Consider the following 66,799-nt stretch of genomic DNA (forward strand, 5'->3'; position numbering starts at 1 on the left):
GTGATCACTCACCAACCACGGCTCATGCACCTCATCCATCATATATAATTGCCTTACTCAATTCCAAGCCCTAGATCACAAATATCATGTCAAGCAAAGGGAATTCTAAAATTCATCAAGTTCCTATCACCTTTTGACATTTTAATCACAACAGAATCTACACTTATCGGATTGACACGAATCTTATGGCGTTATGAATCTAAGACATATACCAACATTTCTTATGAAAACTTCTAAAGCCAAATCATACATCTTCATGGTCAAAAACTGAAATCATAGAGAAAAAATGGAAACTGTCCGCGAAACAGGGATTATAGGCAGTCAAGGGTATTTCGATCATTTCATATGCTACAGTACTCCAATCAATCTAAAATTTTGCAGGTAAATAGCTAACTCAAATATATACAACTTTCATGTTTTGTCCAACAGCTGGTTCGGTCTAAAACATGGATAAATTTGCAGTCCAAGTTGAGTCCAGAACAAAGTAAAACTGAAATCACACTTCTTAAATTAACCTTTGCATATAACCATCACTAATTGCAATTAAGGGCTAGAAAACCCAACTTAACACTAGAATAGCTTCTACTAAGCATATACATACCAAATTGAAGATGAAATACTTAGATAAAGTCTAGAAATATCACTAAATGGAACTTTATCAACCCAACTTCCAAATCACAAGATTAAAGAACAAAAGAAACTTTTAATTATCACAAACTCAAAGCAATCAAATGCTCTCAAAGATTGGACAGCACTTCCCCTTAATTTTCTTATTTTTCCTCTTACAAACAATCACCAAATTGCATCTTACCAACCACAATTATACATACAATTCATAGACAATAAAACACATCTAATTAGGGCCACAATACCATTCATATCTCACCGAATAAGTGCTCCAAAACCAATCACAATTAAGCCACAATAAAAATCCTAAATCTGAAATTTAACCCCACAAGCGAAAATTTTTCGTAGGAAATCATATCTATTTCAAATAAACTTCACCTTACTCTACCCAAATTATCATTCCATGGCCAAACAACAATTATCATATAAAAATCAGAAAATTCACTAATAAATCAGAAATTGATCAAACTCAATTTAAAATCATGAAATCATCCACAAAATAGCATATCTAACCTCTACAAACCACTAATTAACCATTCTTAAAGCAAAGAGAGAATTTTCTTATCCAACTTACCCCAAAACTCAAGAAAGCTAGCAACTTAGAACTTCCCTTTCAAAAATCACTCCATCAATAGCTTTAAACCTCCTTAGTATACACTTGAATGGAATAGATTGCAAAACTAACGGTGAAATCTCAAGATTGAGCAAGAAATTGAAGAACATTCTCTCTTATTTTGCTCCTCAAAGTGCTGGCCAAGAAGGTGAAGAAATGAGAGAAAATATTAGCCAAAACAAGATAAGAATGAAGGAAAAACAGTCGGTCAAACCTGGCTGCTGAAGTGTCACGTCACAATCCGGCTAGAATTTGGCCAGATTTTCGACCGAATTGTTGGCCGGATTCAAGGCAGAAGCGAATCCAATTTTTTTTTCAAAACTCCAAGCCATTCCAGCCAGGTATCCTGCCAAGAACTGGCCGGATTTTCGGCCGGATTCTTCAAATTCACTGTTCACAAGAAATTTTCCTTTCTTCTTCTTTCAGGGCGTCATAAACTCCCCTCCTTAAAAGAATGTCGTTCTCGATATTCCAACTTGTACAAATAAGATCAAAATATCCCTCGAAATTCGGTCACGTACTAAGAATCACTCTAATCCCATTTATCACAATCAAGTACTAAGAAGCACCCCAATCCAACTTATCAAATAGCAATGATCCAAAAGATAGCTAAACGAGTAACCAAAAACATGCAAAAGAGCTCGATTCAAACAACTAGTCCTGAGTTGGAAATAAAGTCCTAGATATTCGAAAAATTTAGAACATGGCTTAACCTCAAGTCGGAAATTTCTCAAGTCGAAAATTTTACCCCTGGCGGTGCTGGACAGCACAACAAATTAGCACAATGGCTATACATCACCAATGAGTCTCAGGTTCAAGATTTCGTCCCTGGTGGTGCTTGATAACACAATAAACTAGCACAACGGCTATACTTCACCAGAGAGCCTTAGATTCAAGATTTCGTCCCTGGTGGTGCTTGATAACACAACAAGCTAGCATAACGGGCTAAACTTCACCAGAGAGCATTAGTTCAAGATTTTGACCCTGGTGGTGCTTGAAACACAACAGGCATGTCTCGCCAGAAGAATGGTAGTGTTTGAAAACACATCAGGCAATGCCTCACCAGAGAGGTTCAGTTCAACCGCTACAGAGGAGTAGTAGCCGGTTTACAACCACACGAGTACGAATAAGTTCAAAAGTAGGGTTCAAACATATAAGTTCAAAAGTAGAGCCAAATAGTTCAGGTTCATGGTGCATGAGTACGAATAAAAGCACAAGTTCAAGTTCAAGTTCAAGGAACACACTCGCCTAACCTATATCCAGCAATTCACATTCTCAAGTAGTCTCAGTATTCAAATCCATATACAGGTCATATACGAACCAAGCTACTTGCTCATGCATAAAAGAGATACCATATATTCAGTCAAGTAAGGTCCATTAAGTGTACGTAAAAGCACCCTCGCCTAAACAGGTTCAAATCTCAAGTGAACTCAACTTAGTCGGTCTCAAGCAGTTCAAGCATTTCAAGTCCCAACACTTACAAACCGAGCGGTGCAAAACTTAATTAAACAAGAAGACTAGAAAAAGGATGCAAAACCAAAACTTTCTCAACAATTCTAGCCACCATCATAATCTATCAAAACCCTAGCAAAAATCTTGTTGGACAAGTTCTAGATAACATTCATTATTCAATCTCCTCATTCAGTTAAGTGCTGAATACAATACGAAATCCTCTATGCTCTAACCTGTGCCATGACAACTTATCTCAAACTCACTTATAATTCTTATTCACATCATCATACACTAGACCATGTTCCTTCAAAAATTCACAAGCATTTCCTCAGGAAAGTATCGAGTGCTCAAGTACAAGAATTCAAACTAAGAAACTTCACGACTCAGACCGTACACTCTCAAACGAAAATCAACAAAGTCATATCTTACGCTTACCACTTCCATGATTCACCACTTACGCTCAAGAAGAGCACTGGTTCCTTTACGCACATCCATATAATTGGGATCCTATCCCCACTTGGCCCCAAGTTCACTCCGTGCTGAGACCACGCAAAGCAGCTCTGATACCCATTCAGTGTGACAGCCCAACCTCCCCCTAAGGAGAACCAGAGGGTTCGGCGGACCGCCTGCCCAACTCTCGTCAAGACTCACTCACGCACTACAATCCTCAAACAAATTACAAGGTACATCTCAAATAATATATCAAATCCGCCATGAATTACATCTCATGTGCGAAGCGGAAAATAATACAAGAGCTTTAAAACCAATCACAATTAAGCCACAATAAAAACCCTAAATCTGAAATTTAACCCCACAAGCGAAAATTTTCCGTAGGAAATCATATCTAGTTCAAATAAACTTCACCTTACTCTAACCACATTATCATTCCATGGCTAAACAATAATTATCATATAAAAATCAGAAAATTCACTAATAAATTAGAATTTGGTCAAACTCTACTTAAAATCATGAAATAATCCACAAAATAGCATATCTAACCTCTACAAACCACTAATTAACCATTATTAAAGCAAAGAGAGAACTTTCTTATCCAACTTACCCCAAAACTCAAGAAAGCTAGCAACTTAGAGCTTCCCTTTCAAAAATCACTCCATCAATAGCTTTAAACCTCCTTAGTATACACTTGTATGGAATAGATTGCAAAACTAACGGTGAAATCTCAAGATTGAGCAAGAAATTAAAGAACATTCTCTCTTATTTTGCTCCTCAAAGTGCCGGCCAAGAAGGTGAAGAAATGAGAGAAAATATCAGCCAAAACAGGATAAGAATAAAGGAAAAACAGCCGGTCAAACATGGCTGCTGAAGTGTCACGTCACAATCCGGCCAGATTTTCGACCGAATTGTTGGCCGGATTCAAGGCAGAGGCGAATCCAATTTTTTTTTCAGAACTCCAAGCTAATCCGGCCAGGTATCAGGCCAGGCCTGGCCGGATTTCCGGCCGGATTCTCCAAATTCACTGTTCACAAGAAATTTTCCTTTCTTCTTCTTTCAGGGCGTCACATTGAGCACTCCCCAGTAGCTTCTTTTGGAGGGGGATCTATAGCTATTATTTTCTTTTATGGGGAATCCTTTCCCAAAGTTTGCTCTCATCGAATCACTTCCCTTTGAGACTCTTATTTTGCAGCTTTCTCACGTGGCCTATGATCCCACATGAATAGCAAAAGTTCGGGCATCTCTCATATTTGAACTTTATCCATTTCATGGATCCTTCCATTTTGACAGTGGTACCTCTCGGGAGAGGTTTGAGGCTATCAACTAAAACTTGCACTTTAAGGTGTCTTCCTTCTTTGTCTCCAGTTTGAGGAATAATGGTCTCCCTCACTCCATGGAATATAGATCTTTTTTCCCACTTCTTTTGATATCCAATGGATTGGTAGATTCCACATTTGCACCCACATAGGACTTATGAAGGCATTCTGATCATCCTCAATTCCTTCATACCATTTTTCTAGGATTAGCAGTTGGTTATCCATAACCCATGGATCCCCACTGACAACTCTATCCTGATCTTCCTCATCTGGGATTATGAACTGGAACAAGTTAGGTCCCAGCTTTGTCACTTTTAGATCCTTCGGATAGCCCCAAGCATTACTGACAAAGTTTTTAACTCCCGTGAAATTGGCTACCCTTTCACTCCTAACTTTCCCCATCAGACTTAACAAGCACTCTTTTTTGCTTAGGCTAGAGTCTCCTACATCCAAATTTGTGATACTACACTCTTCATTACTTAAAGCAAACTTTTTCATTACTTCAGTCAGCTCTTCAACCATAGCAACGAGCTGAGATATAATCGAAATCCCAAAATCTATCTGAGGATGAATAGTAGCTACTCGCACCATGACAGAACAGGGAGTAACCCAGCTCTTTCTGCAATGTAAATGCAATTCTGGGAGACATACAAGGAAAACGAAAAAAGAAAATAAAAACAAGTTAAAATTTTATTTGACCAAGACATGAAAGTATGAACTGGCCTTAGTTTGGAGAGATTTATGACTGTGAGCTCCAGTCCATCACCTTCAAGCTCCCGCTGCTGCTCTCTGGTTCTCTGACTTGTCGTATTTACTTAGTGCCATTTCCATTAACTGCTTACCATTCACAATACTCTTTGTATTAACTGTTGTGCATTCCTTCTAGATTTGCTTGTTGATCTAAGCTTTTGATTGATGGCTGGTGGTGAATTTTAGAGCAGGTGAAGATGGTTTTTGAATTTTAGAATTTTGAAAAGTACGGAACTCCCACCATTGGGGAAAAGTGCACTCAAAGGAGAGAGAAAATGCTCTCAAAGGTGTTAATTCTCAATGTATTCAAATTCTAATGGGAAAATTAGACCACTAATGAGATACCAAAAAAAAAAATTTCAAAATCCAATGCCATTTAGATATAAGTTTTTTTGATCGAATGAATCACCAGGTAGGTTGTATAAAAGGCTACCGTTATTTTGTTTTGATCAAATGAAACATCAATAGCTAGTTTTAGCTTGTTTTGTGCAAATTACTATAATATTAGATATTAGAGTACTGTTATGGAAACATTAAAAAAATAGTAGTATTACTAATTACAAGAGAAGTTTGTAACATTTATAACTAGTTTGGATATTTAGCTTAGAAAAGAAAAGATGGGAAATGTTAAGTTATGAAAGAAAAAGAAAAGAATAGAAAGAAAGAGGAGATTTTAATGTTGTTTGAAAATCTTAGAAGGAAATAGAATGATTTTGGATATATATATCAATAAAATTTCATTCAACAATTTTGTGAAGATAAAATAGATCATTTAAAAAAGTTTTATAACCTTCCATCAGTTTACTTTTGCTTTCCGCCCGTTTTTGGTCAAAAAAAAAATTTGCACTATAATAGCACTTGACATCCTTCAAAATCCGTTTGATTCTTTTTTTTTTTTCACCTCAATTGAAAGTCCCAAATGAAATAAAATCCACTTTCTGTTCGATTCCGTTGGAATCTCAACTCCCAAACTAGTGTTACGGACCTCTGTGACGATACTGCTGTTCTAACTCAATAATACTCGGGACGCCGAAAACAGAAGAAAAAGCAAAAGAATTGGCAAAAGAAGCAATGAAATTGGAACTGAAAACCATGCAGGAGCTGAAGTCCTGGTGCAGCATTCCTCGTTTTGATTACAACGCCTTTTTCTCTCCTCAATCATTCCCACTCCGGCTTTCTCATCACCTGCCTCGTCAGTAAGGCCTCTCTTCTCATCTCCTGTGCAGAAAGTTTTGTTCTTTTTTACTCTTCTGTTTTGTTATTTTTGTGCTTTATTTGCATTTTTTTTTATGTAATTTGCATCTGGGTTTTTGAAAATTTTCAATTTGATTGTTTGGGTTAGTCTGGGTAGTGTGGTGAATTGATAAAACTGCTTCCTTTGTTTATGTAGAGAGGGAGAAGAGTGCAACAAAAGAAGCCATGTCAATTCTTGAAAAGGTAATGAATTCTGCTAGTTTTGTTTCTTGTCAGTTTTCGGGAATAATGTCAAAATAAGGAAATTTTAGACATAAAGAAAATTCATGCTGACTTGAGAATCAGGACAGTTGAATTGGTTTACTGAAGTTGGTTTGGTGGGATTCTTAATTTCTTGGCAAGGTTGGGAACTTTGTAAGTGTGTAAGAAAATTCATGCTGACTTGAATTACCGGTATAATTGTGTTTGCAGCTGTAATTGTTTTGGTTTAAGATGAAGAGTAGCAATGTTATGGAATAGATGTTTGAATGATTAAGCATAAGTAAAAAAGCAAATGGGATAGCGACTAATAGATAAAATTCATGAAGTTTGATGCAGAAGGTAGGTGCAAGCATGTTCTGTTGTTCAAATGCATTAGGTATTAAGGGAGGGGGAAAAAACAAACAAACTAAAGTTGATTTCCGTTTTAAATGTGATAAATGTATGGAAATGAAGTGTAATGCTAATGGCCGTCATTTGTTAGAAAAATGGCAAAATAATGCAGTCGACACTGTTTCCATCTGTTGAACTTAATTTAGGAAAAACGTTTATCATTTTTGGGGTTTTAAACTTGATTAAGGTTTTAGTTGGCAGACAAACAGCAGGATAAGATGTCAATTATCCTGCCAATAGGTTATTAACATCTGAATCTTGTAGCTGGCTTTAAATTTTTTTTGCTTATGATCTTCCACTTCACACATTTATTTGTAATTAATGCATTGCTAGGTCACAGATTAATATGCTTTATTCATTGTTTACATGTCTTATTCACCTTGCTTTGCTCACACTCTGTCATTTGTCACTTGGTTCAATCAAGTGACTCCGCTTAAGTCTGCTGTGCCTTCTTGAGTAAATGACATGATTTGTGATCCACAATGCAACACTAGTTAAGTTGTTTATCACCTATAGCTTTCCAGTGTGTATATATGAATGAGTTACCATTTTCTTTGAATTTGAAGAGGCATATGGATACATAGTCAGCTTAAGCTCGAGTACTTATCGCATACGGGTAAAGGAAAAATTCACCTTACTTATACAGAAGCTTTGCATTGTTTTCTTTGAAAATAAAACAGAAACAATATATAGAAGATATGCAATATTTCGTACGGTAAGAAAAAAAAATTTATAAATATAAAAGCAATATAATAAGGGCATGATTATATTTCTCTAGAGAATGACATGGTGTAGACACCAAATTTTTCTCAGTTCCATTTTTAACTTTATTTTATTTCTTTTAGTTTAATTTCCTGCTTTATTATTAGCATTCGTTCTTATTTATTTAATTTTGTTTGCTTAAAAAAAAGAGAGAAAAAAAGAAAAGAAACAAAACACAATAACAAAAAAAAAAGGAAAATAAGTGGAAGTGTGCATGCTACACAAGTGGGGATCATGCAGAGGGACAAGTGTTCCTTTTTGCTTCTTAACAACACATCACTTAGGTGGCAAGGGGTCTAGACACTTGTAAGATTGGGTTTTTGGGGCAAGAAAGCTTGGGGGGAAAGTGGACGAAACGGAGGAAAAAAGAAAAAGCAAAAGAGGGAAGAGTAAGAAAGAAAACCAGGGTTTTCGGAGGATAGAAAAAGGAGAGTGACGACTAAGAAAAGAAAAAAGGAGAGGAGGTTTCTGGTCTGGAAAGAGGGGGTGGAGAAAAAAAAAGACAGAAGCAAAGAAAGAAACAGAGGAGGAGGTCGGCTGCAGAAGAAAAAATGGAGTTCCTCCTCTTAGGAAAAAACTGCTTCGCATTTTCTAATCCGAATATGATCCAATCTAATATGATCCAATCTATCCATCAAATTCCTTCTCCAACTCCTTCAAAAGCCCTCTTACCGCCACCACCAGTTTCAGCTTGCCCTTTCGCCATAGGCACAACCACAACTTCCTCCTTGCCGCCTGCTCAATTTCTTCTTCACGACCCCGCCGTTGCCACTGTCAATCGCACCTTTCCCTTCCAACAGCTCTTTAGTGGTCCAGTACCGCCATGGCCTCATCCCTACCACCAATCTCCACTGTCCTTTGTCCCAGTCCAGACACCCAAACTTCCATTTCTCCCTGCTCAACTGCAAGAATCCTAGCTTCCCCTTCCGCTGCTCCAGAGGAGGGAGTGAGTTGCAAAGATTCAAGCCAAACCAGAAGAGAACAGAGGGAAACTAACCAAAGTCGATTTCTCTCTCCACCTTTTGTTGATCCAAGTCGAATCCAGGTTGAGGGGGATTCATCGCTGATGGCAACAACAACAGCAGTAGCGACACAGCAGCCGAGAAAGGGGAGCAGAGCGAAGAGGCGACCGAAACCGCTACTGCCACCACCAGAATCCGCCGTCATCCACGAATCCTCACCGCAAGAGGCCACTGTAAGTTGCTCTTTTCCTTGCATTTTTTTACAACATGTCTGTCGTGGGCTGCTATGGCAGATTTTTATGTCGATTGTTCATAATTTTGAGAACATACGTGCTTTGTACATTGATGGAGCTGAATGTTTTGATTTCTGATAATTTTTTGGGCTAATTGTTACTTTGATTGAGCACAGATTTGCTGATGTTTTTTACGCTCATGTATTGTTTGATAAAATGCCTAACCGAAAGTCCCACTTGAAAATGATTTTTGCTTGCGTTGTGCGTGTGAAGAAGAACGAACAGTCAGGAGGTTTCATGCTTGTCAAAATAGTTAATTTCATAAACATAGGTTTGAGAAATTTTCAGAGCACGTCTGCCATGCGTTTTGTTTAGTGGAAGTTTCATGTTGTTTGCTCACAATTTTGGATTGTATGTGCCTTATATGCTGAATTGGACCGAAATCTCTTGTTGATCGAACAATTTTGGGCCAACCGAGACCTCATTTGAGTAGGGAATTGCTGAAATTTTCATGCCCATTTAGTGTTTGATAAAATGCCTAAACAAAGTCTTGAATAAAAAAAATGAGATTTCGTGCATCTTTCTGTATACGTGTGAGGTGGATTCTGGCTAGCTTGTGTTTGTTAGTTAGAGAGAGGAAAAGAAACAAGGATTTTTGGAGTCGGTTCTTGCTGTTTTTTTGTATCAGATAATGGTTTAGTATGTATGTGGTGTGCAAAAAATTGCTGATATAGTTTGCCGTGGAACTACCTTTCTTGAAGACAATTAAAAGCTGCAAAAATGTTTACCTTGTCTGCTGATTCGCTGAGTAATGTTTTGAACTAGAAAAGGATCACTTCTCCAAGTTGCCAGATTGGCCTAAGAATCTGAGCACGGATAGATAGCAAATCATTCACCAGTGTTGACCCACTGCTTTCCCTTGCCTGCCCTGTCGTTTTATGGGTTCCTTTCGTTTAACATCTTTCTTTGACTAACCCGTTGAATGTTGAGATCCTCTTTCAATGACTATAAATCATGCCCAAAATCCATGCGGCAAAAGTTTGTTGGTTTACGTTGGCATTAGATGGTTGCCCCCATTTCTTTTCGATTATTTGCATGTCCCCCTGTCTGTCTTTCTTGTTCCCCTGGATTGCATGGATTTGCATTGAGGTTTATCATTGGGTTGATGAATATTTCATCATGTGGGTTTTAATTTCTCCGAGTACATAAAGAACTCGCTGTTTCTTTTTTTTTTTCTCATCTTTGTTCACTTGCTGTTGTTATGTTCGTTCAATAGTGTTGTTTCATACCTTCATTTTCCTTTGGCTGTAAACAAATTTTCCTTTTCTTTGAGTTAATAAAACAAAAGTTTTAGTCAAATCTTGGAAGGGGAGTTTCCTAGCTTGTTGCAGCAATAGAGGTATACATTGTTTTGATAACGATTGAAACCTTCGATGCTCCAAGTTCATTTTCTTTTGCTGATTTCATGACCAGGTCCCTGTTTGATTTCTGTGGGGTAGACAATGGCATTTGGGTTGATGTTAACCACATGGTCTTGAGGTCATGGCATTTGTGTTCAGTTTGGTTTGAGTTGTTCCATGACAGGTTGTCAGCCTGTGCAATAATAAAACCTGCTCAAAATAAAAGTAATTTTTGTAGATAGCGGTAAGCAGGGTCGAATCCACAGGGATTGGGAGTAATTGTTCCTTTTCAAATTCACAGTGACAATGGGGGTGTCTTTATATCAGGGGTGACAATTTAAACAATTCAACTAAAAGTAAAATAATAAAAATAAAATAGCCAACTAGAAATTAAATAACAATTTACTAAAATCTAATGAGTGATAATTAAGGATCTAGCCAAGGAATAACTTCAACAATGGTTCACCTAATTAATCATCGATAAGCAAAGGCAATTCCAATTATTTACCAATAAATAGGTTATAACTGCCAAACAAGCGATGACAGTCAACTCCTCCTTACTGTGTCGGTGATTAAGGTACGCCCGTTAATCACTGCTCTAATTGAGAAATAATATTAGGTACACCCGTAAGATTTAATTCCCCAATTGCCTTATGTATTAGAGGAGTCATATTCTAACCAAATAACGCACTACTAGGGTTATTTTAGATTAGCCCGCGTATCCCCCTGACACAAATCTAATCATGCCAGTTATCACTATTTTGAGACAATTAAACAATTACGGATTTAACGTCCCAATTGACAATAGATTATCAAATTAACTAATTATCCGGATCCAAGACAATCAATTAATTAAACAATCATAAGCACTGTAACCAGGAAATATGCGAATACCAATAAATAAAAGAAAAAGATAAAATTAAATCAATCTCACAATTTTAGACGACCCAAAGCATCCGTTGTCCCTTAACTAGAGTGAGGAAATTAGTTCATAATTTATGAACAAAATTCACGCAAAATGGAAACAAGAGTCGCGGCCATCGTCTCCGAGAGTTGAGAAGATTCAATTCGTCCCAATCGATAAGAAAAGCAAACTACTAGAAGTGATAGCTAATTCCTAATTCTCCCTGACATGCGCAAGGAGTAAAGCTACTAAAGGACAAAAAAATACCGAAAAGAAAAGTCAAAGGTGAACTAAAGATGAAAGGAAAAGTTCACGGCTAAGCTTTTATAGTGCTTGTTCTCTTTCCATCTAATACCTAGCTATTCTAAAGCTTGGCTCCTGTGCGGCGGCGGCCCATGCAATCCCAAGAAGACTTCAGCCCTTTGGTTCTTTTTCCGTGCTGTCTTCGACAAAATTACCGAAAAGGGCTAGCATCTATTTGTTCCAAAAATGCCCTTGGGATAAACTCTATTATTTGGACTCTTTTTTAGTCAAATTGACACTTGTTATCATATTTTCATTCTACTCCCAGAAATAAATGTAAAATACTAAAAATGAATAGAATTCAATAATTAATCTACATTGGGTCAGGTAATAAGGGAAATTAATAATAAAAGAAATGATAAAATCGTAACCTATCATTCCACGTCAATGCGTTTTGGTCAGAATGAAAATTGCAGCAGCATGGACAAATCCTGTTTCTTTCCTTTGTTTGATAAAGTTTATGCTAGTTTGAAATTTGTGAGTTCTGTAATGTTCGGTTTGGTAGGCGGTGTGCATATTTGCTGCAAGTTTTTCTCCTTGGGTCTTTACTGTATATTTCCATTCAATCGCGTGTTGGAGCATGGAGCTGCCGATGCTTGTAGTCTTGTCGCTGATGCTTGTAGTCTACTGCATCTCTTGCTGTTATGTGTGTTTTGTTCATCCCTATTGCTTTTCTCAGGCATGTTTACTAAGTTTTTGGATGATAAGCTTATGTAGAACTTGGAATTGTTTCTGGTTTGAGGTTATTGTATTAAGATTTGCCACATGTGATTGCTGAAATCTCAAAGTAGCAGAAAAACCATGAGCTATCCAGATTTGCATACCCTTTTGTCCGACTTTTAGTGTTTACATCTAACGTTTTATGTTGCAAAGTGAGAGGCTTAGATGGTTGTCTCGTTGCTTTAGTTCATATTGAATTTAAGTGTGTTTGAGAGCCGCTGAGAGCTTGCGGATAAAAATTACAAAAGGATAGCTTCATAGCTTCATTTGCAGAAATAAGAACAGAGAAGCCTCATGGCATGCATGAAAAACTTTTCAAAATTGTAGTCTGATCCCTCAATTTTTTCTTTATTTCACTATGGCCCTAAAAACTTTTAACTTCTTTCAATTGGGTCACGGGTTTAATTGCAAATAGGTCCCTAAACTTTATTTTTCTTTAATTTTGACCCCAGGACATTGTTAATGGTTGCAATGAAGTCTTTTATTCTTTTTACTTCTTGAATGTGGGTTATTTATATGATTTAATTGATTTAATTTCACGGTTCATTTTTTATCTTTTATGATTATTTGTTAATTAAAGTGGTGCCTTGACCCTTTCTTTGTATTTTGGAGAGCAAATAAATGATTTCATTTCATTAGGGCCCCAATTCAAGGGAGGTACACCCTAATCCTTTATTTTTACTTTATTTGACCCTATGTGTGTACTTATGTGACTACATGAGCTTAATTGCATGCCTTTTGAATGTTTTTTATTTTATTCGCTTTCTTTTGTTTCAATCTTTGTCTATTTTATTTATTTATTTTTTTTTAATTTGTAATTATTTGTGAAAGGCAATTTAATGCCAAGGTTGTAATAGCTAGGTTATTAATTCTTTGATTCGTTTTTCCCCTCTTAGATTGTAGTAGGGCCTCCCCAATGTAATAGTTAGGGCTTGTTTGCTTTATTTACCTTGTGTGTTTTTGCATGCCTATGTGTTATGTGTTACTCGCTTTCCTAGAGTCTTGCATCTAGACATCATGCTTATGTGTTATGTGTTATATGTGATTTATGTGTTTATTTGCTTTATTATGCTTTATCTGATTTCTTAGACTGTAATAAATGCATGTTATCACACTAGTCCAATACTAGCTGTGATTCCTTTCCCGTCACCACACTAGTCCAACGCTAGTTGTGGCTCTTTGTTCCGATTTCCCACTAGTCCAATGCTAGTGAGGATCCATAGACATGGGCCAGTCCAATGCTAGACCCTTAGGGACCTCCCTCGCTAGATCATGTTTGTATGATTACATTATACTTCAAGCATATTTTTCCATTTTTTAGGATCTTTATCATTTTCACATAATATTTCCTCTTATATGTATATCATTTATCCCTAATTTTCCTATATACATTCCTATGTGTGATACATACCATTAGACTTGCATTTCATTTAAGAATTAGAATTAGAGTAGTGCATTTGCTTGATTAGATAGGGAAATAACCCCTTGGATATGGGATATAGACGAGTTTGGCTTCCCTAACCTTAGCACGCTCGTATTCCCTCTATTAAAGGGAACATTGAAAGCCAACGAGTATAAGTCCCCCGCACCCATTATAATGCATTCCTTTAGGTCATACACATATGTATATTATTATTTTCTTTACTTTTTCTTTCTTTCGAGTCTCATGACTTGCATTATTCGTGACTTCTTCAAAGAGTCTTTATTGGGCGTCACAATTAATGTGATTGGTACCAAGTATGCTTTGAAGATACATTTCGACCCCCCGACACCCTTCTAGATTTAGGGTTTGCATTCATATAGTACATCCAAATGTGATAAATTTTTAGGTTAAAATAAGAAAATCTTTGACTAAATCGCGCAACTAGCCTTGGTTAGGTTGAAAAGGTGCCTTGGATACTTATCCTTGCCTTCCCTTTCTTCAAATGTGACTCCCGAATCTTTTTCTCTGATTTTCGTAGACTTGGAGTCGTTTAAAAAGGGTTTTCTATTTTTTCCTTTAAATATTCATTTTTTTGGTGATTTGGTACACCTTAACTCTATACCAAGTGGAGATTTCATTTTTCATTCAAAAAATCCTTTTTAAACTATATTTTGGGTTAAATTGTCGCATTTTCGAGTCCCATTTCGACCCATGTTTTTCATTTCAAAAATTCATTTTCCAATCAAAAATTGAATTAAAAGCTATTTTTCTAAACTCATCATTTATTTTTCTTATTAAAAAACGGGGCGCGACAGCTGGCGACTCCACTGGGGACTTAGATAGTCCGAGCAAATTTGATTTAGTCAATCTTTTTTTTCTTTTAATCTTTTCATATGTTGCATTTGGATGTTTAGGATTGCATTTTTCCTTTTTTAGTATTTTTGCATTTCTCGCGTATCAACTCACTCCCTCACCCTTTGCGTACGATTGATTTCGATGGATGGATGGTTTATTTATGTTTATCCCGCGCTTTGCATTTGGGTGGGGATACTACCCTAGAGTCTCGCATTGGTTCTCGATCTCTCCCCTCCAAAAAAGAGCACTAGTATACGTGCATACGCTTTATTATTTATCACTCCTTTATTTTTTCTTTTAGTGGCTTGTCATGCCACTCCACCCTATTAGGATTAGGCGACCCACTTGGACGTGTGATCGGAACACGACGTGTGCGTAGCATGATCCGAGGGGTCACTCAATCTTCCACTTTAAACTTTGGGTTGATGGCCTTTAGTTTTTAGTCGAAGGTTGAGGATTTTTTATAGATTCACTCAGACATGTAGCCGTAACACGACGTGTGCGTAGTAATGTCTGGGGAATCGCTCGAGCCACCGACAAGGAACTTTGGGAGTGATGACCTTTGGTTTCCAAGTCTGAAGGCTGGGGGACCTAAGACCTATTGAGTTTAGATGCATTAGTGAGTCAATGTCTCATGCATCCATGATAGTTTACCTAGGGTAGAGTCGGCCTTACCCTATTAGGGACACTATTCAATAGGGGAGGGATCCAACCCCTCTATTCCTTTTATTGCTTTATCTATTTGTATAGTTTTGCTACAAATGTGTTATGTGTATTTGTCTAATGGAACTAACTTTTCTTGGTTTTTATCTCCATTGCATGCATAAGCCCTAAGAAATAAGAGTCTTGGTATGGTACTCTCTAGGAGCCTACTCTATTTGATATGACACGTTTAAATTCAATACTTCGCATTGGCAGCATAAATACATTTTATTTTAGGTTCATCACGGCATACCAAAAGGGTTCCTTTAGGACACGTTTCATTGATGTATTGCATATTTGCACGCTTTGATAAAATGACATCATGTATAAACCCTAGAAAGGGAATGCCATTTAGGGGATCCCGTATTAGGAATAAGCAACCTCGTGTCTCGGATACATAATCCAATGAGACTTGCACGTTTATATTTCTTGTATCATCCAAAGGGGTAGTGTATGAGATAAGGTAGGATCCAATCATTTTCATAAAGTGATCTTTGGAATATGAGTATCTAACAATCATCTTTTGTCCATTTTCAACATAATTGGTAAAAATCCCTTGCTTAAAGGACATTGACCTGAAAAAATTCACAAATAATTCCTCATTGTTAAGACGATAAATGGATTGAGGCCAAATTTTGATTTTAGGAGGCTTATAGACTAATATATCGCAATGATTTTCTTGGAACTACCAATGGATAGACAATTCAATCAATTTTTGAATAAATCATCAATTTCATTGAACCATTTTATTTATCAATTTCATCCAATCCATTTTATCAATTCATTCAATTTTAGGACAATCTAATCATTTTTGAATAAATCATTAATTTCATTGGACTAATCCACCTATTTTTAGGGTGATCTAGTCAATTTTGAATAAATTATCAAGTTTCTTTCAATTCAATTTGACAAGTTTACCCTTTTTAAGGTAATCTAGTCAATTTTGAATAAATCATCAAATTTCATCCTATCCTTTTAACCCGCTTATTCCCCTTTAGGGTTTAAGTCTAAGGTTCACTGAATAAATTAATCGAGACATTGCAATCTCTGTTACACATCATCTTATGTGTTGATCAAAGCAGGCAATCCATTCAAACTTTGTCCTCATTTTTAGGACAAATATCTCTTCTCACTCCAATTGACCAAATTTTTTCAAATTATTTTTCACTCAATAAGTTGATCAGATCCATCAGGTATTGTATGGTGCCTACCCTAGAGGATTGCATTTTCATGCTAGGCCTACCCTTGGCATAAAGGGTTCCCCCATAGGACATGTATACCGATTTTATAGTCTTACTTACTAACTCAGGGTGTTTTTTTCCTTTTGTTTTCCCCTCCCCTGCATTCATAAAAATGCTTTAATAAGGTGAAATACTTTATCTATATCTGATAAAATTTGAAAATTACAAGCATTACTTGATTCTTGGGCAGGTGTTGCAATGAAAATATGAAGAATCTATCTAGAAGTGCTAGGCTAAGGCCTCGGAGAGATTTCATAATTGTTTTTCAAAGAAAAATTCTGTATATTTGACTTGTTAATACATCTTTGTCCCAAAAGAAAAGAGACAAAAAGTGTATATGTGGAGCTCTTTAGAAGTTTTTCTATTTTCATTTGTATTATAATTGAACGAGAAATTTTGTTTTAAACTTTTTTCAGCAATAAAGTTTTTGGACAATTATTGTTTTGTATGTATTCATGTACATTTCATTCTTTTGCTCATTGGAGATTTCATGATGAATTTTAAGAAATAAAACTAAATTGAGATTTTCTCAACCTCCAGCCTGAAAATTCACAAGTGTATGCTTTCTAAAATCCTTACGTACACTCAATTGGTGATCCGAGTTATACAATAAGAGTGCTCAGAGTAAAAAAAAAAAGGGAGAGGGGTGAACGGTCACTCAAAAGGCCCCACGAGATACCTTTTCTCCTTCACTTAACCCCAAAATAAAGTCAGTCACATTGATTGATAAATTGTAAATTGGGTCAATCTTTGCTTGGAAAATGTCCACTATGTCTAATTATATTCAACCCACATCTTAGTGAAAGCAAAATTGTGCATTATTCTTATTTGTTTTGAAAATTTGGAATGATACTTCAAGCGTTTGATTCTCTATCCATACAGATTTTATCATTTACTTTCCCATTTGAGTCTTTAAAAAAATAATTTCGTCTCAAATAAGAGTCTTAATGATCACTACCCTACATTGAAAAATTCTTAGATATCAAAAAGGGAGTGGATTCTCAATGATCATTTCGTTACTTTGGTTGTTATGAGCTGTAAGAATGATACTTTGGCCATCGTTTCTACAACCTAAACACTGTTTTATCCTTTGCATCATCATTTGAACTAAAATGGGTGGTTCTTTTCAAAGCATTTATGATCGCGCCCCACATTGGGGAAGGAGATTGGAGAATTCTCTAAAAGGAGAAAAAGAAAAAATGCTAAAATTAAAAGAAAAGAGGGAATCACAAATTGGAGAAATTCGATTCTACCTGGATTTCAATTTTGAAAAAGAGAAAAGAAGAAGAAAGAGGGTCCGGCAGATCACCTATGCTTCACAGATAGGATGAACGGGAGTTATCCTCAGTTGATTGATTCAGATACATGCAAGAAATTTCGCATTAATGAAAATTTTCTTTCAAAAATAATGTAAGGAACGGAATAAAAGTCAGACCCTCTTCTTTTCCAATCAAACATTCTATCCCTAGTTATCCCTTTTGAGCTTTCAGAATAAAATACTTCGTTTGACAACCCCTGAGAATCGCAAACCCCATACTGGGGCAAATTTGAGTTGCAAAGGAAAGAAAAGTCTCAAGAGGTGAAAGGTGATAAAGCAACAAAATCAAAAGAAACAAAAAAAGAAGAAGAAAAAGAACTTCGGTTAAACATAAACTGGGGCAAATTTTGAAAAATTTCAAAGAATGGCAGAAGGCCAAAAAGAAAAAGAAGCAAATGAAAGAGAAAAGAACCTCAACTGAGAATAAATTGGGGCAAGTTATAATTTAACCCTAAAAGAGGGTTGATATAATAATGCGATTTCAGATCATTTAAACCACTTTTGAAAATCTGCTTTCAAGTCTCAACTTTTCTAAGCACCCCACCTGACTCCATTACAAAAGTCGAAAGTCCTGACTTCTGTTTTTTGCAATATCTCTGTCAAGGAATTTTCTAATTGGCAGGTGATGCTCCTATACTGATGCCAAGACATTTTTTAGATGTATTTCTGAATTGATTAGCTATGAAGTTGACAATCATCTGAAAATCCGCCAGGGCACCTTTGAAAAGAAAAGAAAAGGAAAGTACTCGAGAAAAGTACAGATTTTGTATATAGCGGTGAGCAGGGTCGAATCCACAGGGACTGGGGATAATTCGTTTCTTCTAGAGTTCAAAGTATGGGGGGTTTTGGATTAAATACTAACTAAATAAATTAAATGCAGAAAATAATTAATTAAAAGAAATAATTAGAGAAACTCTAGTCAAGGATACACTTCAGAAATGGTTCATACAACTGATCATTGATTCAAAGATAATTCCAACATTTATTAATAGAGTGGTTATAGTTGTCTCGCACGCGCTAAACAACCAACCCTTCCTTAATTTATCGATAGCTAAGGTACGACCGTTAGTTATTTCTCTAACCCAAAAACAACCCTAGGTACGACCGTAGGATTTAATTTCTAGATTGCATTAATAATTAGAAAGGCCCAATCCTAACTAACAAACACGCTACGAGGGTTTGTTTAAGTTAGATCGTATGCTCCCCTGACATAAACCCAATTACGCCAGTTGCTACTGAGATAGAGATAACGAACAATTACGGATTCAATTACCCCTATTTAGCAAAATAGCCTATATGAATAATTAATTATTGCGCACTAATCAATCATACATAAGGACTATAACAATTAAAAACAGGAATCATATAAATACCAATAAATGAGAAAGCGATTAAAATAAATACGATCTCACAGTAATTGTAGAACCAAATCTTCAGTTGTCCCTTGACTAGAATTAAGAGGTTAGTCCTCCATTAATGGAGAACAACCATGCGAAGGAGCCAAGAAAGAAAAAGAAGAACTAAAACTATGCTAAAAGCTGTCCCCGTAGCCTTTCTTACAATTGTCTTTATATAGCCAAAGGGAAGATGACTAAAGCTATCTATCCAGTGGTCCCCACAAATACTAAACAAAAACAACTCTCAAAGCTTCCTACGTTTCTTTCCTTCCAAAGTCCAATGACTAATGCCTTTCTTTTTTCCGTGGTCCCCGCCGCATAAGTCAACAAAGGGTACCAAAAGGGTCAGGCCCTACTCAATGCTTCCTCCTTTCCGTATGCTATTCTTAGTAGAACTCTTAGTACCAAGCAATTCTTCATCAGCCAAAGAAACGAAAAATCCGTTTCTTCCTTCCTTGTGGGCCAGGTCTATTGAGCTTTTAGGAGTCTTAATTTCCTACAAAAAGTCCCTCCTTTTTTGTAGTTTTCTGCTCCATTCCCTGAAATTAAGTCCCAATACCAAATATAAGTAAATATTAATAATTAACACAATATTTGCCAAGGACAAAGGGGAAATTAATAATAAAATAACCAACAATTAACACCCTATCAACGGAATAAAAGTCAGACCCTCTTCTTTTCCAATCAAACATTCTATCCCTAGTTATCCCTTTTGAGCTTTCAGAATAAAATACTTCGTTTGACAACCCCTGAGAATCGCAAACCCCATACTGGGGCAAATTTGAGTTGCAAAGGAAAGAAAAGTCTCAAGAGGTGAAAGGTGATAAAGCAACAAAATCAAAAGAAACAAAAAAAGAAGAAGAAAAAGAACTTCGGTTAAACATAAACTGGGGCAAATTTTGAAAAATTTCAAAGAATGGCAGAAGGCCAAAAAAAAAAAGAAGCAAATGAAAGAGAAAAGAACCTCAACTGAGAATAAATTGGGGCAAGTTATAATTTAACCCTAAAAGAGGGTTGATATAATAATGCGATTTCAGATCATTTAAACCACTTTTGAAAATCTGCTTTCAAGTCTCAACTTTTCTAAGCACCCCACCTGACTCTATTACAAAAGTCGAAAGTCCTGACTTCTGTTTTTTGCAATATCTCTGTCAAGGAATTTTCTAATTGGCAGGTGATGCTCCTATACTGATGCCAAGACATTTTTTAGATGCATTTCTGAATTGATTAGCTATGAAGTTGACAATCATCTGAAAATCCGCCAGGGCACCTTTGAAAAGAAAAGAAAAGGAAAAAGTAAGAAAATAAGTGCAAAGGAAATGAAAAAATTTGATGACGAGTCCCAGTTAAGTGGTGATAAAAGTCACCAAATCTAAGATCTTTGAGTTCAAAATAGGAGCGATTTTGGAAAAATGCGATCTTCGGTACAACGTCCTTGAAAGTCTTATTCTTTAACTGTCGTTTTCAAGCCACATTACAAGCTCATAAAGTCCATCGTTGACTTATCCTTCATGACAACTTGAAGTGAGGATTATACTTCTGAGAAATCCATCAATCATTTGTGATCTTAAAACTATAACCTGTTTTCACATGTTTAGTTATCATTTCTGCCCATACGTTACAAGCCTAAAAAACTTATATATTGACTAAATTTTCTTAAGAAATAGGGGTGACATACTATTTGTTTTCACTAAGATGTGATATTGAATGGATTACATACCATTGGGTAAAAGAATAAGACAGATTCTAACCTCTCATTTTTCTCAATCACCGCAAATCAGAAATAATACCCACTTGATTGGTCCTGAAAGATGAGTTTAACAAGGAGTGGTGACCCATTACCCTAAGCATTTGATGCTAAAGTGGGAAAGGAATCTTTTGTAATTTGGTATTATTTTGAAAAATTAATCATGAAATTTTTTGTATGAGTTTAAGCAAGACGTTTAATTGTTTTCACATGATATGTTAGGAAAAGCAATTGCTTACTTTGTTCAAATAAATGGAGAGTCATTCAAACAAATTTTTGCAAAATGGGCCTATATTGGGGCAAATTTTCATTGGAGAGATTTTGCAAAATGGGCCCACACTGTGGCAAATTTTTTGTAATACATTTGAGGATGTCAAACCAATCACGCTGCTCTTTTCATGAGTAGTAGTTACATTAATTTTTTTAAAAAAAATAAGAAATTTAAGTGCATGTTATACTTTGATGAACCCCTTGTGCAGGTATTCATGGTTCAAAATGATGAAGAAGCATCAATTGAGGTGGAAGGCCGATATCGAAAAAGAAAAGAAAGAAGAAAGAACGAAAAAGGGCTTACACTGGGGCAAATTTTTGTTAAAAAGATTTTTTCGAAAAAAAAGAAAAAGGAAAAAGAAAAAATTCAAAAAAAATTCAAAAATCAAAAATCAAAAATAAAAAAATCAGGAAAAATCAAATTCAATTTCTTGTTGGCAATGTCTCAGCGTACGCCGCGCACCCTTCTACCTCATTTCTTGACAACCACATTTAATTCATTGATTTCAACCACCGTTAGCATCGAGTCTATCTCACTAACGTGTGCGTTTTCATTCTACCACCGTTAGCATCGAATCTATCTCACTAACGTGTGCGTTTTTATTCTGCCACCGTTAGCATCGAGTGTATCTCACTAACATGTGTGTTGTTTTTAGTCTATCTCCGTTAGCATCGGGTGCCATCCCACTAACGTGCCTTTCTATTTTCGATTTTCAAGGCAGACTCGGATTCTATCCCACTGACCGACCAATCATCAAGGCAGACTCAGGTTCTATCCCACTGACCGACCAATTATCAAGGCATACTCGGGTTCTATCCCACTGACCGACTGATCATCAAAGCAGGACCGGATTCCATCCCGCTGACCAATTGAATGGCATGCTCGGGTGTTGATCCCACTGACCAATTGACCAATTGAATGGCAGGCTCGGGTGTTGATCCCACTAACCAATTGACCAAGTTTCAACAGGCTCGGGTGCTATCCCACTGACCGACCGATTATCAAGGCAGGTTCGGGTGTTATCCCACTGACCAATTCTCAAGGCAGACTCGGATTTAATCCCACTGACCAATTCATCACACTGAGGTAAATCTTTGGATAATTTTTTCAAGCAAGTCTTATGCAGTTTTTTCATACATACCAGCATTTCATTTTGCACCGCCACTAGCCGTTGGGTCAGTTTCACTAGTGAGCCTTTCATTTTTTCACTGCCACTGAACATGGGCTAGTCCCACCAGTGTGCATTTCATTTTCTTTGCCGCTAAACATGGGTCAGTCCCACTAGCGTGCATTTCATTTACATTGTCGCTAAACCGGGTCAGTCCCATGATTTAAATTTTGTTCGGATCAGTCCCATGATCTAAAAGTTTGTTCGGATCAGTCCTATGATTTAAATTTTTGTTCGGGTCAGTCCCATGATTTTAAAGTTTGTTCAGGTCAGTCCCATGATTTAAAATTTTGTTCGGGTCAGCCCCTTTTAAATTTCTTGTTAGGGGCAGTCCTCTTTTAAATTTCTTGTTGGGGTCAGTCCCCTTTTAAATTTCTTGTTCGGATCAGTCCCATTTTAAATATCCTGTTTTGGTCAATCCCGTTTTAAAGTTCTCCCCTGGGTCAATCCCATTTTAAAGTTTTCATTAAAGAGGCCAGTTCTCGTTTCAATAATGACAGTCATTCGAGTAGCTGCAGCCGAAGATACAGGTAAGTATTTTGATGTCTACGTCTTTGTTTCGAGTTTCTTCAAAACTCAAACAAAGAGGGACAAACTGTATACACCAAAATTTTCTCAGTTTCATTTTTAACTTTATTTTATTTCTTTTAGTTTAATTTCCTGCTTTATTATTAGCATTCGTTCTTATTTATTTAATTTTGTTTGCTTAAAAAATAAGAGAAAAGAAACAAAACATAAAAACAAAAAAAATAAGGAAAATAAGTGGAAGTGTGCATGCTACACAAGTGGGGATCATGCATAGGGACAAGTGTCCCTTTTTGTTTTTTAACAACACATCACCTAGGTGGCAAGGGGTCTAGACACTTGTAAGATAGGGTTTTTGGAGCAAGAAAGCTTGGGGAAAGTGGAAGAAAAGGAGGAAAAAAGAAAAAGCAAAAGAGGGAAGAGTAAGAAAGAAAATCAGGGTTTTCGGATGATAGAAAAAGGAGAGTGGCGGCTAAGAAAAGAAAAAAGGAGAGGAGGTTTCTGGTCTGGAAAGGGGGGGTGGAGAAAAAAAAGACAGAAGCAAAGAAAGAAACAGATGCTCAAGTGTTGATCCCACTGACCAATTGACCAATTGAATGGCAGGCTCAGGTGTTGATCCCACTAACCAATTGACCAAGTTTCAACAGGCTCGAGTGCTATCCCACTGACCGACCGATTATCAAGGCAGGTTCGGGTGTTATCCCACTGACCAATTCTCAAGGCAGACTCGGATTTAATCCCACTAACCAATTCATCACATTGGGGCAAATTTTTGGATAATTTTTTCAAGCAAGTCTTATGCAGTTTTTTCATACATACCAGCATTTCATTTTGCACCGCCACTAGCCGTTCAGTTTCACTAGTGAGCCTTTCATTTTTTCACTGCCACTGAACATGGGCTAGTCCCACCAGTGTGCATTTCATTTTCTTTGCCGCTAAACATGGGTCAGTCCCACTAACGTGCATTTCATTTACATTGTCGCTAAATCGGGTCAGTCTCATGATTTAAATTTTGTTCGGATCAGTCCCATGATCTAAAAGTTTGTTCGGATCAGTCCTATGATTTAAATTTTTGTTCGGGTCAGTCCCATGATTTTAAAGTTTGTTCAGGTCAGTCCCATGATTTAAAATTTTGTTCGGGTCAGCCCCTTTTAAATTTCTTGTTAGGGGCAGTCCTCTTTTAAATTTCTTGTTGGGGTCAGTCCCCTTTTAAATTTCTTGTTCGGATCAGTCCCATTTTAAATATCCTGTTTTGGTCAATCCCGTTTTAAAGTTCTCCCCTGGGTCAATCCCATTTTAAAGTTTTCATTAAAGAGGCCAGTTCTCGTTTCAATAATGACAGTCATTCGAGTAGCTGCAGCCGAAGATACAGGTAAGTATTTTGATGTCTACGTCTTTGTCTCGAGTTTCTTCAAAACTCAGATAAAGAGGGACAAACTGTATACACCAAAATTTTCTCAGTTTCATTTTTAACTTTATTTTATTTCTTTTAGATTAATTTCCTGCTTTATTATTAGCATTCGTTCTTATTTATTTAATTTTGTTTGCTTAAAAAATAAGAGAAAAGAAAAGAAAAGAAACAAAACACGAAAACAAAAAAAAATTAAGGAAAATAAGTGGAAGTGTGCATGCTACACAAGTGGGGATCATGCATAGGGACAAGTGTCCCTTTTTATTTTTTAACAACACATCACCTAGGTGGCAAGGGGTCTAGACACTTGTAAGATAGGGTTTTTGGGGCAAGAAAGCTTGGGGGAAAGTGGAAGAAAAGGAGGAAAAAAGTAAAAGCAAAAGAGGGAAGTGTAAGAAAGAAAATCAGGGTTTTCGAATGACAGAAAAAGGAGAGTGGCGGCTAAGAAAAGAAAAAAGGAGAGGAGGTTTTTGGTCTGGAAAGGGGGTGGAGAAAAAAAAGACAGAAGCAAAGAAAGAAACAGAGGCTCGGGTGTTGATCCCACTGACTAATTGACCAAGTTTCAACAGGCTCGGGTGCTATCCCACTGATCGACCGATTATCAAGGCAGGTTCGAGTGTTATCCCACTGACCAATTCTCAAGACAGGCTCGGATTTAATCCCACTGACCAATTCATCACACTGGGACAAATCTTTGGATAATTTTTTCAAGCAAGTCTTATGCAATTTTTTCATACATACCAGCATTTCATTTTGCACCGCCACTAGCCGTTGGATTAGTCTCACTAGTGAGCCTTTCATTTTTTCACTGCCACTGAACATGGGCTAGTCCTACCAGTGTGCATTTCATTTTCTTTGCTGCTAAATATGGGTCAGTCCCACTAGCGTGCATTTCATTTACATTGTCGCTAAATCGGGTTAGTCCCATGATTTAAATTTTGTTCGGGTCAGTTCCATGATCTAAAAGTTTGTTCGGGTCAGTCCTATGATTTAAATTTTTGTTCGGGTCAGTCCCATAATTTTAAAGTTTGTTTAGGCCAGTCCCATGATTTAAATTTTGTTCGGGTCAGTCCCATGGTTTAGAGTTTTGTTCGGGTCAGTCCCATGATTCAAAATTTTGTTCGGGTCAGTCCCTTTTAAATTTCTTGTTAGGGGCAGTCCTCTTTTAAATTTCTTGTTAGGGTCAGTCCCCTTTTAAATTTCTTGTTTGGGTCAGTCCCGTTTTAAATTTCCTATTTTGGTCAATCTCGTTTTAAAGTTCTCGCCTGGGTTAGTCCCATTTTAAAGTTTTCATTAAAGAGGTCAGTCCTCGTTTCAATAATGACAGTCATTCGAGTAGCTGCAGCCGAAGATACAGGTAAGTATTTTGGTGTCTACGTCTTTGTCTCGAGTTTCTTCAAAACTCAGACAAAGAGGGGCAAATTGTAGACATCAAAATTTTCTCAGTTCCATTTTTAACTTTATTTTATTTCTTTTAGTTTAATTTCCTGCTTTATTATTAGCATTCATTCTTATTTATTTAATTTTGTTTGCTTAAAAAAAAGAGAAAAAAAGAAAAGAAACAAAACACAAAAACAAAAAAAAAATAAGGAAAATAAGTGGAAGTGTGCATGCTACACAAGTAGGGATCATGCATAGGGACAAGTATCCCTTTTTGTTTTTTAACAACACATCACCTAGGTGGCAAGGGGTCTAGACACTTGTAAGATAGGGTTTTTGGGACAAGAAAGCTTGGGGGAAAGTGGAAAAAAAGGAGGAAAAAAGAAAAAGCAAAAGAGGGAAGAGTAAGAAAGAAAACCAGGGTTTTCGGAGGATAGAAAAAGGAGAGTGGCGGTTAAGAAAAGAAAAAAGGAGAGGAGGTTTCTGGTCTGGAAAGGGGTGGAGAAAAAAAAGACAGAAGCAAAGAAAGAAACAGAGGAGGAGGTCGGCTGCAGAAGAAAAAATGGAATTCCTCCTCGTAGGAAAAAACTGCTTCGCATTTTCTAATCCGAATATGATCCGTTCTGCCCATCGAATTCCTTCTCCAACTCCTTCAAAAGCCCTCTTACCGCCACCACCAGTTTCAGCTTGCCCTTTCGCCATAGGCACAACCACAACTTCCCTCCTGCCGCCTGCTCAATTTCTTCTTCACGACCCCGCCGTTACCGCTGTCAGCCGCACCTTCCCCTTCCAACACCTCTTTAGTGGTCCAGTACCGCCATGGCCTCATCCCTACCACCAATCTCCACTGTCCTTTGTCCCAGTCCAGACAACCAAACTTCCATTTCTCCCTGCTCAATTGCAAGAACCCTAGCTTCCCCTTCCGCTGCTCCAGAGGAGGGAGTGAGTTGCAAAGATTCAAGCCAAACCAGAAGAGAACATAGGGAAAATAACCAAAGCCGGTTTCTCTCTCCACCTTCTGTTGATCCAAGTCGAATCCAGGTTAAGGGGGATTCATCGCTGATGGCAGCAACAACAGCAGTAGCGACACAGCGGCCGAGAAAGGGGAGCAGAGCGAAGATGTGACCGGAACCGCCACTGCCACCACCGGAATCCGCAGTCATCCACGAATCCTCACCGCAAGAGGCCACTGTAAGTTGCTCTTTTCCTTGCATTCTTTTACAACATGTCTGTCGTGGGCTGCTATGGCAGATTTTTATGTCGATTGTTCATAATTTTGAGAACATACGTGCTTTGTACATTGATGGAGCTGAATGTTTTGATTTCTGATAATTTTTGGGGCTGATTGTTACTTTGATTGAGCACAGATTTGCTGATGTTTTTTACGCTCATGTATTGTTTGATAAAATGCCTAACCGAAAGTCCCACTTGAAAATGATTTTTGCTTGCGTTGTGCGTGTGAAGAAGAACGAACAGTCAGGAGGTTTCATGCTTGTCAAAATAGTTAATTTCATAAACATAGTTTGAGAAATTTTCAAAGCACGTCTGCCATGCGTTTTGTTCAGTGGAAGTTTCATGTTGTTTGCTCACAATTTTGGATTGTATGTGCCTTATATGCTGAATTGGACCGAAATCTCTTGTTGATCGAACAATTTTGGGCCAACCGAGACCTCATTTGAGTAGGGAATTGCTGAAATTTTCATGCCCATTTAGTGTTTGATAAAATGCCTAAACAGAGTCTTGAATAAAAAAATGAGATTTCGTGCATCTTTCTGTATACGTGTGAGGTGGATTCTGGCTAGCTTGTGTTTGTTAGTTAGAGAGAGGAAAAGAAACAAGGATTTTTGGAGTCGGTTCTTGCTGTTTTTTTGTATCAGATAATGGTTTAGTATGTATGTGGTGTGCAAAAAATTGCTGATATAGTTTGCCGTGGAACTACCTTTCTTGAAGACAATTAAAAGCTGCAAAAATGTTTACCCTGTCTGCTGATTCGCTGAGTAATGTTTTGAACTAGAAAAGGATCACTTCTCCAAGTTGCCAGATTGGCCTAAGAATCTGAGCACGGATAGATAGCAAATCATTCACCGGTTTTTACCCACTGCTTTCCCTTGCCTGCCCTGTCGTTTTATGGGTTCCTTTCGTTTAACATCTTTCTTTGACTAACCCGTTGAATGTTGAGATCCTCTTGCAATGACTATAAATCATGCCCAAAATCCATGCGGCAAAAGTTTGCTAGTTTACGTTGGCATTAGATGGTTGCCCCCATTTCTTTTCGATTATTTGCATGTCCCCCTGTCTATCTTTCTTGTTCCCCTAGATTGCATGGATTTGCATTGAAGTTTATCATTGGGTTGATAAATATTTCATCATGTGGGTTTTCATTTCTCCGAGTACATGAAGAACTCGCTGTTTCTTTTTTTTTTTTCTCATCTTTGTTCACTTGCTGTTGTTATATTCGTTCAATAGTGTTGTTTCATACCTTCATTTTCCTTTGGCTGTAAACAAATTTTCCTTTTCTTTGAGTTAATAAAACAAAAGTTTTAGTCAAATCTTGGAAGGGGAATTTCCTAGCTTGTTGCAGCAATAGAGGTATACATTGTTTCGATAACGATTGAAACCTTCGATGCTCCAAGTTCATTTTCTTTTGCTGATTTCATGACCAGCTCCCTGTTTGATTTCTGTGGGGTAGACAATGGCATTTGGGTTGATGTTAACCACACGGTCTTGAGGTCATGGCATTTGTGTTCAGTTTGGTTTGAGTTGTTCCACGTCAATGCGTTTTGGTCGGAATGAAAATTGCAGCAGCATGGACAGATCCTGTTTCTTTCCTATGTTTGATAAAGTTTATGCTTGTTTGAAGTTTGTGAGTTCTGTAGTGTTCGGTTTGATAGGCGGTGTGCATATTTGCTGCAAGTTTTTCTCCTTGGGTCTTTACTGTATATTTCCATTCAATCGCGTGTTGGAGCATGGAGCTGCCGATGCTTGTAGTCTTGTCGCTGATGCTTGTAGTCTACTGCATCTCTTGCTGTTGTGTGTGTTTTGTTCATCCCTATTGCTTTTCTCTTGCATGTTTACTAAGTTTTTGGATGATAAGCTTATGTAGAACTTGGAATTGTTTCTGGTTTGAGGTTATTGTATTAAGATTTGTCACATGTGATTGCTGAAATCTCAAAGTAGCAGAAAAACCATGAGCTGTCCAGATTTGCATACCCTTTTGTCCGACTTTTAGTGTTTACATCTAACGTTTTATGTTGCAAAGTGAGAGGCTTAGATGGTTGTCTCTAGGGCTGCAAACGAATCGAGCCGCTCGCGAGCGGCTCGAGTCAAGCTCGAGTCGAGCTCGATGTTAATCGAACTCGAGTCGAGCTCGAGCCGGCTCGAGTCAAACTCGAGCTCGAGCTCAGAATATTAAGCTCGCGAGCTTGGATATATATATATTTTTTTTTATTTTTATTTTTATTTAATAATAAAATTACGTATATTATATTTATTTTTTTTTATTTTTTATTTTCATAGTAAAATTACGTATATGTCGTTAATATTTTATTATTTATTAAGAAAAAAATATTATTTTATTTATTTTTTTTAAATAAAATATTTATTTTTTATTTTTTTTCGAGCTCGAGTTCGGCTCGACTTGATTCGACTCGAGCTCGAGCTCGAAATTTGCCGGTTCGTCGAGCTCGAACTCGAGCTCGAGCTTGGTAAAATTTAGTCGAGACTCGGCTCGATTAGCTCAAAGCTCGACTCGGCTCGGCTCGTTTGCAGCCCTAGTTGTCTCGTTGCTTTAGTTCATATTGAATTTAAGTGTGTTTGAGAGCCGCTGAGAGCTTGCGGATAAAAATTGCAAAAGGATAGCTTTATAGCTTCATTTGCAGAAATAAGAATAGAGAAAGCCTCGTGGCATGCATGAAAAACTTTCCAAAATTGTAGTCTGATCCCTCAATTTTCTCTTTATTTCACTATGGCCCTAAAAACTTTTAACTTCTTTCAATTGGGTCCCGGGTTTAATTGCAAATAGGTCCCTAAACTTTATTTTTCTTTAATTTTCAGGACTTTGTTAATGGTTGCAATCAAGTCTTTTATTCTTTTTACTTCTTGAATGTGAGTTATTTATATGATTTAATTGATTCAATTTCACGATTCATTTTTTATCTTTTATGATTATTTGTTAATTAAAGTGGTGCCTTGACCCTTTCTTTGTATTTTGGAGGGCAAATAAGTGATTTCATTTCATTAGATCCCCAATTCAAGGGAGGTACACCCTAATCCTTTATTTTTACTTTATTTGACCCTATGTGCGCACTTATGTGACTACATGAGCTTAATTGCATGCCTTTTGAGTGTTTTTTTTTTATTTTATGCGCTTTATTTTGTTTCAATCTTTGTCTATTTTATTTATTTATTTGTAATTATTTGTGAAAGGCAATTTAATGCCAAGGTTGTAATAGTTAGGTTATTAATTCTTTGATTCGTTTTTCCCCTCTTAGATTGTAGTAGGGCCTCCCCAATGTAATAGTTAGGGCTTGTTTGCTTTATTTGCCTTGTGTGTTTTTGCATGCCTATGTGTTATGTGTTACTCGCTTTCCTAGGATCTTGCATCTAGACATCATGCTTATGTGTTATGTGCTATATGTGATTTATGTGTTTATTTGCTTTATTATGCTTTATCTGATTTCTTAGACTGTAATAAATGCATGTTATCACACTAGTCCAATGCTAGCTGTGATTCCTTTCCCGTCACCACACTAGTCCAACGCTAGTTGTGGCTCTTTATTCCGATTTCCCACTAGTCCAATGCTAGTGAGGATCCATAGACATAGGCTAGTCCAATGCTAGACCCTTAGGGACCTCCCTCGCTAGATCATGTTTGTATGATTACATTATACTTCAAGCATATTTTTCCATTTTTTAGGATCACTACAACAAAAATGGCCTTTAACGGCATTTAAAGGTGTCAGTATAGATAATCTAACCTGACACTTTATCTATCCTCACACCTAGGACGAGTGATGTCCCTTCCAATGTGGGGATAGCCTCAAATCTTTAGCAGCATTCAAATGTGTCAGGAATACCATGCTGCTATAGCATTCCCTCTGCCAACAAAAACTTTTTTTTGTGATAATCGAAAGTGTCAGTATAGCATTAAAACATCAGTAGCGGATCAGTAGGATATCCAATTTATGAAGGCATCTTGAGTTGTCTTAATATATGGCTTTAAGGACACGTAGCGATGTGAATTTACACTGCTTTGGACGACATGCCCATTTGTCATTAGTGTTTTTCGAAGCTAAGCTATGCTGACACTTTTAATTGCCAGGAGTTTTTTCCTTTTTTTTTTATAGGGAAGCAACCTGCAATTAGTCCTCCCTACTGTAAATTCCATCAACCAGAATCCCAAGGGACTTGTAAAATTATCCCAAAGAGCAGAATGCATATAGCAATTTAAAAGAAGAAGTCGATACTCAAATATAATTCATTGAATTAAAAGTCGGTAACAAGTACAAATGTAGCAAGTACTAAAATCCCAAACAAGTACTAAAACATTCTCATGTACACAAACTTGAAATACTCTCTTGTGCACAAACTAAAAGATTCTCATCCCTAACAAGTTGAAAGAACTAACAGTAGCTTCCAAACTTTCCAATGAAATGAGAGCTTTCAGTCATAACCACGAAGTCCCCATCAATCTTCAGCTGATTCCACCTATGCACAAAGTTTGTGGGGGAACATTAGATCATCATACTAACAAGAGCTTTCCAGAAAAGCCACAATGTATTTGTTAAAGATCAAATTAAATTGCCATGATTCCAGAGGCGAAGCCATTCATGATGAGACCTAAGAGCCACGATGTAAAGACATGAACCCCTTTTCCACTACTCTGGGTTAGGCCACGAGCCATGTCATTTTGTTCGATTCAAAGTTAGGAACCATTCTAAGGATTTAAATTTGTTCAAAATTTCTGTATTCCACAAAATAATCACTTCCAGGGGGAAATTTTGCAACCCACTCACACTTAAGATCAATCTGCTATCAATGAAAAACTAAACCTTGTATCCACTCAGTAACATAAAGTCAACTGCTAACAAAACTAGTTACATGCATTTCATATCGGCAATTACAGGACAAATCAATGCGTAAAGTTAAAAGCTTTCAGAATAAGTATTAGCAACTCAATGCCCATAAAGCCAATACATAAATGTGCAGCAGTAGCGGATCATGAAGCTTTAGTTGCATTTACTTCTTAAATATTAGCTAGAGAAAAGATCATAACGTTTCCCACCTAGAAGCTTTAATTTAATCTATTAGTTACCACCTCATACTTGCCAACAACCATAATCACACCACTCATCCTCTTATACCAACCACAAAGTCCAATATACCCAATCTCCTGCCCCCTGACCCTCCTCTTCCCCCCCCTAAAAAAGAAAACTAAAAAAAGAAAGAACAGAACAAGAAATGGTTCTTGGAACATTTACAATTTTCACAACCCTTTCACAACAAATACATGGAAAGCACTAATGAACATCATCTGTAGGCCCAATTGAATCAAACAAAACTGACTACTAGTCCTCAATTTACTGTACAACCACTAACCACCGACATGATTACTACCAAAAATGCATCTGCAAAGCAGAAGCAACCTCTTTAATTCATAAAACAGAGTACAAAATCAACCCATTTTAGTACTCAACTTCCATCCTTAAAATCCAGAAAAGGCCGTGCAACATCCTTAATCTTCCTCACAAAGACTAAAGACCGTTCTTTGATCAGCTTATACCAAAACCCCACAAAATTAAAACACATATTTTTCAGTTTCAAGAAAAATCATGAGCCAAGATTTAGCTTTAGAGAAGACTTAAAGCAACCCTTCCGGTACACAGACTGGAAAACTTAATGATGTATTGCTGTCCTATCCTTGACTAGGGCCTTTTAAATACTTAATGTAATTATCTAGTAGATCAAGAATTTAGTTTCTTTTTGGTGTTAATGTTTTCCACATGAATCAAGAGTTTGTTTTATCTTTTCTTGGCTTCCTCGTGAATCGGGGAATGTAGAAAATGGAAACATAAGAGAGATCACTCAATAAAAAACCTATACTAGGTTGTTTTCATATTTATGGTGAAACCATATATTACCTAATAACTTTTCAGTACATCAAATTGCAGTCATGGACAGCAAAATGTGCACTGCATCCGTTGCTTTCGCGAAAAATTTGAACTATACTAAAAGGAATGTCTTAAAATTTTTACCTCCAAAGGAGGGAAGTTCTGCATTAGTGCTCAAAAGAAGCTGTGCTTTTGTTCCTGTGCAGAGTCTCCATTTCCTTTCTTTAAGGTAAAATTGTTTGGAGAGGCATTCATTGCTAAAGTTTCTTGATACAAAGCCTGCAAAAATAGTTTCCCCAAATTTTAGTAAAGACAAAAGCGAGGCTAAATCAAATGCTTGTATGAGAAAGATAGTTTACCATTTATCATTGCCAGATATACTCTCATTGCCCTACTTCCTAGACTGCAATTCAACTTTCAAAGCCTTAAGAAGGTCTTGCATTTCAATTTGTTGGTTTTGCATTTCAGCTTGTCAGTTCTCTAGCCTTTGCATAAGTTGCTATTGAGTTTGGACTTGAATTTCCATCTCAGCTGAGCGCTTTTCAGCTTGTTCAGCATTTTTCTTGAATTTTTAAACCATGTCAGGTACGAATAACAACAATTCGTTTAAAAACAAGACAGATTATGTCCCATCATAGAAGATGCAAAAGAAAGCTCCAAAGTCTGAATTATTAGTTGTAAGTGTGATTATAATTTTAAGCTAGTCCTAAAATTATACATCTCAAACTACACAACATCAACTCCCAAGTTTGAAAAAGAATATCCAAAGGAGATTTCAAGTCATGAACAACCCCTCCATATGATACATACCCAGCCTACTCAATCAGATTGAATTTGAGGGAAAAAAATAGGGTCAGATCAAGCACATAACATCCCATCTGTTCCAATTCTGCGTACCCATACAAAAGCTTCAATTAGCTTGCTGGATAAACTAAATCAACCCCAAAAACTAGTGGCAAAACACATCTAATTTAATGTTTTCTAAGTTTGTTGAGTAGGTTTGTCTAATGAGGGAAAGAAGCAGAAAGTATGGTCAACATTTTACACTACCAACGACAACAACCAAAATTTTCCAACCGCTGGTCAATTTTTGTTCAACTCTCCCCCTGCCAAGTCCAGCCGTAGTTGGGTTTTGTGCAAAAAATGGTTGGGAAGTAGCAAGTCCTTCCCAAGCGGGCCAAGAGGCAGATGATGCAATTAATCTAGGGGATTCATGATGACAAGCCAAAAATTTTTAACAATTTTTTCCCCTAAGTTAAAAATTAGAGCAATAAAATTTCTAGGGATGAAAACATTAATCATGTAAATAATCATAAAATTACACCCTAAATGCAGATTCGACAAGAATGTAGGTAGAAATTTTCAGAAAAAAAAAAAGAAACAAGCTTAGGGCCAAAATATTTGCAAATTATTTTAGAGGGAAAGAACTAACCTTTGCTGCAGACACTTGGAGAATTACTTGGTCTTCATGCCAGAGAGCCATGGTACTTCACTGGTCTTCAATCGTCAGAGAGATTGAGATTGCAGTAGTGAGGTGGAAGTAGAGGTAAGAGTGGGTGTCTGAGTGAAAGTGAGGTAGAGGTGATTTGAAAGAGAGTTCAACACTTAGAAAAGCTTTGTTTTGCTTCTACACGGTAAAAGACAACTAGACGAGTCTGCCACTTTTTTTGCCTTGAAGAAGAAAATTTTCACTAAGTCTTTTGGCCGCCAAAATGAAACTTTGGAGTTTCCGCCAAAATCAAACGCTATCGTTTTGTGTCTTTTTTTTTTTTTTTACATCTTACATTTTCTTAAATGTCATGATAGGTAGTCTAAAGGCACATTATTATTTTTATATTAGATAAAATAAAAAAAATTAAAGTATATATTATTGAATTGATAATAAGTGTCATGATAGGATTGCTATAATGACACAAACCAGAAAGTGTCCTTATAGGCATGTCAGGAAAAGCCATTTTTGTTGTAGTGGATCTTTATCATTTCCACATAATATTTCCCCTTATACGTATATCCCTTATCCCTAATTTCCCTATATACATCCCTATGTGTGATACATACCATTAGACTTGCATTTCATTTAAGAATTAGAATTAGGGTAGTGCATTTGCTTGATTAGATAGAGAAATAACCCCTTGGATATGGGATATGGACGAGTTAGGCTTCCCTAGCCTTAGCACGCTCGTATTCCCTCTATTAAAGGAAACATTGAAAGCCAACGAGTATAAGTCCCCCGCACCCATTATAATGCATTCCTTTAGGTCATACACATATGTATATTATTTTTTTTTTTACTTTTTCTTTCTTTCGAGTCTCATGACTTGCATTATTCGTGACTTCTTCAAAGAGTCTTTATTGGGCGTCACAATTAATGTGATTGGTACCATGTATGCTTTGAAGATACATTTCGATCCCCCGACACCCTCCTAGGTTTAGGATTTGCATTCATATAGTACATTCAAATGTGATAAATTTTTAGGTTAAAATAAGAAAATCTTTGACTAAATCGCGCAACTAGCCTTGGCTAGGTTGAAAGGGTGCCTTGGATACTTATCCTTGCCTTCCCTTTCTTCAAATGTGACTCCCGAATCTTTTTCTTTGATTTTCGTAGATTTGGAGTCGTTTAAAAAAGGTTTCTACTTTTTCCTTTAAAAATTCATTTTTTTGGTGACTTGGTACACCTTAACTCTATACCAAGTGGCGACTCCATTTTTCATTTAAAAAATCCTTTTTAAACTATATTTTAGGTTAAATCGTCGCATTTTTAAGTCCCATTTAGACCCATGTTTTTCATTTCAAAAATTCATTCTCCAATCAAAAATTGAATTAAAAGCTATTTTTCTAAACTCGTCATTTATTTTTCTTATTAAAAAACGGGGCATGACACATGGTCTTAAGAAATCATAATTCTGGGAGGAGAAGACCATGAATCCAATTTTGTACTGCATTTTAGACGTCAGTATTACATGCGTGAATTATATACCTGATTGTCAATCATGTAGCATAAGGTCTTAAGAAATAGATATGTAAGCATCATTTTTGCTTTTAAAAAATAGCAAGGCATTCTTTGTTGCAGCAGCATTGGATAATGGTCTTTTGGCCATACTTAAAGGAACTTATATAAGCATGAGATGTTGCACTCTTCTAGGGCTACAAGGAACCAAATAATAGGAGGACGATTTAGAGTTTGTTTAAAAACTTGTGGCAGACAACTTTTATGAATTGTTTTTGGATATATTTACACCAGAAGTCAAGCATTGCTGCGGCTTATCACCATGCATGTGAAAGAAATGAATGAGTTTCAGTCATATTTGAAGTCCCCTCCAAAGCTTATATCATTTTGTGTGTAGCAAAAGGGAGACAAAGAGTGAACCAACTTGGAGAATGAAGAGGTGTGCATTTGGTGCTTGCAAGATTCTATTCTTTTGACTTCATGGAGTTTTTATAAAAGCTATGTGTACTGAATGTTTTCTTAGGGCTTCAAACTGATTTTGATACATTGATACATGTATGCATTCTGTTCTTTTCCTTATGAATGCCACCAGTATTCACAATTGATGCAACCAACAAAAAGTTTAAGGGAATGTTAGATTGAAATATTCTTGGGAACTTGGCCGAAGATTGAGTTTACCCACTTCAAAAAATGGGTAACCTTTTTAGGATCTCGAGTTATTTATTAGAAGTTTAAATTCTACATATTTCGGTAGGCTTAAAATTTATGGTGCTTTAGTAGCTTATGGGTTTTTATGTGTTATGGGTGCTGGGTAAACTGACAGTGGAGGGCACTTCAGTCGTTGTTTGAGACGATGGGCTTATACATTGACTTTGATGGAAGGGTTCTTAATTGAAATGTTGCGATTAGTCGCCTCAAGTTCCTGCCATAAGATATTCTGGTCCCTGGGGCTGAGGCCCGGTACATACTGCATCTTCCACCATACCCGTAGCTTGACACCCAGGTATTTTAGAGCATCCATGAAGGCGTTAAAAGTCATTCATTGGTGAATTTTTTATGCATGGCTATTCTATGTAAATGGTTTTCTCATGAACACTGGAGGAGAACTGGAGTCTGGTGTAGCTCGTGTTGATATATCGTCGTTCTTTACAGTTTTTTTTTCATTAATTTGTACAAAATCTGATTGACTTTTAGTACTTGTGATCTTAGAAGAGTGCATCTTGCATTAGAACTTTTTTCTCTAGTCAGGTTCCATCTTGATTGCTGTATTAATTTATGAAATATTGGTTAAAAGCGTGACAGTTAGGACAAAAATAATCAGAAATTGGTTGTACAACAGATGGTCTAGGGCCAGAATGCGAGTTTGGGAGCAATTCTGACATAATTGTTTAGCAATGAAATTGCAGTTAAATGAATTGTAGTTCCTTAAGACAATAGCCTGTGATTTTTAGATACTCGTGCATCCGAACTTGTGCAGAATCAACATGAATGATATTTCTTAACTATCTTTTTTTTTTTTGGGGGTTTAGGTGATCTGATTGGATTCATTGAATTTCATATGTATGAACCATCTCAATGGGAAAGCCTGCTTGCATCTAGTGAGTGTAAAGTGTAGAAATCAGCTTAGTGTCCTGTCACCTTTAACTGCAGTACATTTTCTTACATGTCTTGTTGTGTATGTAAAACTAAATAAGTTAATTCAAGTCAAGTCATGTTTATGTTCTGTGAGATGTTGACCAGTTATATGGTAAAATATTCTTTGCAGTAGTCTAAGTGCTGAAGGTTTTGAAAGTTTGGATGCGAATATGTCAGCTAAGAGGAGAATATCTGTAAGTACAGGGGAGGAACTTGGCAACAGTATGGAGAGGAAAGATGCAGCCGATGACTTTGGAGAACCTGGTAATAGTTTAACTCTGGTATTTTAGGTTATACACATGCTCCTACAGGTAGCGCAAATTACTACCTGCAAATCTACAAATTAAATGAAGAGCTGCCCTGGGGTGGGGGGGGGGGGGTTTGTCTGCAAGAATAGGTAATATTGCTTATATGCATGAAATAATGAAATAATAAGAAGAAGTTTATTAAAAAAATATGTTACTATAAAAACAGGGAATGAGTAGTTAATCGAAGAAGGGTAAAAAAAACATCTTATGATAGCTGCATCCCTCTGACATACTTATTTAGCCTAGTTTGACTTTGTAAAAGCCTCTAATACTGCTGATATGTGAGAATTCTTCCCCCAACCCACCTTTAGCAAAAGTATTCTGCGTAGTAAAGTCAAAGGGATTGCCTGACCAGAAGTAGATGACAGGAATAAGCATATGAGGATGTGTATCTATATATGGCCTATAACATACTGCCCATATGTTGTATGAATTTCCTTTGTTGATGGTGCAGCTTGTCAAGATGCTTTTACTGCGGTTATTTTCACCTCATTTCCAGAAAATCCACTCCACCTAAATATTTAAAATAGAAGTTTTACTGAACCTGATTTTGAATGCTAAATGAATCTGATTTTAAGGAAGCAGAGTTCACTTGAACACTACATAAAAAGAAATTCTGAGTTTCCAGGAATTCCAGTTGAATATTTAGAAGGGAAAAAGAAAATAATTCTAACTGACATCGAGTGTAGTTTGGATTTTATTTTTAATAATGAATTGAATACAATTAATTTCTTGCAAATCGAGTGCAATCAGAACTTCATACTTTTAAATGTGGATTTGACAGTGTGCAAGAAAATGGTCAATTTTCAGGTTCTAATCGCCAAATCCACATTTAAAAATTTTGGCTGGAGCTATACAAGATATCTGCTACAAAAATAAATATATTACTTTGATAGGCCAATATTTTAAATTCTGGTCAAAATAAATATTTTTTGTTGAATTCCATTTTTGTCTTTTTCTTGACTTATTGGAGCCAAAAAATTAACAAATATATTAAGTTGATAGGCCAATATAAGGAAAATCTAAATGAAGTGCATCTAATCACCAACTCAAAAAATTTGTTACCACTATTTTTTCCTGTGACTTATTTCATTGTTCATTTAAGTCCCAAAGTATTTGACTTATAGCACTAAGAGAAAATAACTGGAACGAACTAATATCTTCAAATAATTTACCCATGTTGCATCCTTGCAAAAATTATGTGGGAAATACCAAAATACAGTCAAAATCCAGGAGGACACCTTAATCAATCAAACCATAGCTTAATTTAGAATTCCATTTTATTATTGGCTGTAAATATTATAGCCACGAGGCTAAATAAAACCACCGGCAGGAGAAAGTTGGTGTCAGAAAGACAATCAAATTCTTGTAATCCTCAAGTCTAAGAAATGTCTAAAAGAAAATCTAAATCGATATATGAACACACACTATTTCATGATATGATTTGATACAAATGTAGTATGCAGTAGAAAGGAAAAAAGGTGAACGAGAACTCAATGAAATAAAAGGAAAAGCTAGTAAGCAACCTGAGACTTATAGGAGAGATGAGTTAACTGAGTATCAGTTAATGTTGAGAGCTGCAAAGAGTTGTCTCTTAGAGGAACGTGCCTTCCCACTGACCATCAATCCAGTGACCAACAAAGACTTGAGGGATATGAGAAATTGTCTGATAATCCAAATTCCGTACTTTGTGCATTAGCTCATTAGACATTTCATAAAACCCAAGAGATTCAAGTCTGGTCAAGTTTTGGATGCCCGAAGGCAACTCCTGCATCAGTTTGCAATCACCTAAGCGCATGATTCTGAGACTAGGCATTGATTCCTCTTCCACTCTCACCCATTTCAGTCTTTTCAATTGCCCAAGCTCTAAGCACTGGAGTTTTTGAAATCCTCCAACCTCGAAACACAGTGTCTCCCCTTCATAAGCACGATAGAGAGTAAGTGATACCAGATTGGGCAAATGTCCAAGGGAGCTTATTACATTCTCATCTTCTCTCAACCTACTGTTCAACAACCGTAAGGTTCTCAAGGATTGAAGTGATGTCACCCATTGCGGTACTCTCTCTAAACGCCCATTAAATCTCAGAAGTGTGAGGAATCCAAGCTTTGGAGAGACGGAATGTTGGAGATCAAGGGTCTCATCTTGTAATGTTTGGTTATATTTATATATAGTTTGGCCCAATATTGCAGCTAGACTAAACATTTTGTTAGAGTAATGATTCCCATGTTTGTTACAAGTGTTCTGAGTATTTGAATAGTATATTTGGTCAAATAGTTCTTTTAAAACCTGCATTTTATGCATGAGATTTGTGACATTGGCATATGAACTTTATTGGGACTATTGGAGCAGGAAAATGGCCATAAGTGCAGGTTTGAAAATAAGCTACTAGCTAGTAGATCAAGTTGATGGTTTGAACAACAAAATCTTGCCCCCTTCAATCTGCAATTTGGCTATGTCAAATCAGTAAAACTGTCAAGTTAATTCTGAAAATTTCTTAAAGCTCTATAAAAATGCTGGTATACAATAATCAGTTTGTGTACTGGTCAGTGAAAACTCAGGTCTCAAAAGAGCTCAATCAGATGAACAGAACTATGCCTGTGTATCTCAATACATGACAAAAATTTATTATGTGTTTCATAGAGTTAATTGAAAAGTATGAGTATTTTTCTAGGTATTTTTGAAATCTAGGAAATATGGAGTTTTTTGTATGATACGTGAGAACGAGTCTTATATAAGTACATTACAAATGCCTGCTAACTAGGACTAAGAGAAAACAAAATGAACAAACTAATATCTTCAAATCATTTGCCCGTATTACATCCCTTCTTTCTTCAAGTATACTCTACCAGAAAAAAATCAATTCAGATTAATATCCTACCCCTATTTTTTTCCACTAATTGCCCAAATAAATTAGTGTGGATATAACAAAATGGTTGATTATTGTAGAATATAATAAGATGTTTCCACCACTTGTAAAACCTACCAAAGATATCCATATTCTAAATTTCAAATTTTTGCCTACTAAGCATTTCATCATACTAAAAGAAAAAATCACTAGGCATTTCATCATACGGAGGGTGCTATATTTGTTCATATTACTCGACAATCAAGATTAACATGATAGTTTTTTTCTAGTCAATTAGATCTTTGTAGAAATTGCTATGTATTAAAAGTAGGGGAAAAAATGAGGTAAAGAACTAGTTTTGTACCATGGAAGTTCGCGTGCATTAAACATATAATTCAAAAATGTGTTTACTCAGAAATATAAAATTACCTTTGGTCATGGACAGCCGATTGAAGTTTGGGATCATTTGCCACCATTAACCTCATTTGTGCATTAGCTCAATAGATATATTGTAGAGTGAACCCAAAGGCAACTCTTCCATCAGTTTTACTTTACATGGCCTGTGGTATCTGAATCGCATGAAATGAAAAACATGTTCATTGCAACCCTGTCAAGTTTCTATTGAAAATCACAAAGAATTGCTTAGAGTTATTTACTTCAAAAATTGAGGGAGGATTCAAATTCAATTTTGGAAAACATCGATCCCAGCTCCTTTGGGGTAAAATCAGATAAAGATCTTGCATCCCTTATTTTCTGAAAATTTTTTCATTTGTAAATTCAAAATTGAGAAACTAGTTCAATAATAATATTATATTTTTCAGGCATGCATTCTGAGAAAAATATGCATACAAACTGAGAATTTAGAAAAAAATAAATGCACACTGAACCTTCAAGTTCGGACTTTGAAAGGTGTTATCATCTTTTGTGCTTCATACACTTCAATATTAACTTAATGAAGACTGCCTTTTTTTTTTCTTTTGCAGATGCTCTGTTCTATGTCTTATTGAACGAAATTTCATTTGAGAAAGTTATGCACACAGACTGAGAATTTAGAAAAAAAAAGAAAAAAAGAAAGAAAGAAAGGAAATGCAAAAAGAACCTTCAAGTCTGGACTTTGGACTTCAAAAGGTGTTATAAATACAAACTAATTTCACTAACTGCTTCATACATTTTCAAATTAACTTGATGAAGACTGCCTTCTCTTTTCTGTAGTAGGTGCTCTGATCTATATTTTACTTAACCAGAGCAAGTTTTACTTAACCAACTATAGAAAGGAAATCTAAATCGATATATGAACACATACTATATGATTTGATACAAATGTAATAAGCAGTAGAAAGGAAAAAGTAAACGAGAACTAATTAATGTTGAAGTGATGAGTTAACTGAATGTCAATTAATGTTGAAAGCTGCAAAGAGTTGTCTCTTAGCTTCTCTTCTCTTAGAGGAGGAACGTATCTTCCCACTGACCATCAATCCAGCGACCAATAGAAACTTGAGGGATATGAGAAATTGTCTGATAATCTTCACTTTGTTTATCCAAATTCTGTACTTTGTGCACTAGCTCATCAGACATTTCATAAAACCCAAGAAATTCAAGTCTGGTCAAGTTTTGGATGCCCGAAGGCAACTCCTGCATCAGTTTGCAATCACCTAAGCGCAGATCTCTGAGACTAGGCATTGATTCCTCTTCCACTCTCACCCATTTCAGTCTTGTCAATTGCATAAGCTCTAAGTCCTGGAGTTTTTGAAATCCTCCAACCTTAAAACATATTGTCTCCCCTTCATAAGCAGCATAGAGAGAAAGTGATACCAGATTGGGCAAATGTCCGAGAGAGCCTATTACATTCTCATCTTCTCTCAACCTACTATTGTCCAACGATAAGTTCCTCAAGGATTGAAGTGATGTCACCCATTGTGGTACTCTCTCTAAACGCCCCTTCAACAACAGTGTTGTGAGGAATTCAAGCTTTGGAGAGACGGAATGTTGGAGATCAAGGGTCTCACCTTCTTGAATACAGGAGATGATCAAAACTCGAAGGTTGGTCAGCTTCAAGAGGGAGGAGAGCAACTCCTGTCCATCTTCTCTTCTCAGCTTTGTGATGGCTAATCGTCGCAATTGCGTTAGCTTTCCAACTTCCCTTACTATTTTATCACTGTCTGCTTCTATACCAAACAACTCCTCCAAACAAATAAACTTTCCAATTCCAAGTGGACATTTACAGCCCCCCATTGCATACTCATTTGAATAATCACCCACTCCACCTAAGTGAAGAGAACGGAGTTTTCTTAGATTTAGAATTTCCACCGGCAACTCTGTTACATTGGTTCCTACCAGATTTATAGCTTCAAGGTTTTGAAGCTTCCCAATAGATTTTGGAATAATTTTAACTCCAGTTCTTGCAAGATTAAGATACTTGAGATGAAATAGTTTGAAGACATGCTTTGGGATGCTGTCCAATTTAGCTCCACGCAAATCCAACACCTTCAGCAACTTGGGATCACCACGTAAAAACTTGGACAAAATTGTAGTTGTGAGAGGATCTTCATACCCAAATATTACCACAGATCGAAGACACTTTAAGCTACTAAATTCTTGTGGATTATCAGTGAAGTTGTGGATTGCTAGGTGTCGAACTTTTTCAGGCCATCTTGTGTAATATCTGGTGGCTACAGTCGTGAAGTCCTGCTCTTTGGATTTTGAAACAATGATTTCACGCAGAAAATCGTGAAGACCACATGTATCCAATCCGCCATCGGCCAAGGTGGATTTCACTTGGATTAAGCTTCTGTTGATGAGTTCTTTCATATATCTCATAGCAATATCAGTGGATGTGATCCCTTCTTTCTCTTCTACAAATCCTAGTGCAATCCATTTCAAAAGTATATCACCCACATCAATTGGATAATCTTCAGGGTAGATGCTTAGATACAATAGGCAGCTTTTAAGATAGTGAGGCAAATCATTGTAGCTAAGTAAGAGTACCCTTTTCATCCTGTCAAGCTTACCACTGCCATCTGCCTCGCCACCAAAACCATGAAGAATCATCTCCCATTCATCTGTCTTTTCCTTGTCCTTCAGAGCCAAAACACCACCTATTGCAACAATCGCAAGTGGTAGGCCCTCACATTTTTTCAGTATTTTTTTAGCAACTTCTTCTAGATTTGGAGGACAGTCATTGCTTTGAAATGTTCTATTGCAAAACAGAGTCCAAGACTCTTTATCAGAAAGAGGCTTCATCTTATAGACGAAGTCAAGTGATCCTAAACAGGACGCAGAAGCTACATCAGCTATTCGTGTTGTCAATACAACACGACTAGCTGTATTGCAGTCAGGCAATACACATTTGATAGCTTCCCAGGCATCTATACTCCACACATCATCAAGGACAAGAATGTACCTTCTTTCTCGGAGGAAGTCTCTGACAAATTCAATCAGCATATTATCATCCATGGATTCCACTCGGCGAGGGACCGGCTGTCTGATTTCGTTGTACAACTGTTGGATCAGGTTCTTGATGATGTCACTGAACTGAAAAGTTTGAGAAACAGTTATCCAGGCATGGCTCTGAAATTGTTTCTTCACTGCAACGTCATCATAGACTTTTTTCACCAGGGTAGTCTTCCCGAGTCCCCCCATTCCCGCAACCGAAACTACTTTCAATTGGGAATGGTCATCAAGGATTTTTGAGATGAGCTCTGCTTTTGGCTTATCAATCCCAACAAGTCGAGCTTCTTCAATGAAGAGTGATTGAGCACGAATGTCAAAATCAGCATTTGCCTGTCGGGAAGAGCTGAAGCCTCTTTCTTGAGTACTACTATATTGGGACTGGTACCTCCGATACCTTTCTGAAATCTCTCCAACTCTGGCCTTGATGTCTTTTATCTCCAAAGAAATTTGATGGCGAGCTTTCAGATTCTTTATTGAGTTATAGATCTTTCCAACCTTACCATAGAAACCATCCATGTAACCACGAGCAAAGCGGAAGGTAAAATCATCGAGAACATCCTCTGTATCATAAGCAACTTCTCGAACCTGCTTTAGCCATTCTTGGAGTTGAGAATCATTGTCTTCCTTTGCTTCAGCTTCTCTGAGGAACGCCTTCATGCTCCCGAGTTCAGCTTTGATGAATTGAACGTCTGATTTAAGCCCCCCCAAAAGTGTGATCTCTTGGGAAAGCAAGGTGGAGAGCTGGTTAATCAAAAAACCTACAGTACTCTCTGCCATGATGCTCAATCAAATTTCTCAGGAGTCGGTTTTCTTATCAAGCAAATTTTGAGAGTTGTTCCGAATTTCAGAAAATATGCTGTTTTTCTTTTTTTCTTTTCTTTCTTTTGTAGTACAGAGGATGTGGTTTATATGAGCCTACAATTAATGAAAAAAGGCAGTTTTTTGTTTTCTTTGTATATTTTTTTCAATATTGGTCATTGATCAATTATGTAATGAGTTCTAAAACTGTCCCCTTCATATCTTTTCAAACAAGAATAATCTTTGTACCAACCATTGGAGGTCTTGGATTCTTATCCTCCTAAGCCGACAGGCCAAGACTTCACATGGTCAATGGAAAAAGGTATGGTTGTGATGCAATAATGCAAGGGACAATGAAATAGACTCGATGGTCAAAAGTTTCCCATTAATTTTTGCAAGTGGATTTCCCTGTAAAGCATATTGATCTTCAATTGGACGACTGAGTCATTGGATGCCTGCGGTCCCAAATAAATGCTCAATCAAGCTCGTGAAGCATCATGTTCTATTTCCTCATAAATTCATATGCTTTTTTTTCTTTTTTTTTTAAAAATTCTGAGTGTCAACTACAATTGTCAGTGTTCTTGGCCAAAGTCGTTCTATTATAATTGCTTCAGGTTCCAAAAACTAGAGTAATATTCATGTTTTATAATAAAAATTGTAAGTGGCAGATGTAAACCAAAGGAATGGTTGCATGGCCACATTGAACAAGAGACATTATTTCACACACACGTTTCCTCATCAACATCACACTGAAGTGGCTAATTTCTTAGAATAGGTAAAACAAAAAAATTATCCGCCAAATGTAACTTTGCCATTATCTTGGTACAAAACTATAGCTGCCGTGCCTAATCAGCACGGCAGCAAATTTTTTTTTTTTTTAAGTGTTAGGTTACTATGCTGACTGTACAAGGTAGCTCACAGGCGACTTTTTTTTTCCGAAAAGGCCTCCTACTACTATGCTGTTAGGCAGCAAATAATTTATTTTAAAAGTGTCAGGCTACCGTGCTGGTGCTGGCTGTGCACGGTAGCCTCGTGCCAAATTTTTTTTCAAGAGACCGGCTACTACCGTGCAGTCGGTAAAAAAGGGGGAAAAAATAAGAGGACTAAAATTTTCTGATCATTTCTGACTGATGTTCTGACAGGGAGACGGAGCAAGGACGGTCATCAGAAGAACCGTCTCTGAACAGTGCACGGTCAATGTTTTGAAAATCGGATCGGATCGGTCGGTTCGATCGGTTGAACCCCGAACCGGCCATGGCACCGGTCCGGTTCAATGACATTGTTGACTTTGCTAGAAACCCGGTCAAAGACCGGTTGAACCGTGAAAACCGCCGAACCGGATTGAACCGGCGGTTTTCCGGTTTTCAGCTTTCCCTTTTTTTTTTTTTTTTTTTTTTTAAGTTTTGCAAAATGCAACAATCAAGATTTGAACCAAGACCTTTGTAATAAAAGACCAATGTATTAACCGCTGCACCATCACATCTTATTAGTTTTTTTTGATAACTTATTTATATAAAGCAAATACTCATATTTCTTTTTTCCATTTTTCTTACAAAATCTCATCCTCTCATGGCTCTTTCTTTTTAATTTTCAACTCTCTCTCTCTTTCTCTCTCTCTATCATCTTTTCTTTTGTCCCTCCCTTTTTAATCAAATCTCTTCATTTTTAATTTATTAATGTTTTCTTCCATCTTTTAATTTTGTTTTTGTCCATTAAATTGAAAAAAGTTAAAAAAGAATTTTTTTTAACCCAAATTATTTAATGCCACAACCACTCACTTTTATCTTATTTTTTGTTTCTTATCAAGTTTACATTTCTATTTTCGATTTTCTTGATTTCCTTCGAACTCCAAATTTTCTTTTTTAAATTGCAATATCTAAATCTCAAAACGTAAATTTAAATTTAAATTCATAATATCTAAATTCTCAGATACATGAATTTTGTATAATTTCAAAATATTGTGATATTTTGGGGTTGGGTTTAGATATAATTGAAATTGAGATGAAATTTATTTGTTTTAACTTATAATTTAAAAAATTTATTTTTAAAAATCCAAGTTATTAAAAAATAGTAAACTTTTCATCATATAAAATATTAAATTAGTCCATTACATGTCTTATTTTGTACATATATATATTTATATAAATTATTTTTTAAAAAATTCATTGAACCGAGGTTGAACCGGTCCGACCGGTTGAACCTCGACCCTTTCACTTCACCGGTTCAATTAACGGTCCGGTTTTTAAAACATTGTGCACGGTCAGAATGATCCAAAAAAATTGTACAGTTTTGATCACTTTTTGTACTTCGTTTTTAACAACGTGTGTGAGACTCACAAAAATTTGTTCTAAAGTTACACATTGTGCAAATAAAGTTACGTCATATGCAAATAAAGGTATGCGGTGTGCAAAATGCATAAAACCGCTAGGAACGGTTGCAGGTTTCCGTGGTCCTTCGGACAGCCAATCCTTATGTGTTCCATTTAGTCTCTGTCTAACAAGCTAAATTGCTCTTTTGTCCTGCCTTTTGTCCCCTTTTGCTCTCTGTCTAACTCTTCTAATGAATAAGGCCCTGTTCTAACATATATCTCAATAAAAACATTAGTCGAAATCTTCATTATATTTTTAATCATCAAAACTATGGATTTATTAACCTATGGTCTTCACTACCTCTTCCTTCCCCCCATTCACCAACACCATTCCTGCAAAAGCCCCTAGGCCTCCTCTTCTTCCTTATATTGGGATTTTGGTGAAGAAGATGAGGAATAATGAGGAAGATTTTAGGGAGTGAGATATGGAAAGACGAAGATGATTGGTAAATGGAGATATTACATCTCCCAATCTTGTCATTTGTACCCATTTTAATTTTGATTGATAGATGGATATCTCTCCGAAATGGGTTTAATTAGATTTCAAAAAGTTTATAGGGGATATTATAAATTTTATTTGAATTTTCTGATCAAGGTTTTTTTCTTGGATTTTGTTTGGCAAAATATTTGGATTCCGGAGGTATTCTTTAATTTCATGAGGATTTTTGAATTTTTATGAGGAAAAATACTAATAAAAAAGGTTAAGATGTTGTAGACTGTGAGAGAGAAAAAGAGAGAGAATTGATTAACTTTTAGTAGACTAGGAGTTTTAAAAGTTAAATTCTATCCAGTTCAAACAGATTCCTGTAATTCTTATTACTAAATTCATACAGTTTTTGCACAATCGTCAACTTAGTTCTACTAGTTGGCAAATTCAAATTTACATTCAAGGAGTATCACTAATAATCATAGGAATTACATGAATGGAGTTCAACTGGATAGGACTTAGATTCTGTTTGATAAAACTGAATCTGAATTCTGACGCCTGAATTCTAAAATCTGAATACTGAAACAATTAATTTGCTGAATTTTAAGTACTGAAAAGAAATATGTGAATGTCTGAATTTTAATGTTAAACCTATTTATACTGTTCGATAAACATTTTAATTGAATGCTTAATAAGTTAAATTTGACAATTTTCCCTTATTTCTTTTCATCCAAAAAAGAAATAGAACCTATGATTTAATTAGCTAAAAATGTTAGGTATGAAAATGACAATATTTATTTTTAAATCAAATTAATATAGAAGATGAAATATATTATATGAGAAGTATGGAGAAGATGTAAAAGTCATTCAAAAGGGAGAAAAGAGAAATAGAAAATCATTAGATAGAGAATATTATATAGTTTAATTAGATAAGAATTTTGAATATAATTAACAAACAAGGGTAGATGTGGTAGATAAGATAAGGGTATATACTAAGCATTTCATCATACTAAAAGAAAAAATTACTAGGCATTTCATCATACGGAGGGTACTATATCTGTTCATATTACTCTACAATCAAGATTAACATGATAGTTTTTCCTAGTCAATAAGATCTTTGTACAAATTAATTTTGTATAAATGAAGTTCAGAGTGAATTTACTTCATTAGACTTTATGCTCCTCATTTGCTAAAAAAAAAAAACTCTCAAGGAAAAACATATGGATTTAAGATGTTAAAAGTAGGGGAAAACATGAGGTAATGAACTAGTGTTGTACCATGGAAGTTCACGTACATTAAACATATAATTCAAAAGTGTGTTTACCCAGAAAAAATAAAATTATTTGTTACAAAAACTCAAAAGATTGGGTCCCTAAGACTCCCGCTCAATACTCAAGTATTTCCATATATATTAAATCCATACTCAATATGACCAAATTACCTTTGGTCAAGTTTGGGATCATTTGCTACCATTACCCTGATTGTCTATCTGGTATTCAATGCAAACTTCAAGGATACAAGAAATTGTTTGTTTGTCTTCACTTTGTCTATCCAAATCCCGTACGTGGTGCATTAGCTCAATAGATATATTATAAGTGAACCCAAAGGCAACTCTTCCATCAGTTTTACTTTAGATGGCCTGTGGTATCTGAATCGCATGAAACGAAAAACATGTTCATTGCAACCCTGTCAAGTTTCTGTGTTGTGATAATGGCAAGATTAAGGTAGCTTAGAGTTATTTACTTCAAAAATCGAGGGAGGATTCAAATTCAATTTTGGAAAACATCGATCCCAGCATTAACGGAGTGTTCTCAACCCTGTTAAGGTAGCTCCTTTGGGGTAAAATCAGATAAAGATCTTGCATCCCTTATTTTCTAAAAATTTTTCCATTACCCTAATTGAGAAACTAGCTGAAGAATAAAAAATCATATGTTATAGGCATGCATTTCTAAGATCAAGAACCAAGTTTCGTTTGAGAAAGTTATGCATCCAGACTGAGAATTTAGAAAAAATAGGAAAAAAAATGAAAGAAAAGTAATTCAACAAGAACCTTCAAGTCTGGACTTTGGACTTCAAAAGGTGTCATACATACAAACTAACTGCTTCATACACTTCAAAATTAACTTAATGAAGAGTGCCTTCTCTTTTTTGTAGTAGGTGCTCTGATCTGTGTTTTACTTAACCAGACCAAGTTTGAAGGGTCCAACTATAAAAAGGAAACCTAAATCGATATATGAACAAATACTATTTCGAGGAATTGAGGGTGATTGTAGCTATTTCATGATATGATTTGATACAAATGTAATAAGCAGTAGAAAGGAAAAAGTAAACGAGAACTCAATGAAATAGAAGGAAAAGCAACCTGAGACTTATAGAAGAGATGAGTTAACTGAATACCAATTAATGTTGAAAGCTGCAAAGAGTTGTCTCTTAGCTTCTCTTCTCTTAGAGGAACGTGCCTTCCCACCGACCATCAATCCAGTGACCAATGAAAACTTCAGGGATATGAGAAATTGTCTGATAATCTTCACTTTGTTTATCCAAATTCTGTACTTTGTGCATTAGCTCATAAGACATTTCATAAAACCCAAGATGTTCAAGTTTGGTCAAGTTTTGGATGCCCGAAGGCAACTCTTGCATTAGTTTGCAAGCACCTAAGCGCAGACTTCTGAGACTAGGCATTGATTCCTCTTCCACTCTCACCCATTTCAGTCTTGTTAATTGCATTAGCTGTAAGCGCTGGAGTTTTCGGAATCCTCCAACCTTGAAACATATTGTCTCCCCTTCATAAGCAACATAGAGACCAAGTGATACCAGATTGGGCAAATGTCTGAGGGAGCCTATTACATTCTCATCTTCTCTCAACCTACTGTTGGCCAACCATAAGATTCTCAAGGAGTGAAGTGATGTCACCCATTGTGGTACTCTCTCTAAACGCCCCTTCAAAAACAGAAGTGTGAGGAATCCAAGTTTTGGAGAGACGGAATGTTGGAGATCAAGGATCTCATCTTCATTAATACAAGAGATGACCAAATGTTGAAGGTTGGTCAGCCTCAAGAGGGAGGAGAGCAACTCCTTTCCATCTTCTCTTCTCAGCTTTGTGATGCCTAATCCTCGCAATTGCGTTAGCTTTCCAACCTCCATTACTATTTTATCACTGTCTGCTTCTATATTATACAGAGTTTCCAAACAAATAAGCTTTCCAATTCCAAGTGGACATTTACAGCCCCAAATTGCATACTCATTTGAATAATCACCCACTCCACCTAACAAAAGAGAACGGAGTTTTCTTAGATTTAGAATTTCCACCGGCAACTCTGTTACATTGGTTCCTACCAGATTTATAGCTTCAAGGTTTTGAAGCTTCCCAATAGATTTTGGAATAATTTTAACTCCAGTTCTTGCAAGATTAAGATGCTTGAGATGAAATAATTTGAAGACTTGCTTTGGGATGCTGTCCAATTCAGCGCCAAGCAAATCCAACACCTTCAGCAACTTGGGATCACCACGTAAAAACTTGGATAAAAATGTAGTTGTGAGAGGATCTTCATACCCAAATATTACCACAGACCGAAGACACTTTAAGCTACTAGATTCTTGTGGATTATCAGTGAAGTTGTGGATTGCTAGGTGTCGAACTTTTTCAGGCCATCTTGTGTAATATCTGGTGGCTACAGTCGTGAAGTCCTGCTCTTTGGATTTTGAAACAATGATTTCACGTAGAAAATCATGGAGACCACATGCATCCAATGTGCCATCGTCCCCCGTGGATTTAACTTGGACTAAGCTTCTGTTGATGAGTTCTTTCATATAACTCATAGCAATATCGGTGGATATTATTCCTTCTTTCTCTTCTACAAATCCTAGTGCAATCCATTTCAAAAGTATATCATCCACATCAATTGGATAATCTTCAGGGTAGATGCTTAGATACAATAGGCAGCTTTTAAGATAGTGAGGCAAATCATTGTAGCTAAGTAAGAGTACTCTTTTGATCCTGTCAAGCTTACCACTGCCATCTACCTCGCCACCAAAACCATGAAGAATCATCTCCCATTCATCTGTCTTTTCTTTGTCCTTCAGAGCCAAAACACCACCTATTGCAACAATTGCAAGTGGTAGGCCCTCACATTTTTTCAGTACTTTTTTAGCAACTTCTTCTAGATTTGGAGGACAGTCATTGCTCTGAAATGTTCTATGGCAAAACAGAGTCCAAGACTCTTTATCAGAAAGAGGCTCCATCTTATAGATGAAGTCAAGTGATCCTAAACAGGACGCAGAAGCTACATCGGCTATTCGTGTTGTCAATACAACACGACTAGTGATATTACAGTCAGGCAATACACATTTGATAGCTTCCCAGGCATCTATACTCCACACATCATCAAGGACAAGAATGTACCTTTTTTCCTGGAGGAAGTCTCTGACAAATTCACTCAGCATAATATCATTCATGGATTCCACTTCGGGAGGGACCGGCCGTCTGATTTCATTGTACAACTGTTGGATCAGGTTCTTGATGATGTCCCTGAACTGAAAATTTTGAGAAACAGTTATCCAGGCGTGGCTCTGAAATTGTTTCTTCACTGCAGCGTCATCGTAGACTTTTTTCACCAGGGTAGTCTTCCCGAGTCCCCCCATTCCCATAACCGAAACTACTTTCAATTGGGAATGGTCATCAAGGATTTTTGAGATGAGCTCTGCTTTTGGCTTATCAATCCCAACAAGTCGAGCTTCTTCAATGAAGAGTGATTGAGCACGAATATCAAAATCTGCATTTGCCTGTCGGGAAGAGCTGAAGCCTCTTTCTTGAGTACCATATAGGGATTGGTACCTCTGATGCCTTGCTGAAATCTCTCCAACTCTGGCCTTGATGTCTTTTATCTCCAAAGAAATTTGATGGCGAGCTTTCAGATTCTTTATTGAGTTATAGATCTTTCCAGCCTTGCCACAGAATCCGTCCTTGTAGCCACGAGCAAAGCGGAAGGTAAAATCATCGAGAACATCCTCTGTATCATAAGCAACTTCTCGAACCTGCTTTAGCCATACTTGGAGTTGAGAATTGTCTTCCTTTGCTTCAGCTTCTCTGAGGAAAGCCTTCATGCTCTCGACTTCATCTTTGATGAATTCAACATCTGATTTAAGCCCCCCCAAAAGTGTGATCTCTTGGGAAAGTAAGGTTGAGAGCTGGTTAATCAAAAGACCTGCAACACTCTCTGCCATGATGCTCAATCAAATTTCTCAAGAGTCGGTTTTCTTATCAAAAGATATGGTTTTTTTTTCTTTCTTTCTTTTGTAGTATAGAGGATGCGGTTTATATGAGTTAGCAAATTCGAGAATTATATGAATTTGAAAGAATAGCTATTCAAGAATGATATGAATTTGGGAACATATGCTTTTTTTTCCCTTTGTGGTAAAGACGAGGAGTTCTATTTGGCAAATTGGTAGTACGTATCAAAAGTTATTGTAGTCAAAAAGTGAAATGTCAGTCTACTCAAAAGAAAAAGTATATAGAGCATAACCTAAAAAAATAGGTAAAGAATAACTACTCTCTTGAGCTAAGAAAGGCACAGAGAAAATTGGGGATTTCTTTAGATAGTTTAAATTGGAAAGGAAGGTATTTGTGTTGTGGAATCTAACAATCTTCAAATAATGTTCAGTTCCCTTGTAATATTTCTTAATTTGCTCCAAAAAGAAACGGCTAGTTATGATTCTAAGTAAAATTAATAGATAGAGAAAAGAATATGTCGTCCCCAAAATCTAACTTACTTTGGTAGGGATAGGGATGATAATCAAGTAAAGGTAAAGTCTTTGATTTGTCTCTTATGCCTTTCCTTTATCTCTTCACTTACAAGCTTTGGGAAAAAAATATGCATTTTTTTTTGGGCTATAAAGGATGCGTTTTACCTGATCTAATCAATCCAAAAATGATACTAATTTCAAAGAAGATCGTTCTTGAAATTGGCATTTGGCAATGCTTGCAAAATAACACAAATTCATTGTAATGAAACAAAGAAAGGTTTGCCTACATGCAACGAAAAGCATATTGAGCATAACCTAAGAAATGGGCCAAACATATTAGAATTCACATATTCTCATGCTAAGAAAGGCAAGGATAAAATTTTGATTAGTTAAAGTTGGGAAGCAAGGTATTTTTCACAGTCAATCTAACAATATTCTTGAGAAATGTTCAACTTCCCTTCTATGTTGTTTTGATTGGCTTCCAAATGTGTAGCTAAGATTCTAAATAAAAACCAGCTGAAAAGAAAAGGTTGACAAGGAAAAGACGATACAAATTATAACCACATCATATTTCATTTCAAATGCCAATGCAAATTGGAAACTGAACTATTTGGAATGTATATGAGGAAAACTCACTATGGGCAGTTGCAGAATATGGGCAGTTGCAGAATGTATATGAGGAAAACTCACTATGAGGAAAACTCACTATGGGCATTTGCATAAAAGTCCTCTCTCTCTCTCTCTCTCTCTCTCTCTCTCTCTCTCTCTCTGATTTCATATATGATCACATAATCGTATAAATCTATATAGTTTTATATAAAATTGAAAATGAACAGAAAGTAACTCTAGGCATATCGAATGAGCTAAATGCACTCTAAGAGAGCATTATAATGAAGTTATAATATTTATTTAATCATTCTACTATTTCATGTCTGCCCACAAAATTCCCTATAATTTTACAAAAAAGTTGTTCCTCCCCTTCCCCCTCCCCCTCCCCCCAAAAATTTATTCCATACTTGAATAAGTGCAATACAAGCATTTCAAATAACGATTCTATGAAGACTCCTTTACGTCAAATTTTTACTTTACATAAAATTATAGTGGGGATTATGTGAATATTTTGAAAGGTTATACTTTAAAGGAATCATGTAGTGATAGAAAAAAAAATGTAGTGATAGACAAAACCACATGAAGTACATAGTTATTTACCTTTTATCCTAGTTATCGATCTTGTTTGCAACTTGTTTTTGCAATGCAGCACTATAACTACCAGATTATAATATGAGGCATTTTCTTATTCCGCTGAAAAGTTTTCATGCGTGAATTTACTATCAAGAAACTAGCTTCAAGCGTCTTTTTCTTCTGGCACGGAAGTTATGAGATCAAAAAGATGTTCAAAATCATAATCTGAAACTGAAGTCCGGCTTCCAACTCTAAAATGAGCAATGCTTGTAACTTCATACAATTTCTAACAGTGTTTAGCATTTGAGTTTTTAGGCACAGAATCTGCAAAATAATGATGACATTGACCAACATGTTGCCAAAGATTAAAAGGTAAAAAAAATTGAATGAAGATGCTTTTGAACAAACGGCTGATGAGATTCTAGTCATGGGTTAGTTATGCCTGTCAATGGATTAAAACAATTTGATTTTGGCCGTCAGTTATTGGAATTTTTCATCAATGGTTCTATATTTGCCTAAAACCACAAACTTTGTGGAGAACATTTTTTTTTTGGTCAAAATATTAAGGATCATTTTGGTGTGCAAGCTAAACATTTGGGACCAAAACTGCATTTCTTCGTTATTTCACTATCTCTTCTTTGATTTTCTCAAAAGAATAAACCTTTTGAATTGATTTTTTAAACAATTGAAAACATCCTTCTTGAACTTATTTTTTCTTTCTTTACACGTGGAGAAAGAACTTCATTTAAAAATGGAAAGAAGAGAAATGTTTGAATAACTTCTATTTGTGTTAGGCTTAAGTTCTTTTCATCAATTTTCTGAACTACCAATCTCAATTAAAAAGAAAAGACTTCTTCAATAAACCCTACTAAAACTTGCATACTTCTTATCAACCTAATAGATAGAGAAAAGAATATGCTGTCCCCAAAATCCAACTTACTTCGGTAGGGATGATAATCAGATAAAGGTAAAGTCTTGATTTGCTTCTTATGCCTTCCGTTTATCTCTTCTCACTTTCAAGCTTTGGGAAAAAAATATGCCTTCTTTTTTCATCTATAAAGGATGCATTTTACATGTCTAGCCAATCCAAGAATGATACTAATTTCAAAGAAGATCGTTTTTTAAATTGGCACTTCGATAATGCTTGCAAAGTAACATAAAGTCATTGTAATGAAACAAAGAAAGGTTTGCCTACCTTTAACGAAAAGCATATTGAGCATAATACACATATTCTCATGCTAAGAAAGGCAATGATAAAATTATGATTAGTTAAGTTGGAAAGCAAGGTTTTTGTCATAGTCAATCTAACAATATTCTTGAGAAATGTTCAACTCCGCTTCTATGTTGTTTTTTATTGGCTTCCAAATGTGTAACTAATATGCTAAATAAAACCGGCTGAAAAGAAAAAGTTGACATGAAAAAGATGATCTACAAATTATAAGGATTTTAGCATGATAATAACCACATCATATTTCATTTCAAATGCCAATGGAGATTGGAAACTGAAATATTTGGGGTGTATTTGAGGAAAACATCTATTGGCAGTTGCAGAAGAACTTGTATACAAGAACGTGCTTTTTTGCTTTTTTGCAGAAAGTCTCCCCCCCCCCCACCTCTCTTTTCTCTCTATTTCATATATAATCACATAACCATATAAATCTATATAGTTTTATATAAAATGGAAATTGAGAAGAAAATAACTCCAATCATAACAAATGACCTAAACGCGCTCCAGGAACGCGTGTAACGAAGTTATAATATTTACTTAATCCTTCTATTATTTTATATATATCTACAAAATTCCCCAATAATTTTATGAAAAGTTGTTCCTCCCCTTTTCCCCTTTCCCTCCCCCAATATTTTGTTTGGTACCCGAGTAAGGGCAATACAAACATTTCAAATAACGATTGTAGGAAGACTACTTTATGTCAAATTTTCACTTTATATAAAATTATAGTGGAGATTATGTGAATATTTTGAAAGGTTAAACTTCATAGTTTTTTTTTTTCGGGTCTAAAGGCTACTTCCTCTAGGCTGGATAGACTTTTGCCCCAAAGATACCCAACAACGATAGCACATGGGAGTCGAACCTAGGACCTTGCTGTAACTACAAACGACCAGTCCCAACCGAGCTACCCACCGGAGGCAAATGCATAGTTTTTTACCCTGTATGCTAATTATGGATCTTGTTTTTGCACTGCAGCATTATGACTGCCAAGTTATAAGATGAGATTTTTTTCTTGTTCGGCTGAAAAGTTTTTCATATTCGAGTTTACTATCAAGAAACTAGCTTCAAACATCTGTTTCATATTTCACACCACTCCATCCCACTCTTGTTGCCCCATCTCGCTTGAAAGCCTCAATGTCCACCGATCACGAAAATTGCATATTCAAAAGTCCAAAAGTGTTCAAAGCCACATTTATCATAACCACCAGTCAGTGTAAGACTTCAACAGGTAAAGGCATTTGCCTGAGCCCATCTACCATAAACGTTTACAAAGCAACTTGCAATGGAGTTTCTTTTCTTTTTTTTTTAAAAAATGTGATGGAGTATATGAGCAAAATACTAGAAATATGGCACAATTATCACAAATAAATAGCATGCTTTTCGTTTATATAATATGAACTGTTAGTTACATGTAGTTTCTTAGCTATCTTAATTTTTTCTTGGTATAATAGATTTGCAAGTTCATTTTTTTTTTGTTTATTTGTGTGTTTTTCTATTTGTTTTGGTAGACTTTGGACCCCAACTTCTACCAAGGTTATGAAGTGGTGTCTTTGAGTTCAATAACACATCAACATGCATCAACGAGCATTCTGCAAGTAAGAAGAAAACTTCATTAATCAGTTAATCTTATATTAGTTTGACAAGGCACAGAATCTGCAAAATAATGATGACATTGACCTACAAGTTGCTAAAGATTAAAAAAAAAAAATTGAATGAAGATGCTTTTGAAGAAATGGAAGATGAGATTGTGGTCATGGGTTAGTTATGTCTGTCAATGGATTAAACCAATTTAATTTTGCTCGTCAATTATTGAAATTTTTCGTCAATTGTTCTATATTTGCCTAAAATCACAAATTTTATGGAGAAGATTTTTTTTTTTTTTGGTCAAAATATTAAGGATCATTTTGGTACGCAAGCTAAACATTAGGAATCAAAACTGCGTTTCTTCCTTATTTCACTATCTCTTCTTTGATTTTCTCAAAAGAATAAACCTTTTGAATTGATTTTTTAAACAATCGTAAACATACCTCTTGAACTTATTTTTTCTTTGTTTACATGCGAAGAAAGAACTTCATTTAAAAATGGAAAGAAGAGAAATGTTTGAATAACTTCCATTCATGTCAGGCTTAAATTCTTTTCATCAATTTTTTGAACGACCAATCTCAATTAAAAAGAAAAGGTTTCTTCATTAAACCCTACTAAAACTTGCGTACCTATAGCCTCAAAAGTGATCAAACGAAATCTTCTTATCGTAATCATGACTTAAGATGCACAGAAAGAAACCCAAGAATCACGAACGCATGAACACATTGTAAATCCCAACTAATCAAAATCTGGTAGAGTTTTAACTACAGGTTCAATACTTACAATGCAAACAAGAAGAAGAACCTAAAAACAACCCTTCATATTGTGTAACAAGGTGGCACCTATTGGAGTTCTCTCAATAGCAACAAATGAGAGAAGGAAAGTTGAAACCATTCTTTCCCAAATTTGGAGTTTTCAAAAGGCAAATAATATTAATAGCATTCCCAAAAAAAAGGTCTCGTGCACTCTTTCTCTTCTTTTTACTGTGTAAAAAGGTAATATTGCCCGTTTATCAGTTGCGTCTATTCATTAACTACTGCAATTGCCCTAAAACTTCACAGTTGCTATAAAAGAGTTCCTTTGCCTCTTTCTTCACTACCAACACCATTCTTTCCCTACCATTGTACATTTTCTAGCAATGGCAAAAGATTAAAATTGCAAGGGCCTACTAGATCACATGAAACTAGAGGAAATCAATGATATTTGAAAACCACAAGTCTAGAAGAATTCCTGAATTTTATCAATTGCTTCTATCTTTCATAGGTAATGTTTTTAAAGATTGATCTTTTTCATTATTTTTTTGTTTTATTAGAAGCATATATGTTACAAGTTTGAACATAACAATTCAATATTTTGTTAGAGATCTTTTTTTTGGATAGTTTAAGTTATAAAAAATATATTTGTAGAATAGAGGACAATTTGCAGTAGTATGCCAATATACTGGCTTTTTTTGGATTGCCATTCTGGACAAAAATCTCATGTTTTTTGGGAATATTTCCTTGATACATTTTTCAATGAACTTTTTATTTTATATATATCATATCTAAAAAAGTATTACAATATACCCTTCCAAAAAATGCAATCCAAACAATATACTTCCATGATCAATCATAGTAGTATTGCGATTAGAACCTTTTTCTTTACAATTAGAATAAAAAACTAAAAAAGAAAAATAGAACCTAGACAACAAAATCGATTATGTGACTTGACTTTCAAGATTACTTGAAATAATTCTAATCTAGGTGAAGATAACTTGTAGTATTTTGGGTAATTTTTTTCAGAGGTCAAAAGGCTGTTTGGGTACAAAGGAATATGAGTACTAAGCTATAGGTTTAAATTTAATTTCATTTAAATCAAAAGAAGGGAAGGATTTAGGCCTGTCAATTGGGCTATTTGAATCGAGGTTTAACAAACTCAAGTTCACTTTTATAGTTAGTAGTTAGTACCACTTTTGGATTTCGAATTATGAGTTTTGGATTGATAAATATGAAACTCGTACTTGACTCACAAAATATTGAGATTGTGAGTTTAATTCGGACTTAACTCAAACTCACTTATAACTCCTTAATTTCCATAATGTAATTACTATAATTATTAAGTTTTAAACTAATTTAATATCCATAGGACCACAACATTAAAACTATACAAGAATCGGTAACAACTCATTAAAAAGTATATAAACCAAGAATTTTGCAACAATAATATATCCAATTAATTCAATGTACATGGAAAATAGAAATAAAACATGATCAATAGTTAATATATCTTCAAAGGTCCTCAATTTGCTCATACTAAGATTTATCCTTCTAAATCTTTTGACATAATTTTGTATATGTAATAGTCGTGTATATATATATATATATATATATTAATATATTTTGACAAATAACTCATAAGTATTAGTATTATATAATTAGATATATAATTATATATATCAAAATATGAATATTATATACATATATATATATATATATATATATATGCATATTAAAGGGTCGAGCCTATATGGAGTTTGACCCTAATAAGGCCCAAACTCTGCTCACATTTAATTTGAAACTAATATTTAGATCCAATTTCAATCCAACTCAATGACAGTAAGACTCATTAGACTTTTTCTCGGAGCCGAGTTCAAACTGACTCAACTCCATTGATAGTCCTAGAAGGATTGCCCCATTGATAGTCCTAGAAGGATTGACTCAGCCCCATTAGTGGCATGAATAAATGAAGTAAAAAATAAAAAAAGTTTGATTAGAATTGCTAGTACCAATTTAAGACAATTGCGTTGTGATTCGCGTCTTATTTTGTCCTAATACCCTCAATATCACTATGTGAAAACTTAAGCAACTAAAATGATTAAAATTTCAATCCAAAAGTACAAAGTCAAAATTGTTAAATAACAATAATTAAATTTTGACTATTAGTCATTGTTGAGTTTTCGTCATTGTAGAATGTACCTACTACCAAAAACTTTGAGAACCAAATTTATTTTGATCAGAACATAAAAGACTAATTTAGCACTTAATCTAAAAATTGGAGACTAAAACTACATTTCTCCCTTTTTCCAAAAGAAAAATCTACACCTTTTTTTGGTTTTATTTCTGTGCACACATGTGATTTTTTTCACCTTTGATATCACATAATGGTCCAAACGGACTGACATCGGTTAATAGATTCAATTGTTAAAATGACTTTGTAAATTGTGAGGGTGGTAATATGTAGAAAAATCTTGTTTGGTAGAATTTGGGTAAAAGGATAGTGCATTTGATAAAATTAAAGTTTGAAAATTGAAGTTTGAAGTCTAAATTCCATTAAATTAAGTTGTTGAATTATTAAGTATTAACTCCTATTTAATAACTCAATTTAACATTTAAAGTTAATGGATTTAGATATTAACATGTTCAAACGCATTTGATAACCAAAAAATTGTACATCTGAATTAATTAAATGGCACTGAATTTTCTAGGCAAAATTGGCTTCGAAAAATAAAATTTTCAGGTAAAACTTGCTCCAAAAAATTGGTGATAAGTTATTCATTTATCACTTAATGTGATATACACTCAAATGTATTACATTTAGTACTTAACAATTCAATAAATTAATGGATGCAGACTTTAAATTTAATATTTCATTTTGATATACACTCAAATGTGTCACATTTAGTACTTAGCAATTTAATAGCTTAACTAATTCAGACTTCAAATTTAATATTTCAAGTTTGGCGTAAAAAATTCAATGCCACTTAGTTTAATTTAGACATTCTATTTTTGGTTATCAAATGCATCTGAAGATGTTCAGATATGAATCCATTAAGTTTAAGTGTTAAATTGGATTATCAAACAAGGCCTAAATCATGATGTATAAATCACATTTTATCAGTAAAGTAAGTGGAAGAACTAGGGTATAAATCCTCATTTGCCATACAAAAGAGGGGGCGAAATATAAATATATATATCCTTTGCCATACAGATTGCAATCCATTAACTCAATAAAACTGGGAATGAAACACCGATAGACTCAAAAAAGAGTGGCTGAAAAATTTGTGACAGCAAAAACAGAAGAAAAAGCAAAAGAATTGGAACTGAAAACCAAGGAGGAGCTGAAGCCCTGGGAGCAGCACTCTGTTGTGATCACCATTCCTCGTTTTGACTACAACACCTCTTCTTCTCTCCTCAGTCATTCCCACTCCGGATTCCTCATCACCTGCCCCATCAGTAAGGCCTCTCATCCCATCTCTTCTGTCCAGAAAGTTATGTTTTTTTTGTTATTTTTGTACTTTATTGGCATTTATTTATGTAATTTGCTTCTGGGTTTTTTGAAAATTTTCAATTTGATTGTTTGGGATAGTCCGGGCAGTGTGGTGATTGATAAAAATGCTTCCTTTGTTATGTAGAGAGGGAGAAGAGTGCAACAAAAGAAGCCATGTCAATTTTTGAAAAGGTAATGAATTCTGCTGGTTTTGTCTCTTGTCAGTTCTTTGGAATAATGTCACAATAAGGAAATTTTAGACATAAAGAAAATTCATGCTGACTTCAGAATCAGGACAGTTAAATTGGTTTAGTGAACTTGGTTTTATGGGATTCTTAAATTCTGGGCAAGGTTGGGAACTTGGGGTTTTTGTAAGTGAATAAGATTGTAGCGGGCTTGAATTACCGGTGTAATGTGTTTGCAGCTGTAATTGTTTTGGTTTAAGATGAAGAGTAGCAATTTTATGGAATAGATGTTTGAATGATTAAGCATAAGTAAACAGCAAATGGGATGGCAACAAATTGATAAAACTGATGAAGTTTGGAGAACTGGGTGAGCTATGCAGAAGGTAGGCACAGGCATGTTGTGTTGTTCAAATGCAATAGGTGTTGATGGGGGAAAAACAAATTAACTAAAGTTGTTTACCGTTTTAAACGTGATAACTTTTTGGAAATGAAGTGTAATACTAATGGTCTTCATTTGTGAGAATAATGGCAAAATTATGCACGCAACACTATTTCCATGTGTTGAACTTAGTCTAGGAAAAACGTTGATGATTTTTGGGTTCTAAACTTGATTAAGATTTCAGTTTGCAGACAAACAGAAGGATAAGATGTCAATTATCCTGCCGATAGGTTATTAACATCTGAGTCTAGTAGCTGGCTTCAAATTTTTTTTCATATGATCTTCCACTTCATCCATTTATTTGTAGCCTGTGCATTTTTGGGTCACAGATTAGTATGGTTTAGTCCTTGTTTACAAGTCTTATTCAACATGTTTTGCTTACACACTGTCATTTGTCACTTGGTTCAATCAAGTGACTGCTTAAGTCTGCTGTGCCTTCTTGAGTAAATGTCCAAAATGCAGCACTGGTTAATCACTCACAGCTTTCCAGAATATATATATATATATATATATATATATGACTTACCAATTTCCTTGAATTTGAAGAGGCTTATGGATACATAGTAACCTTAGCTTAAGCTTGAGCACATAACTGATACAGGTTAAGCACAAATTCGCCTTACTAATATGGAACCTTTGCATTGTTTTCTTTGAAAATAAATCATAAACAATAGATAGAAGATATGCAACATTTTCTGCCGTAAGAAAATTTTTTTAAATATAAAAGCAATTTAATAAGTGTATCGTTATATTTCTCTAAAGAATGACATGGTCTTAAGTGATCATATTTCTGGAAGGAGAAGACCATTAGTCCAATTGTGTTCGGCATTTGAGACATCAGATATTATATGCATGAAATATATAGCTGATTGCCAATCACCTATTTTGAGTTCTCAAGAAATAGATATATAAGCTTCAGTTTGCTTTTAATATCAAAAAGGCATTCTCCATTGCAGCAGCTTTAGATAATTGTCTTTCATTCATACCTAAAGGGACTTGTATAGGCATGAGATGTTCCACTCTTCTAGGGCCCAAATAATAAGTGGACAATTTAGAGTTAGCTTAAAATCTTGTGGCAGACAACTTGTTTGGAATTGTTTTTGGATATATTTACACCAGAGGCCAAGTGTTGCTGAGGCTTATCACGATGTGAAAGAAATGAATGAGTTTCAGTTATATTTGAAGTCCTCTCCAAAGCCTGTATCGTTTTTATTTCTTGGACCTCTCTCGTTGCAAAGGGAAGACAAACGATAAACCAACTTGGAGAATGGGGAGGTGTGCATCTGGTGCTTGCAAGCTGTGTGTGCTGAATGTTTTCTTAGGGCTTCAAACTGATGTTGATAAATTGATACATTATGCATTCCATTCGTTTTTTATGAATGCCATCAATATTCACGACTGATGCAACCAATGAAGAGTTTAAGGGAAGAGTAAATTTAAATATTCTTGGGAACTTGGCTGAAGATCCAATTTACCCACTTTGAAGAATGGGTAATCTTTTTAGGATCTCGATTATTTATTAAAAATTTAAATTCTACAAATTTCGGTAGACTCAAAATTTATGGTGCTTTAGTAGCTTATGGGTATTGGGTAAACTGACAGTGGAGGACACTTCAGCCATTGTTTGAGACCATAGGCTTATTCGTTGACTTTGTTGGAAGGGCTTTTAATTGGAATGTTGGGATTCATCACCTCAATTTCCTGTCATAAGATATTCTGGTCCCCAGGGCTGAGCTGAAGCCCAGTACATATTGCATGTACTATTGTACACACACCCCACAGACCCAGGTTTGTTAGGCCATCCATGAAGGAGTTATTTAAGTTATTCACTGGTGAATTTTTTATACATCTTTGTCTTGGAAGTGATGTCGTAAACCTTTGTGTCATATGTGGCTTTCTTCCTGACATTTTACTCTCATCTTCCATTGCATGTGGTAGTTTCTTTTCCCGTCCTTGAATATACACCAATGTGAAAGTAAGAGTTCAACCTGTCTTCCCCTCTGTCAAATAACATTCAGTGTTAAAAGCTTGTGTTCAAATTTTGTGTGAATGAGTTTGCTGCTTTTAGGACTATTAGTTAAAAGAGTTCAGGACATTTTTATTGATCAGCTGCTTGTGTAAGTCAGAAGCTATTTTAGTGTACTTCTAATGGATTTCAAAAGCTGGGAAAGTGCTTTGTTATCTGGGCATGGGTCTTAAGCTTGAAGCATGCTCTATGTTGTTGGAATATTGAGTTGCTGAATTTGTGCACTAAATAGGGCTCTAGGATACAATTGGTGCAGAAAATTAGAACAGAAGTAGGGAAGAAGAAATTTAGAAACCGTTGCGTCCATGGGGATACTATTTTGTACCAGTTCTCCTTTTCAAACTGCCAACATAGAGATCTGATACATCACTCCTACAGTAGACAACCTTGCATATTCTCCAAATCTCATGTTATTTTCATATGCATCAATAACTATCTGTATTCTTCTACTTCCATCAGTTGCAGCTATAGAAGACTTTTATATCCTGATTGCTGATTGAAACCCGAAGAATTCCATGAGAACAGAAATATCTGCTACCAAATCGAACTATTGACTTTTAAAGATGAGAATCCCTCTGAATCCTCCTATGGAGATAATAGAATTACGTGTCAAATATAGATAATCTTTTCTTACTGGCTATTCTATGTAAACTGTTTTCTCTTGGAAAATAGTGGAGAAATGAAGTGAGTCTGGCTAGCTGGTGGTGATCTATCGTCATTCTTTACTTTTTCTTTTCATTAATTTTTTTTCAAAATTTGATTGACTTTTAGCACTTCTGATCTTAGAACAATGCTTCTTTCTACAACTTTTTTGCTAACCCGGTTCTATCTTGATAGCTGTATTAATTTATGAAATCTTGGTTAAAAGAGTGACAATTAGCACAAGGATAATCAGAAATTTATTGTACAACAGATGGTCCAGGGGCAGAATTCTGACATAATTGTTTGATATGATTATTAGTAGAGAAATTGCAGTTTACTGAAATGTAATTCTTGAAGATAATAGCCTATGGCTTTTGTATACTTATGCTACTGAACTTGTGCAGAATCAGCATGCATGATATTTCTTCACCATCTTTTCTTTTTTCTTTTTCTTTTTTTTATAGATGATCTGATTGATTCATCCAATTTCATATATCTGAACTATCTTAATGGGAAACCTGCTTGCATCTAAAAGGTGTAAAGTGTAGAAATCAGCTTGGTGTCTTGTTACCTGTAATTGCAGTACATTTTCTTACATACCTTGTTGTGTATGTAAAACTAAATAAGTCAATTCAAGTTGCGTTTATGATCTGTGAGATGTTGACCAGTTGTACGATTAAATATGCTTTGCAGTATGTCAGGTCTTTAAGTATTCCAAATGCTGAAGGTTCTGAAAGTTTGGATGAGAATATGTCAGCTAAGAAGAGGAGAATATCTGTAAGTACAGAGGAGGAACTTGGCAACAGTTTGGAGAGGAAAGATGCGGCCGATCACTTTGGAGAACCTGGTAATAGTTTAAGTCTGGTATTTTAGTTTATACACGTGCTCGTACAGATAATGCAAATTAACATGTATGATGACCTGCAAATCTACAAAGAAAATGAAGAGGGTGGGGATTTGTCTGTAAGAACAGGTAATACGACTTGTATGCATGAAAAAATAAGAACAAGTTTATTAAAACAACTAGAGCCAGAATCTAATGGAAGATTCTGAACTTTTTTGGTCAGTGGCTGTTTGGCTTCTTTACCTTTTGGTTCTGAGCCAGAGACTCCACAACTAGACTAGAGCAAATTTTGCACCATGGCATGTCCTGCTTGGCATGGTTATTTTTTTCATGCCAATATTGAGTGCTGTGACCGGCTTGATTGAGAAATTCATCTTCACGGGCTTAAGAAGGGAGCAAGAAGCATTGATAGTCAACTTCACTGGCCTGCTCATCCTCCTCTTTGGAGTATCTGTTGGCTTCATTGTTCTTCTTCCAAGAAGTTATTAAAGTAGTAGTCATTGGAAAATCTTGTAATGTTTGGTTATATATAGTTTGGCCCAATTTTGCAGCTGGACTAAAACATTGTTTAATCTTTTGGCCCAATATTGCATCTCTAGCTAGAGTAATGATTCCCATTTTTGTTACAAGTGCTCTGAGTATTTGAATAGTTTATTTGGTCAAATAGTTCTTTTAAAGCCTGCATTTTATGCATGAGATTTGTGACATTGGCATATGAACTTTTTTGGGACTATTGGAGCAGGAAAATGGCCATCATTTGTGTGTACTAGTACTAAAAAGGGGCTCAGTTTTGGACTGAACCAAAACTCTCAGTGCAGGTTTGAAAATAAGCTACTAGCTAGTAGATCAAGTTGATGATTTGAACAACAAAATCTTGCCCCCTTCAATCTGCAATTTGGCTATGTCAAATCAGTAAACTGTCAAGTTAATTCTGAAAATTCCTTAAAGCTCTATAAAAATGCTGGTATACAATAATCAGTTTATGTACTGTCAAGGAATGGCCCATAAGCTTG

At 35.7% G+C, this 66,799-nt stretch overlaps 3 protein-coding genes and 1 long non-coding RNA gene across 4 annotated transcripts; all 4 read right to left on the minus strand.

The window, feature by feature from the left end:
- Positions 1-4,482: 4,482 nt before the first annotated feature.
- LOC113716038 (uncharacterized) lies at positions 4,483-5,052 on the minus strand. The gene has a single exon (XM_027240339.1). It carries the CDS (start codon positions 5,050-5,052, stop codon positions 4,483-4,485), a length of 570 nt encoding a protein of 189 aa, XP_027096140.1.
- Positions 5,053-31,240: 26,188 nt separating this feature from the next.
- Positions 31,241-34,507, minus strand: LOC140017066 (uncharacterized). Its single transcript, XR_011823382.1, has 4 exons — positions 34,320-34,507; positions 33,247-33,449; positions 33,032-33,166; positions 31,241-31,484 (listed from the first exon to the last, which is right to left on the minus strand). It is a non-coding gene; the product is annotated as an uncharacterized lncRNA (long non-coding RNA).
- A 7,559-nt stretch (positions 34,508-42,066) lies between these two features.
- Positions 42,067-44,853, minus strand: LOC140016552 (disease resistance protein RPM1-like). Its single transcript, XM_072070095.1, has one exon. The coding sequence runs from the start codon at positions 44,851-44,853 to the stop codon at positions 42,067-42,069; it is 2,787 nt and encodes a 928-aa protein (XP_071926196.1).
- A 5,261-nt stretch (positions 44,854-50,114) lies between these two features.
- On the minus strand, positions 50,115-52,892 carry LOC113718364 (disease resistance protein RPM1-like). Its single transcript, XM_072070096.1, has one exon. It carries the CDS (start codon positions 52,890-52,892, stop codon positions 50,115-50,117), a length of 2,778 nt encoding a protein of 925 aa, XP_071926197.1.
- Positions 52,893-66,799: the final 13,907 nt, after the last annotated feature.

Source organism: Coffea arabica, chromosome 11c (genome assembly GCF_036785885.1).
Source record: "Coffea arabica cultivar ET-39 chromosome 11c, Coffea Arabica ET-39 HiFi, whole genome shotgun sequence".
In the NCBI taxonomy this organism is placed as follows: domain Eukaryota; kingdom Viridiplantae; phylum Streptophyta; class Magnoliopsida; order Gentianales; family Rubiaceae; genus Coffea; species Coffea arabica.

Coding starts and splice junctions, on each gene's coding strand:
- LOC113718364 (XM_072070096.1), bottom strand. CDS start 52,892: ATGGCAGAGAGTGTTGCAGGTCTTTTGATTAACCAGCTCTCAACCTTA.
- LOC140016552 (XM_072070095.1), bottom strand. CDS start 44,853: ATGGCAGAGAGTACTGTAGGTTTTTTGATTAACCAGCTCTCCACCTTG.
- LOC113716038 (XM_027240339.1), bottom strand. CDS start 5,052: ATGGTGCGAGTAGCTACTATTCATCCTCAGATAGATTTTGGGATTTCG.